The sequence below is a fragment of the Bicyclus anynana genome, chromosome 17 (assembly GCF_947172395.1).
Source record: "Bicyclus anynana chromosome 17, ilBicAnyn1.1, whole genome shotgun sequence".
In the NCBI taxonomy this organism is placed as follows: Eukaryota; Metazoa; Arthropoda; class Insecta; order Lepidoptera; family Nymphalidae; genus Bicyclus; species Bicyclus anynana.
The window spans coordinates 12,490,050-12,550,997 of NC_069099.1; the positions used below are offsets into that span (position 1 = coordinate 12,490,050).

General features: G+C 37.6%; 2 protein-coding genes across 2 annotated transcripts; both read right to left on the minus strand.

The window, feature by feature from the left end:
• Positions 1-7,237: 7,237 nt before the first annotated feature.
• On the minus strand, positions 7,238-59,662 carry LOC112046773 (adipokinetic hormone/corazonin-related peptide receptor variant I-like). The gene is made up of 9 exons (XM_052886362.1): positions 59,345-59,662; positions 26,996-27,117; positions 22,881-22,986; positions 21,148-21,352; positions 15,655-15,662; positions 13,018-13,163; positions 9,967-10,157; positions 8,667-8,731; positions 7,238-7,736 (listed from the first exon to the last, which is right to left on the minus strand). The coding sequence occupies exons 1-9, from the start codon at positions 59,651-59,653 to the stop codon at positions 7,578-7,580; spliced, it is 1,311 nt and encodes a 436-aa protein (XP_052742322.1). The 5' UTR covers positions 59,654-59,662; the 3' UTR covers positions 7,238-7,577.
• Positions 42,626-47,207, minus strand: LOC128198904 (uncharacterized). Its single transcript, XM_052886526.1, has 2 exons — positions 46,142-47,207; positions 42,626-42,788 (listed from the first exon to the last, which is right to left on the minus strand). The coding sequence occupies exons 1-2, from the start codon at positions 47,014-47,016 to the stop codon at positions 42,761-42,763; spliced, it is 903 nt and encodes a 300-aa protein (XP_052742486.1). The 5' UTR covers positions 47,017-47,207; the 3' UTR covers positions 42,626-42,760.
• Positions 59,663-60,948: the final 1,286 nt, after the last annotated feature.

Sequence of the window (60,948 nt, forward strand, 5' to 3'; positions counted from 1 at the left end):
CATCTCTAAGAACTGTAGCATGCTGACAGTGTCCAAATAGATTTCTTTGCCTGCGCTGGGCTTTCAATATCTCTCATTTATTTATTACTTCTTTTTTTTAAATTTTTAACAATATAAGTATAAAATACAAAACATTATTAAAAATTTATAAAAAAAATTTACCCTCCCGCTGCGGGACATTTGAGTGCCCAAACAACCGGTGGTCAGGGCTCCAGAGTGAGGAACCTCCTCACAATACGCGCCGTCTCAAGAATCACTGCCTTTTGTATCCGACTCTTGATCCAACAGTTAAGCGAAAGCTTCTTAAGGTGTTGGTCGAAGCTTTTCGCTATAAGACCATTGACTGAAACAACTATCGGAATAATAATAGTTGACTCAACATTCCACATGGCGGTAATCTCGTGAGCAAGGTCCAAGTATTTTGATACTTTTTCCTTTTCGGCTTTAACCAGATTATCGTCATGTGGAACTGTAATATCAACAATTATTGCACGACGCACTGACCGATCGACTAGCACTATATCAGGCTACTGGCTACAATATACCTGTCAGTGATAATCGTTCGGTCCCAGTAGAGCAATGCACTGCTATTTTGAAGAACTGACGCTGGGTCGTACCTATAGTAAGGCATCTCAAAATCGATAAGGCCATATTGAAGAGCAAGCTGTTGGTGGATTATCTTGGCTACTTGATTATGTCTGTGCAAGTATTCGCCGTTAGCAAGGTGAGAACACCCGGACACAATATGCCTGAGGGACTCCCCAGGACGATGACACGCTCGACAGATGTCTAGAGTGCCATCTTTCATAATGGAACATATTATTATTAATCTCCTAAATATTGAACTAAAATGAAATTGTGGGAAATAGTTGTCTGAGACGGATATGTGGTCGCTCGATCTCGTGTTGGCTCGTGCCGTTTCCGTAAATAGTAGGGAGTTAGAGAGAGGTAGCGATCGGGCGGGAACGACTGGCGATATAAGGCGCTCGCCGTACGGTTGGCTTCAATATTCTCGTGGCATTCGAGCCTTCCTATAACTTGTTGTGTAAATATTTATGGGTTACTTGGGATAGGCGGGGAAAATAACTTGCGCAATGAATGATGAGTGATGGCATATCGAAAGGGTACCCTTAAACCTGCACCCGGAATCACAAGCCTCTGGTATACTGCTCAAGGTATTCTCTGCCATTCTAGGGTCTTATTTTGGTTACAGTTTGATTTGTTAATTAAGTTATTCTGACAAACACCGTGAATCCTTTGTTCCTTTGGTCGACATTGGTTTCCTTATATTTAAAATCCACTTCTGAGACTGCCACAAAAATATTAATTTCGATTACTTTCTCTGTTCCATAGTTAATGACCTCAGAAGTGACTTTTGGCCACGGTGGTCCGTCTCATCTTGAAACAAGGCATCTTAAAAGGAGATATAGTGCATAAGTGTGCAAACACACCTGTGTTTATACGTACCTACGTAGGTACACCTATTTCCTCGCTCTCATCGGAGGCGACAGACGTACACTTATCAGATACAGAACCGACCACTTTACGTGATTTCCGAGGTAGTGTAGTGTATGCACTGACTTTCCAGGCTATGAGTATAAGTTATTTTTAGTTGCCTTACTTGGGAATCTAACCGTGGACTTCATTAATCGAAGCTGAGCTAGATAACCTCCATGCTAATGAGGCAGTCCTCCCACCCTATCATTTGATTCTTAGCCACGGCCGAAGCCTCCCACCAGCCAGACCTGGACCAATTAATAAAAACCTCAATCGGCCCAGTCGGGGATCGAACCCAGGACCTCTGTTTTCACCGCGCATACCACTGCGCCTCGGAGGCCGTCAAAATAGTTGTATCAGTAAAAAGTAGCATATTTCTACTAAAAGGTGTAACAGTAAAAAAGAAACATTCTACCTGCTAGTACACGTTTGGAGGGTAGAATCGAAAATTATAAATACATTAGGAAGTGGATTTATAACTTTTCATTAAAACCAGCACCTTACATAAAATAAAACAATTTATTTTTTCCTCATTGCATGACATTCGTAAAAGAATATTACATATTTATACCCTCTATTTTTCTGCTATCATAAACAATAATATATTCAATTTAACTTATACTATTTTAAGTAGCTATTATACAGCAATACACAAATATAATTATAATTAAATTTTATAATTACTTAAAATGCTACCAACCATCAATAACAATGACATATTAAAATGTGTTATTTTTTTTTTTTTTTTTTATTGAGAAAGAATACAATAGGGAACTTAAGCTAACTTATCCTAATAACTATACAAATCATGCCCACGTGGAATGGTGGCAAGAATACTGGCTGCATTTCCGCGCTGGACAGCCAGACAGACAGACATGTGTTATTTGAAATATTTTTAGTTAATCAAAAAACAAAGTAACTAAAATAATGTTAAAATTAAGTATGCGAGTTTCAGAGATCATTGTAAAACCTACTACTATCTAAAAAGCGACCGATTTTATTTTATCTATATTATCTATATTTGTAATTTAGAGCAACCCAATTGTGTTGCATTATTGTTGTAGTCCGAATCACAAGCTTTTTGGAAAATCTTATTTATATAAGAAAATCAATGCCACTTTTCGTTGTTATTTTATAATTCAAGAACGGGCTCACCTATCCTTATTAAATGTTTAGGCTTTGTTTAGACTATTTTTGACGGCCTCCGTGGCGCAGTGGTATGCGCGGTGGATTTACAAGACGGAGGTCCTGGGTTCGATCCCCGGCTGGGCAGCTTGAGATTTTCTTAATTTGTCCAGGTCTGGCTGGTGGGAGGCTTCGGCCGCGGCTAATTACCACCCTACCGGCAAAGACGTACCGCCAAGCGATTTAGCGTTCCGGTACGATGCCGTGTAGAAACCGAAAGGGGTGTGGATTTTCATCCTCCTCCTAACAAGTTAGCCCGCTTCCATCTTAGACTGCATCATCACTTACCATCAGGTGAGATTGTAGTCAAGGGCTAACTTGTAAAGAATAAAAAAAAAAAAAAAGTAGATGGTTTTTAAGTGAAGTTTGTACAAAATCGGTCGAGTGGTTCTTCATTTAACACATGTTTTGTAACAAATGAATTTTGGAGTAAGGTAGGGTTAGTATAAGGGTGGTGTAGGGATAGGGTAGGGGTAATTTAGTAGTAAGGGTAGGGTAGGGATAAGGAAGATGTGCACATAAGTCAAAGCGAAGCTTGACCGCTATTAGGTTAATAGAAACTACCTACGATGTGTTACATGCAAACGTTTGCTATACAAAATTCTATCTCTCGAAGTAACTCTCGTAGCGTATTAAATAATTACGGAATATTCCTCGTTTGGGTCAAAAGTTATTTCAGTAACGTACCAAACGTATTTTGTATATATATGGGTTGAAGAAACAAGGTAATATTCAAGCTGAAACGTTTCTCGTTCATTATCAAAATTTTGTTTACGAAATATTCATACAGTACGTGTCCACAATATTATTTAGAGAAAAAAGTAGTTATGAAGAATTCTAGTGTATGTATATTTATAAAATTACATATTGTTTGATCACGCAACTTATAGATAACGAATTTTATTCCCTTATCATATATTTTTGGGTTCCATAGTCCACAAGGAAGCCGTGATAGCCCAGTGGATATGAACCTCTGCCTCCGATTCCGGAGGGTGTGGGTTCGAATCCGGTCCCGGGCATGCACCTCCAATTTTTCAGTTGTGTGCATTTTAAGAAATTAAATATCACGTGTCTCAAACGGTGAAGGAAAACATCGTGAGGAAACCTGCATACCAGAGAATTTTCTTAATTCTCTGCGTGTGTGAAGTCTGCCAATCCGCATTGGGCCAGCGTGGTGGCAAAGGCCTATTCCCTCTCATTCTGATAGGAGACTCGAGCTCAGCATTGATTCGATCGATCGATTGAGCCGAATACGGGTGATAACGACGAGTCCACAAGGAACCCTGATAGTTACGACATGTCCATCTGTCGCTACCGTCCGCGATTTAGCGCAGAGACTAATTACTACTAGAAAGCTGTTAATTAGCATGAATATGTACATTAAAAAAAATAATAAAATCGTAACTAATCTCTTGATTTTTTTGGGTACATGTAAAGTGGGGAAGAATTTTTTTAACTCATTTATATCAAAGTGTGGGGTATAGTTGAGTAGGTTTTTGAAAGATATAAGGTGTCTATTACCAATATTTTTCTATTCAGGGATTCGTTTGTAAAATTCAAAGCTTTTAAGAGTTAATTTATGTTAGAGTCAAGGGTCCCCAGTCTCTACCGGCTGAACGGTTAATTAAACTAACGGAAACGTGAAAAAATTTACGAAAATACTTTTTTTAATGAAATTACAAGGAAACTATAACAGCTAAGGACTCATTTTTATTTAAAGAGTAATGATAGACCAACTTAAAAACGTAATTGGAAATCGATAATTGCATACTAATTCCGCTGTAAAATCTATAAATTGGCAAAAAAAATTTTGGGCTTACTTCCCAGCTCCCTCTACACGCAAAGTAAGGAAGAATTTTTTATCGTCTATCCCATAGTGCGGTATCGTTATCGGTATTTTTGCATTACTTATGAGATGCTCATTTAATCTACGAAACCCTACACTGCGCGTGGCCCGACACATTTGGCCGGCTTATTAGTTTTCGAAACGTTAGCGATTGTAGAAAGAGATTCATTATCATAATTAGTTACGTTTACTAAAGCAGTGATAGCCCAGTGGATATGACCTCTGCCTCCGATTCCGGAGGGTGTGGGTTCGAATCCTGTCCGGGGCATGCACCTCCAACTTTTCAGTTGTGTGCATTTTAAGAAATTAAATATCACGTGTCTCAATCGGTGAAGGAAAACATCGTGAGGAAACCTGCATACCAGAGAATTATCTTCATTCTCTGCGTGTGTGAAGTCCGCATTGCGTGCCAATCCGCATTGGGCCAGCGTGGTGGACTATTGGCCTAACCCCTCACATTCTGAGAGGAGACTCGAGCTCAGCAGTGAGCCGAATATGGGTTGATGACGACGACTAAAGCAAGAAATTCCCTTGTTTCTGTGAAACATCTTTGTAGGAAAGGCAATATAGATCTCAGAGCAAGAAATGCAAGAGCTTTGTGGGTAAGAATACAATTTAATAACAGAAACGTCTAAAGTCTTAGTGAGTTTTCTTTTGTATACCAAAGAATTATTCATTTTTGCGAAGAGCATTCATACTAATTTAAGTGACAAAGAATAGTATTAATTTATGACAAACAAATTACAAATACGAGGAAAATTTCAGCTAAAAAATATCAAATGGGTATCTTCTTTTGGCACTAAAAGCTTCACACGAAAAAAATATAATTGCACATTTTTTTCAGTCACGTTTTAGAAAAAGATTTTTTTAGAAAGAGAAAAGCAGTGCATGAAACACAATATTAGATTTACCATATTGCTTTTTGTTTTTAGACTTCATATCAAATATCATCGAAAAAATAAGAAAGCCTCTTCAAAAATTTACATTATTATAGGGGGCGAAAAATAATTTAAATAGTCGTAACTCTTAAATATTTTTTGTCCTTGCTTTTTAAGACTAAGCCACATGAAAATTTAAGTTGCAAACTTCTAAAAACGAAAAACAAAGACTCTAAAAACCTACTCGATAAAAAACAAACAAATAATAATAGTACCTTATGACATAAGTGCGGTAAGTTAAAAATTACAGCCGAGACGATATTGCAGCTCGAGCCAAAGGCGAGAGCTACAGTAAGGAAGCAGAGGCTGTAATTATCAAAGCGCACGTATATCATAATATGACGATTTTTGACAAGTTTGCGAGGAAACGGAAACACTTTGAACACACTTTCTGAAAATGAATTTGCATCGTTGCCTGTTTTTTTTATGATAACATTTTGATACGCTTGTAATTTTTCCATAGATAACGAAGTGCGCACACCAGCGTTTGTTTTTTTTTAGACAAATGCACCAAAAACAGCCAGTATTACATATACAGTATTATATGAATTTGTATAATTGGAATGCTAATCACAACAACAATATTATTTGATTAATAACAGATTGAGTTAAACTTATAATTTCCCCAGTGTATGCCTATACATGCAATTGATTCGCAGTTTTCCAGCGTTAAGTTTACCTCAAACCACTTAATGTTTTCGTTGCTTACGTAGGAGCTTTTACTTTATAATTACTTTCAAACCTACGAGTTAATATAGGCAACTAATGTTCAAACGGTTGCTTCAACATACCATCATAATTTTATAACTAATATTTGTAACCAGTGTTCAGGCCACAGTGGATTTACAAGACGGAGGTTCTGGGTTCGATCCCCGATGGGACCGATTGAAGTTTTCTTAATGGTTCCGGTCTGGCTGTGAATTACTACCCTACCGGCAAAAGACGTACCGCCAAGCGATTTAGCGTTCCTGTACGATGTCGTGTAGAAACCTGAAATGGGTGTGCATTTTCATCCTACTCCTAACAAGTTACCTGTTACAAGTTAGTGTTACTTTCTACACGACTTCGTACGTTTGGCGGTACGTCTTTGCCGGTTAGGTGGTAGCTAGCCACGGCTGAAGCTTCCTATCACGGATCACGGATGGCCACGGAGGTCATTAAGCATAGGTATTGCTTGAAAATAATGGTATTATGTACAATATATTTTCTTTCCACTATCCAGATCACGTATTATCTTAGCACGAACTTGCTTGTTAGTGGATTTATGTACGTGACGTAATTTACTATCTATTATTGTGTTAGTATAGCAGTGTACTTAGTGTTGTATCTTATTTATTCACTTCGTACACGCGAGCTATTCTGCAAAGGATAGTAAGCGAAAACAATATCCTGAACATCTAACCGTAGATATCATAATTTGCTTCTTATCTGTCTAATTAGATTCTGGATTATTATCATAAAAAAATTAACTTAATTCGTATTATTTTTACACTTAAATATCGGACGACTTCGTCCGCGTGGATTTCAGTTTTCCACTAAGATTTTTTTTAGAACTTTCAAAAGGAAACAATTCTGTCATGTCATGTACATGATTTTTGTGAAACTTTAATCCTTTACGCAGCACACTGCGTAAGCTCTCAAAAGGAAAAAAAATCCCCGATTTTGAAACATTGTTTGGTGGTCATGCTTCATTGGTGCTCTGCTCCTATTGGTCTTAGCGTGATGATATATAAATATAAATGAAATAAAATTTTCGTCTGAATAAAACCTTCCTATTTTTTTAATATTACATAACTTGATCCGGGTAATAATCCTATATTAAAAAGTATAAATAAATATTTTATTATATACATTTAAATTTATCGTTTTACTTTTTACACATCTAGTTTTTACACATCCACTTTTTACATATCCAGTTTTCACACATCCACTTTTTACATATCAAGGTTTTACACATCCAGTTTTGTCATAATAAGTTTTACATATCTACTTACTACTTAACCAGTTTTTACACATCCACTTTTAACATATCCACTTTTTACATATTCAATGTTTACACATCCACTTTTAACATATCCACTTTTACAGATCGTGTTTTACACATATTGTTTTTACACATCCACTTTAGATTGTACGGTAAACACCTCACAGAGCTTCGGCGCCTGCGACTTGGTCTCGCTCCAACTGTGAGGCTCTGAGTTAGCACTTGCCGCAATTAGCGTCGACTCCTGGAAATTCACGTTGTATTGGCGCTTGCAGTTGGGGTACAACTGTTGACAACAAGATAATCATTATAACACAATAATTTTAAATAGTTTAAAAAACTAAAAACTAGCACGCACTAAAAATTACAAGACTAAAAATTACAAGAGTTGTGGTAGCCCAATGTATTTGACCTCTGCCTCTGGTTCTAGAGGGTGTGGTGTCAACTCCGGTCCAGGAAATGCACCTCCAATATTTCAGTTGTGTGCATTTTAAGAAATTAAATCTCTCTACAGATTTATTATAAGTACTAGCAGATGCCCGCGACTTCGCCCCTTCTATTTACATTTTCGATTTTTTTATTTATGAAAAATACAAAATCACAACCCTCCGCTTTTTTTCGCTTGGGTAAAATGCCTTTAGCCGTAGCCACGGTTAAAGGCCCTATTACAAACCCCCGGCCGAAGGCCGGTGTAGAATAAAGTGCGCGGCCGAAAGCCGCGCGTTTTTTGCGTTAGCTTAAAATGCCCAGCCATAGCCACAGTTGGAAGCCCCATTACAAACCCCCGGCCGAAGGCCGGTGTACAATAAAGTGCACGGCCGAAGGCCGCGCGTTTTTTGCGCTTGGGTAAAATGCCCAGCCATAGTCACAGTCGGAAGCCCTATTACAAACCCCCGGCCGAAAGCCGGTGTAGAATAAAGTGCGTGCAAACTTCACAAAACATTATCTCTATATCTATTAGAAACTCATCATCACAAAATCATATCAACAATAATACATAATTAAAACTTTTACCATTTTCTAGTAGCGTCATTGGAGTTGTAGTCCTTTACATCGAGATAACCAATGCATTAGAGAGATAGCTAACATGTCTTTTAAAATAATAACTACGATTGAGACGCAATTAAGAAAATACAAAATATTATTGAAATTGAAAAATTAATAAATATGTCAAAAAAATAAATTACTATAAAAGTCAAATGGACTTTATGCTCACTTTTTTAGTATGTACAGGTGGTTTGGGTACTTTGCAGCTGTAATTGCCCGGGCCCGAGATTATTCCTGTTAACAAAAAAAAACAATTACTTCGTCCCTTTTTTATCTTTGGCTCACGAACGGCTTAATTTTTTTTAATTCTTTACAAGTTAGCCCTTGACCGATGATAAGTGATGATGCAATTAAAGTTGGTAACAGGCTGAGTTGTTAGGCGTAGGATAAAAATCCACGCACATTTCGGTTTCTACTTGACATCCTATCGGAATGTTAAATCGCTTGGCGGTAGTATTTGCTGGTAGGGTGGTAACACGGCCACGGCCGAAGCCTCCGACCAGCCAGACCTGGACTAATTTAGAAAACCTCAATCGGTCCAATCGGGGATCGAACCCAGGACCTCCTTCTTGTAATTCCACCGCACATACTACTGCACCACGTAAATCGTCATATTGATTTTATTTTGCGAATATTTGCCATAATATTTTTCAAATATATGACAGATAGATTAGTCGGAAACTACTGTGATAGGAGTGGGCGCGACAATAGTCCAGAGGACGGCAATCGAACCTCGACCTCTCGATAGTGAGTCCGAATACCCTAGAGGCACGTATCACGTATGAGATTTGATATCGATGCAAGTACCTCATGCGAAAAGCAAGGAATTTGATCTTCACATGTAAGGCTACCAAACCAGTTTATAATTAAACGGAGGGAAGAAACCAATATTGATCATGTTTAAAAAAACAATTGTAAGCTAATATAACTAGTGGACGCCCGCGACTTCGTCCGCGTGGAATTTAGTTTTTACAAATCCCTCGGGAACCATTTTCCGGGATGAAAAATAACCTATGTGTTAATCCAGAGTAAAATCTTCGTTTCAAATTTCAGCCAAATCGGGTCAATAGTTACGACGCACGTTAAAGAGTAACAAACAAACAAACATCCATACAAACTTTCTAGGAAGTAGAATAATAATAATTGATCACACGAAAGAATAGTAAAATACGATGCATAAGAAAAGACTGTGACTTGGGACTATTACTTATTATCCCTGAATAATGTATGGTTCCAATGGGATTTGTACAAAACAGAATTTCATGCAAAAAGCTGGTTCCCGGCAAAGACGTACCGCCAAGCGATTTAAAGTTCCGGTACGATGTTGTATAGAAACCGTAAGTGGATTTTCATTCCACTTCTAAGTTAGCCCACTTCCATTCTAGATTGCATCATAACTTACCAACATGTGAGATTTTGTTATATAGGTTAAAAAAAGGAGTTAAAAATAAAAACTTATTGACACAAACCGTTCTTTTTACAGGAACCGGAACTCGGGACACAGAAGGCTTTTCTTAAGCTCTCCTTGATAATATTCCTGTTGAGGGTGTAGGAGCCGTAGACTAGCGGATCCATGCAGGAGTTGGACACCGCCATGATGAAGAAGAGGTTCTGTATCCTTTCAGACACGAGCACCGCTGACTGTCGGTGGAACATGTACCTGTGATACAATATAATAAAAACATTGTCAAAATGATACAACGTCGGAGTATGTCCGACTAATTTCGAACCAACGGGGACTAAAGTCATGAGCTGGTTCTTGCAACGCCGCACGATCCAAACAGCGACGCAGCGGCGCGCGCCGCCGCTCGCAGCGCGCGTTGGGAGAGTGGCTGAGGGGTGGGGAGTGAAGGTTCCGTTACACTCTCCGAGAACTTACAATTGAATAGTACATAGAGTAGGTATACCCTTACGTATGAATAGTACATAGAGTAGGTATACCCTGGATTACATAACTATAGGCTACTTATTACCTTCCGCGTTCCGCAGGATTTGTTACGATCAGGCCAAACTTTGATATGTAAATGACCATATCATATTATCATGCAAATTTAAAATAAAATTAAAAATTTCTCATAATATCGTACTTAACTTATATTCCCCTACGTAACTTTACATACACTGAATTTGCACTTTAAATATCCAAAACCGGATCAATAAAATTGACATCCAATGGCAGGCGCCCACTGATCCGCATCGTACGTACCGGATGCATGGCATCAAACGGACCGTACGATGATTAGTGGACGCACTTGTATGACTTTCTATACAAAAAATGTCTATATGATTTGATGCGTTGCGTCCGATATGTATTATGAGGAACTGTGGACGCCTGCCATAAAAGGACTCTTTATATTGCTTTGCATGATTTTTTTTTAATTCTTTACAAGTTAGCTCATGACTACAATCTCACCTGATGGTAAGTGATGATGCAGTCTGAGATGGAAGCGGGCTAACTTGTTAGGAGGAGGATGAAAATCCACACCCTGTTCGGTTTCTACATGGCATCGTACCGGAACGCTAAATCGTTTGGCGGTACGTCTTTGCCGGTAGAATGGTAACTAGCCACGGCCGAAGCCTCCCACCAGCCACGAGGATCATTCGACGTTAAGTGATTAACGCTGCCCTCGCACAATTTTGTAACATCCGAGGCATTGCTAATAAAATGCTTACAGTTACCGTCGGCCTTTGAAGGATTTTGTTTACACGTGCCTTAAATAGCCTCCTAATAAAACAGTTTGGAACGTTTAGAATACGTTTAGGGACATTTTGTGCCTGTAAAACTACTATTGTGGTAGGTCTTTTTAACCCTGTAAATTTTGACTTAGCTTAAAACTTTATTGTTTCAGTGAAACTAGATCAAAGTGAAAGACTTTTACGAACTTAAAAATTGACCTTTACAGACGAAGAATGTTTCCAAGATTCAGTAAAGACGACTGGAGTGCTCCATTAATCATTGAGAAGTTTCGTCCGTATTAAGTATCTAAGGTCAGTAGGGCACGTCGTAACGAATTGACAAATCCTGCATCAAATGGGTCACTCTAAAAGTTTGAAACTTTTGAACATCTTTAAGAATAGAGAAACCCTCAGACTAGTTAATAAAATAGAAGGGTTCCTATTTACACCATTAACTTATTGATGTCAATGTCTTGAACGCATTATTTCCAAATAGCTTAGAGGACAGATAGAAACTCATTCTCCTCAAACGAGATAAGTTAAGGACAGACAAACAATTTCCAATTCTAGGAATGATTGACATTACTCTGCGCAGAGCCTATAAGGAGGGAAACGAGACACCGCTAGACGTTATGCTCAGTTACAGAGGCATAACGGAATAACGAGCAACTTACTTTGGTTCTTTAGCAACACTCCACGAGGCTATCGGCGACCCGTGCACCCTGTTAAGCTTATGGAGCGAGCTCGGTTGGGTAGAGTGAATCCAGCAGGGACCTACACCGAAGGACCCTCGTGCATCGGCTAATAACATGACCAAGTTCGGAAACGACCCAGAAGAAAGAAGAGGGGACAGATAGATGATCCATCTGATGTAGAGTGGAAAATCATCATTTATTTTGCCGGCATGCATGTACAACCTGAATGCTCGGCTACCCTTAAGACCCTTCACAGTAATGCTGCATAGGGGCAGAAATAGCGGTAATTATACTCGGAGCGTATGTAACTACACGTTTAGCATCATGGGTTCCCATGCTGTTACGGAAACAGTGATGTATTAGTAAGCTTAAGTAAGTAAGTAAGCTTAAGCTTAAGTAAGCTTTTGACGACTTCCATGGTGCAGTGGTATGCGCGGTGGATTTACAAGACGGATTAGGTTCGATCCCCGGCTGGACCGATTGAGATTTTCTTAATTGGTCCAGATCTGATTAGTGGGAGGCACGGCACGATGCCGTGTAGAAACCGAAAGGGGTGTGGATTTTCATGTTCCTCCTAACAAGTAAGCCCGCTTCCATCTTAGATTATATTATCACTTACCATATCAGGTGAGATTGTAGTAAAGGGCTAACTTGTAAACAATAAAAAAAACCTTCAGATTGCATCACATATATGCTACTTATGGACATAAATGAACAGAGCGGTACTTATATCTCGAAGCGTAAGGCTCAGTCCAGAAAGGGCGAATTCACCGCGATTCTTTCGCGTGTATTACGCGCTTACCGTTGCGTCCACAAGGTGCGTACCAACGCGCGAGTATTTGGGGAGGAATTCAGTACGAAACATGGAGTTAAATATCTCTCTCTATAGTTCGCGCGTTAACAATAACTGGACGTAACAAGGCGTCCCTAGTATCTCGACTCGCATGCAATACGCGCGAATCAAGCGCCTGTCGAGAGTCTGGCGTAGTGCACGCGATTTACGCGCGTATTTAGAATTCGTGCGATGCTTGTGGACGCGATTTATTAATATCTAGTACTTTGACAACGCGCGTATGAATTTGCGCGATAGTAACGACACCTTTTTTCCTTTGCTGTTACGAAAACAGTGCAATGTTAGTAAGCTCTTACCACAAAGTCATAGTCGCGTAGGGAAGCCAACAGAGGGCGAACACGCTGACTATAGTGACAGTCATCCGAAGCGTTCGTCGTCTCGCGCGGGCCAACGGGCGCTGGTCAGACCTTCTCAGTTGTATTCTGCCGACATCAGGTACCGACTTACCTACACAAAACAGATGTTTATAATAATCATTGTTGTACACACCATCGACATGCAAGAGTTTATTGGAGTTGATGGAATTATTACGACAGCCGGATACAGGGTCCCTGAAAAGAAAGAAAGAAAGAAGAAAGAAAATAAATTTATTCATATCTAAAAGTTACAGACAGTCAATAAATACCCTATCCTTATGGATGGAAAACGTATAGCGATCCCTTTAGGAGGTTATAGTAGGAATCATTAGCTATCAAATTGAATTAGGTTACACGTTATGCTAACATGGAAAAAATGTACCGATTTCGAAAAACAGGCTTTTTACTTTTTTTTAAATGTGGATTTCAAAGTGGAATATTAAATAAAATTTTCGTATTAAGTATTGATTTTGGTGTTTTTAGATTGGTAACAACCTATCATATAATAATAATACAAAAAAGAATACAAAAGTTGTATTGTTTTTGAATTATGACTTTATTATGTCATTTTAAAATGTTTTTCTGTATTTAAACAAATTTAAATTTTTAAAATCTCGTTAGATATCTAATAAGACATGCTTATTTTTAAACTGCTATGCAGATAAAGTGGCTAGGTATTTATTTGAAATTATTTGAGCGACGCAAGGGGATCTGATATGTACTTAGAGTAATCTTACTCTAAGAGTCAAATGTCAAAACAGTACCAATACGGTGCTGAGTAGGTTAAGTGTGTAATTAAGTGAAAAGTGACTAAATAAATCACTAATTCTTGATAGTGCATTCATCATCATCATCATATCAGCCGATGGACGTCCACTGCAGGACATAGGCCTTTTGTAGGGACTTCCAAACATCACGATTCTGAGCAACCTGCATGCTGCGAATCCCTGCGGCTCGCTTGATGTCGTCAGTCCACCTGGTGGGGGGTCGGCCAACACTGCGCTTACTAGTGCAGGGTCGCCATTCCAGCACTTTGGGACCCCAACGTCCATCGGCTCTTTAAACTATGTGCCCCGCCCATTGCCACTTCAGCTTCGCAACTCGTTGAGCTATGTCGGTGATTTTGGTTCTTCTGCAGATCTCCGCAGATTCGATCACGCAGAGATACTCCTAACATAGCTCGTTCCATCGCCCGCTGTGTGATTCTGAGCCTTCTTATGAGGCCCATAGTAGATAGTGCATTACAATCATCATTATCAACCAATATTTTCAGCTTACAGGGCCAGGCATCCCTCCATAAGGAGATAGCCCGGAATGGCGGTGTCGCTTTTTGCTGAGTAATTCGATCAACCCTCAATTTATACACCTTAATACGAGTTACTACCACACAAATATTGGCCAAGTTTCTTTTGCAAGTAATATTCCGTTATTATGTTATAATATAATCCTGGACATGGTTTATGAGGGGTTTATTCCGAGAAAGGCCAATTGTCTACATCACGTATAAAGGCGCCCTCTTAATCCTGAGCATTGAATGGAAGAGGGCGTTACTTTGCCGAATTGGCTGACAGATTTATAGTGGGCGCTTAGAGATATTTCTTTGACCCAGTCATCTTTGGAATTCACATTGGAATTTGAGATACTAGCCAAACTAGCTGAATTTCAGTAATATTATAAACGTGAAAGTTTGAATGTTTCGTACATGTAGAGCCTTGATAGCCCAGTGGATATGACCTCTGCCTCCGATTCCGGAGGGTGTGGGTTCGAATCCGGTCCGGTGCATACATCTCCAACTTTTCAGTTGTGTGCATTTTAAGAAATATCACGTGTCTCAAACGGTGAAGGAAAACATCGTGAGGAAACCTGCACACCAGAAAATTTCTTAATTCTCTGCGTGTGTGAAGTCTGCCAATCCGCATTGGGCCAGCGTGGTGGGCTATTGGCTTAACCCTTCTCATTCTGAGAGGAGACTCGAGCTCAGCTGTGAGCCGTATATAGGTTGATAACGACGACGACGGCATGTACATATTTATAAGTTTGGCCACTTAGACACTACAAGGGTATGTATCCCTCCTTGTAGGAACTTTAGAAGCATAGATTTTTCCGGGCTTCAGGTGATAAAATTATTGATTCTGTAACTATCACTGATAGCGTTGATAATAATGACTGATGTTATGCCAGTGAAGTAAATTCTTTATCGTACTATAGGTCCGTATTAATGGGTTGTGACCTTTGAATTTACTACGTTAAAGCAGCAAAGCAAAAATATAAATGAATTATTCTTGTAAAAGAAAACTTCAGTTCTTAAAAGTGTTTGACATTCCATTAACGGTAAAGTGCTTATTTCAGTAGTATTTTTCTAGTAGCTTGCGATCACTGAATGCTATTTTTATTATCTTTGTACCTACGTGATTTTACGTATTTAGGTACCATCGGATTTGTTTTATTTATATTTTAACACTCGCTGATAGATAGTGTATTGTTTAAGTATATTTATTTATTTATTTGCTGAGATCACACCTGATTTTTAGTGACAATGCAAACTAAGATAGAAGCGGGCTTACTTGAATGAGGTACTAGTTTTTCTATAGCTTGGAAACTTCGTTCGATTAATGAAAAACCCACGACTGATGCACCTCACTTCCCCGCACGCACGATTTCACACCCACGCAGTCTCCCCCCCCCCCTCCCCGTCGCCCGCATATCAAGGGAGTGTCATCAATGAACTTGCTAGACTATACCATACCTCTGACGGTTTCTACGCGGCACCTTACCAGAACGCTAAATCACTATTACATTATTTGCCTTAAAAGTGTTAGCTAATCACGCCTAAGTCAAACCAGACCTGCATGGCTATTCTCTAACGATGTTTTGTATAACTCGCAAGTGCGAGTTTCGAATTCACCGCTATATTACTCATTCTATAGTATCGTGTTAAACAGAGACAGATAGAGGTGAATGTGAAACTCGCACTTGCGAGTTATAAAAATAGTTATAGAATAGCCTAGCTGAGCTAATTTAGAAAACTTGAATTCCTAAATTGGGCCGAGCCGAGCCGATTGACCTATTTTTCGTATTCAGTACAGCTCATTGTTAACAAAAATCATAACACCAACTGGGCAATGTCATATACCATTCTATGATATCCACGAAATAGGCACCAGATGACAAGTTTTATTAGTTAACATTAAATAAATATTGAATACGAAATCACGTAACTTATTAATTACTAACAATAGCTAGTTGCTAAATTTCGTATATGTCCACTAACATACGTCAAAGTTAATGAATTGGCCTGTTGATCCCATCAAAACATTAAAAACTATTATTTACTATGATTATGACTTATGAGTATCATATATGAAAGAGATCGCTTGTTAGCGATAAGGTCACCTATTGTGCATTTTGTATTTTTTTTTATTGTATTGTGTTTGTGGTGTAGTAAAGTATATTTTCTTTCATTCTTTCTTTATACTCGCACTCCAAGTTACAAATCTTCTATATATTTATTTTTTGCCTTTCATTGGAATAGCTTATAAATCCTTTCACGGTCCTCAGTAACGATACTCGGATATCTCTGCTAATGAGTATATAACACCCCAGATGGGACTGAACATAATCCGTTGAGAGTACCCCATAACATCGATAGGTATATCAAGCAGAAATTCTGAAATAGATTAATGATGTTCACTTGAGCTATCCTAATATAATACTGTGTTTCGTTAACGGTTGCATAACAGTAATGCTACCGATGTTTTTATAATGTATCTTTATCTATATTTACCAAACCCAGAAGCGGATTTAAAAAAATAAGAAAACCAATTATAAACAAAGGTTATCTATATCTATACTAATATTATAAAGAGGTAAAGTTTGTAAGTTTGTCACATTTTTAAAATGGGGTAATCTTCGTAACTACTGGTTCGATTTCAAAAATTCTTTCACCAGTAGAATGCTACATTATCGGGGAGTGCTATAGGCTATATTTTATATCGGTATCATATATATTAGCCGAGTTATCACAGTTTTTGTCATACAGGTCGGACCGATAATCCTCTTAAGCAGACTTATTCGCATGCGCTGCCTTAACCATTGTGTAAAATTGAAATTAATGTATGGAGGCTTTATGTATCTTTAAAAGTTCTACAAAAAAGTCCGCGACACCATATATCTATCTTCTATATATTAGAAGATATAGTACCTTTTGTGTTTTAAAAATTATAAATTTTATATACTTAGGTTTGCGTCATTATTTATGCTACTTAACTTAAATCCTTATCAAAATAAATCAAGGATATAATGGAGATAAGATTTGCCCTTTATAGTATGTTAATTAGTTAAATAGTTTCGGAGATAATACAAAATTTCTAAAAGACGCAGAATTTCCGCTACATGACGCCCCGCGCTTTCAATTACGTAGTTCCCGTTCCCGTGTGAATATGGGGATCAAACATAGCCTATGACACTCGCAAATAACGTAGCTTACTACTGGTAAAAGAATTTTCTAAATCGGTCCAGTAGATCCAGAGATTACCCCTCTTTAGTTTCTTGGGAAATAGTCCTTTGGTCATCGCACCACGCTCAAAGGGCAGGACCGATTTTGCTAAAGGTAGGGGAAGGGTAGGGGTAAGGTAGGGAAGGTGTAGGGTACGAGTAGGTTAGGGTAGGGTAGGGGTAGTGTAGGGGTAGGGTAGAGGTAGGGGTACGATAGGGAAGGGTATGATAGAGGTAGGCTAGGGAAGGGGTAGGGTACGAGTAGGGTAGAGTACGGGTAGGATACGAGTAAGGTAGGGGTAGGGTAAGGGTAGGGTAGAGGTAAGGCAGGGGTAGGGTAGGGTTATGGTTAGCGGAAAAGTAGGGGCACAGTAGGGTTGGGTAGGTTTAGGTAGGGAGTAGGGTAAGGTAGGGGTAGGGAAGATGTGTACACAAGTAAAAGCGAAAGCGAAAGCATGACCACTATCACAATAATATTTAAAAGACGAAAGTTTGTGTGTGTGTATTTTTGTTCCTCCTTTACGCTGCGGCTGCTAAAGCGATTTGGATGAAATTTGGAATGGAAATAGATTTTATTCTGGATTAACACATTGGCTACTTTTCATCCCGGAAAAATCCATGGTTTCCGAGGGATTTTTAAAAAAACTAATTTTACGCGGACGAAGTCGCGGGCGTCCGCTAGTAATATATAAAGCCGGATTTATATTTGTCTGTCATGATGTGACGCATCAGAATAGAATCGGTTTCATACATTTTGTATGCGACGCATCAGAGGGCCTAGTGGCAGTTTGATACTGTTACTGTCACGTAACGTAAACGCGAATTTCTGCGAAATTGAAACAGCGCCATCTAGTGGCACTACTGCACAACTGTTTCAATTCCATATAAATTTGCGTTTACCTACGGTGACGACGAGGACGACGCAACCACCGGACTTTACACCGTCCTTGCGCAGGATAGCGACGACGTACGTATGATACCGATTCTGTTCTGATGCGTCACGGCACGTCACGTCAGACAAATGTAAATACGCCTTAACTTCTACCAGGACAATTTAACGACACGTCAAAATGTAACCAAAACAAACCCTTGAAGTTGAATGGCAGAAAATAGCCTTGAGCAGTCCTAGAGGCTTGTGGCTCTGGGTGCAGACTTAAGGGATCTCTTTGGGTTAGCCAACACTCACTTTCACTGTTGTGAAAGTGATATCCCCATTATATTTATTTATAAGTATTTCTCCCCACCTATCCCAAATAATACATGAAGGATTACACAATAAGAGACGTATACGGATCGAACGCCACGAGAACGTCGAGCGCCTTATATAACCAGTCGCTCCCACTCTCTAACTCCCACTCTTTACGGAACAACTCGCGCCACCTAGTGTTGGCACGAGATAGTCGAGTGTCGTCATATCCTTCTCAGATTACTCTTTTGTCACAATATAGTATCGTGTTAGACAGAGAAATTGGCGAATTCGTATAATAATGACCAGCATGGTGGTCTATTGGTCTAACCTCTCTCATTCTGAGAGGAGACTCTAGCTCAATAGTGAACCGAAAATGGGTTGATAATAATGATGATGATGAAGGTTTGTATGGTTGTAGGGGTTTATGTCTAGATCATCTGAAGCTATTTTGAAAATTATTTTACTAATAGAAAGCTACATTTTCACCGAGTAACGTAAACTATATTTTATCCTCGTATTCTCTCGCAACTACTACGCAAGTAAAACTACGAGGCGTCTTCTAGTATATACTTATAAAGAAGTCACATTTAAAAGAGCTCTGTGCCTAGTGGGAATTTTCAATGTTTTCATACTGTTACTATCGCGTTAACATAAACGCGAATTTGTATGGAATTGAAACAGTTGTGAAGTAATGCCAGTAGATGGCGCTGTTTACGTTAACGTGATCGTTATTAAACTGCCACTAGGCCCTTAGGAGGGTTTTAAAACAAAATTATATGAGTACGACAATTCTGTAAAAAAAAATATGATAGACGTCAGAAAACAATAGACAAGAACTCAAACAAAATTATTAAACTGTAACAATTAATAATAAATTATTATTCATATTTGAAACAATATGAAATCAAGGTAATAATCGTGATTAATAAATTCAGTTACCACAAAACACAAAGGAGGATCCTAATCACTGTCCCGGGATAATTTTAGTTTTAATAGCTCCTCAACTAGCGGCCGGAATCAATTCTGAGAGGTCATGATTTTTATACCTATTAGCTCGACTACAATGGGGATGATGAGTTATGACTAGGTTTTAATATTTTATTGATTTTCATGAGACTTTCATGTAAATAAGGACAATATCAACTAATTAATACTCGTACATGAAAATGAAGCTTGCTTGGATGTTTGTAAAATAAATAATATTTTTTTTTTTAGCCCTTGACTACAATCTCACCTGATGGTAAGTGATGATGCAGTCTAAGATGGAAGCGGGATAACTTGTTAGGAGGAGGATGAAAATCCACACCCCTTTCGGTTTCTGCACGGCATCGTACCGGAACGCTAAATCGCTTGGCGGTACGTCTTTGCCGGTAGGGTGGTAACTAGCCACGGCCGAAGCCTCCCACCAGCCAGACCTGGACTAATTAAGAAAATCTCAATATGCCCAGCCGGGGATCGAACCCAGGACCTCCGTTTTGTCCACCGCGCATACCACTGCGCTACGGAGGCCGTCGCAATATATAATTTCAAAGTTTTATTTTTGCTCACTATTGAGCACGAGTCTCCTTCCAGAATGCTCTCATTCTGACTATTTACTAGAGAGTTTAAACCGTTTAGGATTGACAGACTTCACACACGTAGAAAATTAAGGAAAATCTCCGGTGTGCAGGTTTCCCCGCGATATTTTTCCTTCACGTTTGAGACGCGTGATATTAAATTTCTTAAAATGCACAAAGTTGTGTGTGTATAATCTGGAACAGATTCGAACCTGCGTCCGGGTTCGAATCTGTTCAAATCGAAGGCAGAGGTTATATCCACTGGGATATCACGGCTGACAAAACACTTTTAGTACACTAACTGACGCCGCGCGATTTTACCCGCGTGGTTACCGTTCCCATATGAATATGGGGATAATATATTTCCTTCCTTGGTAAATGGGCTATCTAACACTGAAAGAATTTTTTAAATCGGACCAGTAGTTCCTGAGATTAGCGCGTTCAATCAAACAAACAAACAAACTCTTCAGCTTTATAATATTAGTGTAGATTAGTGTAGATATGTTTTCTGTGCTTATAGCAACAACATTATAATACATATTTATGACTATTAATATTAGGGGTTAAAGTATGAAATTGCCGATTAAAATATAAATTGTTTATTTTTTAATTTTTAACAAATTTATTTAATCAAAATAGTTTTAATATTATCTATACATTGCTGCCATCTAATGGGAAGGTCATTAATGCCTTTGCGATAGAACTCCGACGATCTAGACTGCACAGACTGTGTGAAAGTATTTTGTACTGCCTCCTGGGAAGAAAACTTCTAGTCACGTATTACAATAACCCATGTTTAACAATTAATCATTTATTATAAGAGCTATTTACCTGAAATTTCCTTGGAGTTTGTATTTATTTCCCAGAAAATACAAGCGTAGCACACTGTTATCACAATCAGCGGGAAGAAATACATCGCGAATAACACGAGGACGTTATAGGCTTGCTCGTGTTGATCATTTGCGAAGGCTTCAAACGATACGCACTGCTCGAAGCTCGGCACCTTGGGGTGTTTCTTCACACGGAAGATTAGACTCTGAGAAACAGAAAATAGAGTTTATTTTCCACTACCCTAACTCAAAGGACATTATAATACAAACACATCAATTCTTTTTATATTTCCGTTTATATTTTTAGAAGTACACCTTTCTTATATAAAATTTTATGCGTTGACTGTTTTGTTTTTTTTTATCAGTTGTATGTTAGCGATCTGCTATACTGCGATCTCACCTGATGTTAAGTGATGATGCAGTTTTAGATGGAAGCGGGCTAACTTGGAAGAGATACAAGTTTATTCGACCCATACCTCATACGTTTTCTACACGACATCGTACCGGAACGTTAAATCGCTTGGCGGTACATCTTTGCCGGTAGGGTGGTAACTAGCCATGGACGATGCTTACCACCAGTCCAGGCCAGGAGGGCTATTCTGTAAAAATGTTTTGTATAACTCGTAAGTGCGAGTTTCGAATTCATCTTTCTGATAAACAGAGAGAGATATAGGTGAATTCGTATCTCGCACTTGCGAGTTTACAAACCAGAGAACTGCTGAGCCAAGTGAGAAATTATACAATCCTAAACTGACCCGAGGTGGGAATCAAACCCAAGACCTCTTTGTTGAACAACTGCACCAGATAAATCGTCAAAAGCCGTAAAAAACGTTTAACTATGTATCCTAACCGAAAACCTAAGTAACCAATTTTATCTAAAGATTAAATAAGAACATTGTAGACTTTCTGTGTTAATATCTAAAGGGTTTTGTTAAAACATTACTATCAAGTTCGATCGGCTGAGCCGATTGAGATTTTCTTAATTGGTCCAGGAGGTGAGATTGTAGTCAAGGGCCAACTTGTAAAGAATAAAAAAAAATAAACTTGCCGCGTTTGTAAAATGAATCTACTTCACGAGTTTTAACCCTTTAAAGACCTTTGTAAATATTTATTTTCCTAAGTAATCTACATATATGGTTTCACTCACCTACAGTGGGATTTCGCAAGAATTTAAACACACGTGTAGAGCCTAAATAAATATTATGACCACATACATACATAACATACTTTCAATATACAGACTATACACGTGGATAGAGAATAATATCATCATATCAGCTGATGGACGTCCACTGCAGGATATAGGCCTTTTGTAGGGACTTCCAAACATCACGATACTAAGCCATCTGCATCCAGCGAATCCCTGCGACTCGCTTGATGTCGTCAGTTCAACTGGTGGGGGGTCGGCCAACACTGCGCTTACTAGTGCGGGGTCGCCATTCCAGCACTTTGGGACCCTAACGTCCAACTCTTCGAACTATGTGCCCCGCCCATTGCCACTTCAGCTTCGTAACTCGTTGAACTATGTCGGTGACTTTGGTTCTTCTGCGGATCTCCTCATTTCTGATTCGATCACGCAGAGACTCCACGCATAGCTCGCTCCATCGCCCGCTGAGTGACTTTGAGCCTTCTACCACGTCTCTCTGAATGTCAAATCTCACTGTATACCGCGGATCTTTAGTTAAATATTTAAAAATCATATAAAATATTATCGTGCCATAAACAAAAACTCACTTGAGGCAAACTGCAGAGTAGCGCGATGAACCACGCAAACCAAAGCATTGTTTTACTTCGGTTCCTCGCCACTGCCAGACGGAGTGGGTAAAGCACAGCAAAAAACCTGAAACAAAAATCATGTTAAAATAAATTGTTAAGTCTAAGGTCTACCATATCGCTACCATACATCAATGCTTATACTTATAATAAAATTGTAACAGGTCGAATTCTGTACATTGAACATATTTTGAAAATTTTAGTTGGAGGGCATTATATAATCGACTGAGAGCCGTGATAGCCCAGTGGATATGACCTCTGCCTCCGATTCCGGAGGGTGTGGGTTCAGTGTGCATTTTAAGAAATTAAATATCACGTGTCTCAAACGGTGAAGGAAAATATCGTGAGGAAACCTGCAAACCAGAGAATTTATTAATTCTCTGCGTGTGTGAAGTCTGTAAATACGCATTGTGCCAGCGTGGTGGACTATTAGCCTAACCCCTCTCATTCTGAGAGGAGACTCGAGCTCAGCAGTGAGCTGTATATGGGTTGATAAGGATTATAATCGATAATTAAGCGGTTTTTTTTTTGTTTTTTGTCTGCCTGTCTGCCGGTCTGTCTGTATTTTTAATGTTGATGGAGCATAACGCTGAAATTACTTATTAAATTTACATGAAACTTGGCACGATTTGAGAGTAATCAAAAAAAGCATACGTAGTAACATAAACGATGCTTTTAATCGTGAAAATAAAATCAGAAAGGGTATGAAACAGGGGCTGAAAGTTTGAATGGAAAATCCTTTATTTTTCTAAAGCAAACCAAAAATACAAAAAATAACGTCATGTTTCAAAATTGTGTATTGTAATTTTTTTTTTAATGGGTTGTAGTTTCTTTAATATAAATCGTTCATGTTTTAAGTTTTAGTCTGACTAGTGGACTATTGACATAACACGTGCGGAAACATAAATAAATAGGGGTGAAATAGGGGTTGAAAGTGTACATCAATTTCCACGCGGACGAAGTCCGCTAGTTTTCAAATAGTCTAATAGCTAACCTTTGCAAACCTACAAAAAGCTAAAATATTACAACCTTCCAAGCTTCGTGCTTTCGTACAATTACAACATGAAAAATGACGCACTTTTCGGGGATAACTGGGATCACAGTAAATCAGAGTCTTGGGAAAAATTATAGATCTTTTTTTTTGGCAATAAATATTTGTAAAAAGAAAAAATTCTCTGCGTGTGTGAAGAAATTTATATGTATAAATCACTAATTAGAAAATAAAATGAACGATACCCAATTCTACACGATCTATAAAGTATTCAGGAATCACTATAAATATCTATTATTCTAGAGAATAATAGTTAAAAAGAATAAAAATTAGTATTATTTTACTAATTAGCAGTAACTAAAATAGATTGGAAATTAGAAATTAGTTTGGTCGTTGCAAGAACCAGCTCATGACTAAGGGCCCCGTATGGGTTCGAAACTAGTCGGGCATACTCCGACCTAATATCACGTGAGTTTTAGCCGTGTTTCATAGACAACTAATATAACTATGTGTTAGAAATTAGTAGCATCAGCAAATTTTTCCCATAAAAAATTCATCTAAGTGTACAACTCTTCCCTCCAGTATAAGTGTAAACTAAAAAAAAAAATCAAACCGATCAAGTAATTTTCTGGTTTCAGTACCTAACTAACAGCTATTAATTTTACATACGATGGAAGATAATTATAAAGAACATAATAATAGTCTAGTTAAAATTGCACACAAAATTGATAATGTTTTTTTTTTTTTTTATTCTTTACAAGTTAGCCCTTGACTACAATCACACCTGATGGTAAGTGATGATGCAGTCTAAGATGGAAGCGGGCTAACTTGTTAGGAGAAGGATGAAAATCCACACCCCTTTCGGTTTCTACACGACATCGTACCGGAACGCTAAGTCGTTTGGCGGTGCGTCTTTGTCGGTAGGGTGGTAACTAGCCACGACCGAAGCCTCCCACCAGCCAGACCTGGACTAATTAAGAAAACCTCAATCGGCCCAGCCGGGGATCGAACCCAGGACCTCCGTCTTGTAAATCCACCGCGCATACCACTGCGCCACGGAGGCCGTCAAACATGTAACATTAGAATAGATAATTCAGGCCGCAGACAAAATTTGCCCAATCATCCCAGTAACGCCATACAGGATTACAAGGCCGATATTATGTGTGAGTAATTTTATCCTAAAAATCCTTTAAGAAAGGCTGCCTATTTTGGCAGAGGTTTGTAGGCCGAATTATAATAAATGATGTGTCAATTGAATTTGTTACATTGCAACCACTAATGCAGCCAATTCACTTCATAAGAAATATTATCTATACTTTCATAATAGCTATTGCCAAATAGCAACTAGTAGATATAATTATAACATGAAATTGAAAATTATGAAAAAGCCCCCAATGTCATGAAATTATTAATTACACTCTCATCAGTATTCTCTTTCATATACACACTCCCTACTCTAGTACGTATATTTGCAAACATTCGGTTATTCTTCCCAATTTCACCTGCCACAACTTTTAAATGGCTCTAACGATTTTCATCAAACATTTCTAAAACAAATCATCATTATCAACCCATATTCGGCTCACTGCTGAACTCGAGTCTCCTCTCAGAATGAGAGGGGTTAGGCCAATAGTCCACCACGCTGGCCCAATGCGGATTGGCAGACTTCACACACACAGAGAATTAAGAAAATTCTCTGCCTACGCCTTCCGGAATCGGAGGCAGAGGTTATATCCACTGGGCTATCACGGCTCTAAAACAAATAAGTCCCCTTTATTACGATTTCAAAACGAAATTATAATATAGATTCTACAATTAAAACATACGTTACTTCTTATACCAGAAAATTTATAGTCACCAAATTTCACGTGGGTGAAGTCGCTGGTATTAACTAGTCTTAAATAAATAGAATTTCACAAGGATTGGGTGTCCATTAGTATAAAAATAAAGCTTACATGCCTAGAATGTCAAGACGGTCAAGTAGTACTCAAATAAGAGACCCTTAAATTACAGAGTAAACCTCTTTCGCGGAAAACCCTTTTTGGAGTAAATTTCTGAATTTTACCGCGGCTTATAGCCTCGACTGGTTACAGAAGGGCTAGCTAATGATTGCGCAAAAAATTCGCCTTGGCCTGGCTTTTAGAAAAATGTAGTCAGTATTCTTACCACCATTCCACGTGGGTATTTGTACAGCTATTAAGAAAATTTTCTTATTATATTATTTCCCAATAAGGATTAAATAAGATAAAGCGAGGATAATAAAATGTTTTAACAACCTGCTGAACTCCTGATAGCGGATTTCGCCCTGATTACTTCTAATATTTTCGAAATATACGTTTTTATTTACGACAACGCGGAGGAAGTTTTATGTTATAAATCGTTTTATCACTGTTTTTTTTTTTCAATTGTTCGTCGATATAAATGTGGTACTCAGTGGCGTCCACAGTCTTTAACTAGGGTTAGGCTTAATAGGTACAGACTAAATAGAAAAGTCCCTCTTCAATATAGGATCATAATGACTCCGGAAGATTTCACTTAATGTTTCTTATGATATAGGTACGAGTATGTAAATATTTCCACGAGGATTTCCTCCTACAATATAAAAATGTATATAAAAATATTAATTTGGTTAAATATAACCCTGTTGTATATTTGTTTATATTTTATCGACCGTAACGACTTGCCTTTTTGACAGCTTTACTATTAAAGCACAAGTAGTACTTCAACAAAAAGCTATACGTATAAAAAAAAACGTATCGTGACGGCCCCGTGGCGGTATTGTATGCGCCGTGGATTTACAAGACGGAGGTCCTGAGTTCGATCCTCGGCTAGGCTGATTGGGATTTTCTTAATTGGTCCAGGTCTGGCTGGTGGGAGGCGTACCGCCAAGCGATTTAGCGTTCCGGTACGATGTCGTGTAGAAACCGAAAGGGGTGTGTATTTTCATCCTCCTCCTAACAAGTTAGCCTGCTTTCATCTTAGATTGCATTATCACTTACCATCAATGAGGTTGTAGTCAAGTGCTAACTTATAAAGAACAAAAAAAAAAATTAAAAAAAAGTTCGCCATAGGTATGATAACTCACCTATCCAGAGATATGCAGACTAAAACATTCGACGATAAATAGAGGCCGAATGGACGCAGGACGAGAAAAACTTTGCAGGCCGAGTTCCCCGCCAGCCACGCGTTCGTGGTACGCCACGCGATCTAAAACAAGTACACAAGTTCATTATAATATTTGAAACATTTAGACAAAGCATTCACCAATAGAAAGTGAAGGTACAACGAAGTATTTATTGAAATACCGAGAAACTTTGATCATGGCAAACATCATATAGATACTGGTATGCGTCTCGTAAGGCATCTTACGCACTAGGCAGCCATGAGTAATGGCTGCGACCAATGATAATTTTATACTATAGATCGGTTACACCCCTACAAAATCACCGCAAAAAGTGATCCGAATAATAGGCTACAACACACACATGCACAATTTTGTCTTTAACTCCATTGTATATATAATTTTTACAAGTTCCACACACAATTCGACATTGTAGACGATAATTAGGTATTATTTGTTTAAATGACGTTCGTTGTTAAATGTGAATATTTTCTATCATTCATTTCTCATCCCAAATAAATAACAGAATAGGGTATATATTTCTTATGTCGGATCTTAGACTAGGCCCAGTAGCCCGGCAGTGGGCCGCTTATATACCAGCTAGGCTATTCTGTAACGATATATCTATACTAATATTATAATCTATACTCTATACTAATATTATAAAGAGGTAAAGTTTGTAAGTTTGTAAGTTTGTCACATTTTTTAAATGGGGTAATCTTCGGAACTACTGGTCCGATTTCAAAAATTCTTTCACCAGTAGAATGCTACATTATCGGGGAGTGCTATAGGCTATATTTTATATTGATATCATATATATTAGCCGAGTTATCACAGTTTTTGTCATACAGGTCGGACTGAAAATCCTCTTAAACAGACTTATTCGCATGCGCTGCCTTAACTATAGTGTAAAATTGAAATTAATGTATGGAAACTTTATGTATCTTTAAAAGTTCTACAAAAAAGTCCGCGACACCATATATCTATCTTCTATATATTAGCAGATATAGTACCTTTTGTGTTTTAAAAATTATTAAGTTTATATACTTAGGTTTACGTCATTATTTATACAACTAAACTTTAATCCTTATTAAAATAAATTATTTAATAATCACAAGGATATTATGGAGATAAGATTTGTCCTTTACAGTATGTTAATTACTTAAATAGTTTCGGAGATAATACAAAATTTCTAAAAGACGCAGAAATTCCGCTATATGACGCCCGGCGCTTTCATTTATGTAGTTCCCGTTCCCGTGTGAATATGGGGATCAAACATAGCCTATGACACTCGCAAATAACGTAGCTTGCTATTGGTAAAACAATTTTCCAAATCGGTCCAGTAGATCCAGAGATTACCTCCTACAACCACACGAACTTTACCTCTTTATATTATTAGCATAGAAGTCTCTATTTCTCTTGGTCATACCACCATGACTCTCGAAGGACTGGACCGATTTTGCTAAGGGTAGGAGTAAGATAGAGAAGTTACAGGGTAGGGTAGGGTACGGGTAGGGAAGCGTAGGGGTAGGGTAGGTTTAGGGCCGGGTTTAGGGTAGTGGTAGGGTAGGGGTAGGGTAGGCGTGAGATAGGGGTACGGGTAGGATAGGGGTAGGAAAGGGCTAGGGTACGGGGAGGGTAGGGGAAGGGTGGGGGTAGGGGTAGTGTAGGGTAGGGTAGGGTAATGGTAGGGTAGATGTAGGGGTTGGGTAGGGTAGGGTTGGGGTAGTGGTAGGGTAGGGGTAGGGTAGGGTAGGGGTAGTAGTAAAGTTGACATCGAAATTTACGCGGACGAAGTATATGATATGATATGGTCGCATATAACTTTTGCGACCACGTACAATTTCGACTAACAACTTATCGTGTTCATAGGTGCGTAGTGCGTATGCTGCCTAAGCTAATATAGTTATATTGATGAAATATGTAATATAATATTTTCTTTTAGGTATATTACGGCTCGATGGTCCCCCGATACCTAACCCGAAGAGGTTATTCTGGTGATGATGGGTAAGACTATGAAATATTGAGCTTTTCTTGCTTTCTATAATTCAGTAATAACCCTGTGTCTCGAAAGTCGTGGTCATTATCATTATAATCTGCTAGCGATTCGAACCGGGTCAAAAAACATCAGCCTAATCCCAGAAAGCACAGTGTTGGTCGACCCCCCACTAATTGGTCCAAGGATTTAAAGCGGGTTGCAGGAAGCCGCTGGATGCTGGCGGCTCTAGACCGTTGTGCTTGGAGGTCCATCCAAGAGGCCTATTTCCAGCAGTGGACGTCCATTAACTGAACCCCGTTTAACCGCATTTAGCCCAATTTTGAGTATTTAAGGTTGTTAATTAATTATTTATTAATTAATTAACAACCTTATTAGATATATTATTTCATGCCGATAATGAATACACTGATAGTCGGGGCTTTGAGTGTCTAATATTATAAAAACGAATATGAGTTTAATATTAATAAAAAACCGATCATCATCTACATTAATGCGAGCGGAGTCGTGAGCATAAGCTATTATTATTACGAAATCCACTCCGACTAAAATTAACTCCGAAAACAGAGAATTTTCCAGATAATTTAAAAATAAACATGCCGTTGCGAATTTTTTTTTTCAATACTAAATTTTCAATTCTCACCCTAAAGTTGTATTTTTAAGAGTATATTTGTAAAAAAAACTCTGACGCAAATAGATTGAAAGAAGTCAAAAAAGACCGACTCAGATGATGATGACAAGGGAGCAACTCAAACTAATAGACCCATTTAAGACCCTTTGCAGTTTTTCGTTTAAACCGCTTTGGAATTCGCAAACGACGATAAAAAAGTTATTTCCTAGCATTTGTGAAAATGGATTATATTCGTAATCCAAAGAAAGGATCGTGTTTCATACAAACATAGCCTTTACATATGTAGTATATATTATATATATACGAAAGATCGGCTCAACTTATGATTTTTTAATTTATAAATTGGTAAGGACGTCTTTACCACCCAAACGGCAAAAACGTCGTCGTTATCAACCCATATTTGGCTCACTGCTGAGGTCGAGTCTCCTCTAAGAATGAGAGAGAATTAAGAAAATTCTCTGCTATGCAGGTTTCCTCACGATGTTTTCCTTCACCGTTTTAGACACGTGATATTTAATTTCTTAATATGCACACAACTGAAAAGTTGGAGGTGCATGCCCCGGACCGGTTTCGAACCCACTCTCTCCGGAATTGGAGGCAGAGGTCATATCCACTGGGCTATCACTGCTCACTGCAAAGACGTACCGGCAACTAATTTAAGACATTACAAGAGTATACTTAGTTGAACTAAAATACCGGTCCACACCCTATAAAGTTATGCGTTTATTTCCTTGAGTCTTAGCAAACGATTGTAATAAAATAGTTGTGTTTCTTAACTCTTGTGAAAACATAAGCCATTAGCATTTCATTCTTTCACGTTTTTATTGCTGAAAACAATGCCTGAACTTAAAATGTAGTCAACCGCAGAATTATTATCAGATTCTGCGTTTCAAAAGTCATTTTAAAAACAAACAGATTTTAATAAGAATGCTTTGTGAAAAAGCTTTTTTTGAGATATAGATACGGGGTACATTCACCATACATATAATTGAATACTGTCAAGTTAGATATTTTTTTTTAAATCTCTATTTTAAGGAGCTGAGCCCATTTTGGACTATGCCGCTCCGTAAGCCCGCCTTTGTAACAATGCTAATCTTATAATTTAATTAATTTGCTTAAAACTTTTCCTATAAAGCTGTACCTGGCCTCCTCTGACTGAGGAGGCAGTGCAGTATTACAGCCGCCCACCTCTCTTAGTGCAGGAAATCTTAGCAGTACTTCCTCGTTTCTGACACACTCCAACAACACCTGGTAGATGTCTTCTGGCCTGTCACAATCTGGGCAATTTGGTGAGTTAGATTATTAAACGTCAGAGACTTCTTCCATATCAATGAATGTCTAATTTTCCGTGAGTAGTTTAATCTTGAGATGATCTAATGAGATGCCTAAATTTTTCTTTACAAAAATTCTCCGTTATGATAGCTAACAGATGTAGAAGGGAGTATAATATCTTTTGGTAGATAAAGGTCCGTGTAAACTTCTTTGTTAATAAGGACATAATCTATCTTGGTAAATAGGTACACGTGCTCAGAATCGGCCCCAACGGTCTTTATGTTTTTCCACGAGAAAAGGATTCCTAGAATATGTAGTTACACGAACATGTAGACGGAGAGACCGTAACCCCAGACCTTCGTCAAATTAAACAGTGTTTTTCGAAGTGCTGCTGCGAAGCTACTAGTTTCGGGCAATATTATTTCTCATACTAGGGACGCTCGCGACTTCGTCCGCCCTTAGACGTTTTTAGTGGATACCTACTAACTATAAACTACCTCCCTGCCAAATTTCAGCTTCGTACATTAAGCGGTTTTCGAGATAAAAATATAAAAAAAAATATTTTTTATACTTAAACGGTTGAGGGTCTGGATACTTAAAACCTGCTACCTCCCAAAGCCACCATGGTCCAAACTCCATAATTGGCTAAAGTACTTGCTTATGGTATGGCATGAGCTGACAAATTTTCAATTTTTGTAAAATGACGAAGATCTGGAGTCTAGGCTCTTAGTCTAATAAGCAGATCTTCAATTTAAGTGCATTTGTATTTCCAAGTAATATTTATGTAACTATATTTACAAAGCGTTTCCATTTACTCGTTTTCAAAGCAACTATCTGCTTTCATATATAAATTAAAAAATAAAGTAGTTGTTTATGGGCTTACAACTTAATACTCATACTTACTTTACGTTACGAGTTAGAAAGTCGTTTAATATCAAAGGGCTAATAATAACTTTGTTTCAACCACTAACCGAGGCATAAATGTTTGCTACAAATTTATGGTTTAAACTTGATATCTTTGTTTTATCTTATTTAAATGTTTTGACGACCTTTTGTTACAAACGCGACGTACGATACTGCCGACGCGACGAACGCGATTATCGGACGCGTCACGTTTGTCGCATACTCATCACCTGCCTGAGAATACTCTTCTCTAGGTTGTGTGGTCCACAAATATATTTTACTTTACCGCGTATATCAGAAAATGTTCCCTGGCAGCTATTTCCCAAAAAGAGAGAGAATTAGCTGCCAAAATCCTGTCCAAATAAATTACCTAATTTTGCCTAAAGTAGACATAAACTTATAGGATGGAGGTTTATTTTGTACTTAATTATGTTAGGGTATAGGCCTTTTACATAATGCCCACCCGTGTATCAAGTGAATTGAGCAATTCATGAAGTCTGAGGTTGATATATGTTAACCAGAATACGGCGAACTACAGAGACAAAAATATTTAATGTACAGAATTGGACCTGTTACAGTTTTATTATAGGTAAGTCTAGATTTGACGGCCGCGTGGCGCAGTGGATAGTGACCCTGCTTTCTGCATCCACGGCTGTGGGTTCGATTCCCACAACTGGAAAATATTTGTGTGATGAGCATGAGGGTTTTCCAGTGTCTGTGTGTATTTATACATTGTAAGTATTTATATGTAGTATATAAAATTGTATATTAATATTATAATATCAACTATCTTAGCACCCATTACACAAGCTACTCTGTATGCTTACTTTGGTGCTAGATAGTGTAGATTTAGATTAAGCAAAGAGACTTAATTTTCTTTAACTTTTCTAAAACCGCCAAAAGACGAACGTGGACTGCATTTAAGTAACATTTTCTAAATATGCCTCCATATTTAATAACGTCTCTATGGCCTTAAACGCTCCATCAGAAGAATTCCTCTAAAGAATTAATCCGTACCACCATAAAGAAGCTTTTCTCTGTCCCAAGAGATTATCAGTACAATTTCTCAGCCCGGAATGCGGGAATTAGTGTTACTCCCTCGTGCCTCCGAGAAAACCCGATCCCGATCATTATCATTATTAACTGATAGTTATCGTCGAAACGTCCCTAAACCCAAACATATGAACTATCGTGGATATATTAGTGGGCGAGCGTGGATCGTCATTGGTGGAAGTTCTTACTTGCTTAAACTCAGCACACTTGGATTAGAGAGAGAGAATATGGATTAACATTAACACCTAATGTTTTCCGCAGATCTTGTTAATGTTAAAAGTGTACATGTGTGAGTTTATGTGTGTGTGTGTGCTTGTTTTTACATTTGACAGTGAATTTAAAGAGACGATGTTTAATTTTTTGTTAATTATATTGTAAGAAGTAATATTTCATTCTTACTACTTAATGAATACTACTACTTACCCTCGCAAAACTATTACTTTACTCGTACCGCAACGCACTAGAACTGTTTTTGGCGCCTATTCTACTATGCCTAGGCTATATAAATTATATAACGCACTTAGTCGCTCTATGGATATCCACAAAGACTCACCAAGGACATATCGCAAGTTAGTTTTACTAGATTTGCTAAACTAATTTTTCTTTTTATTTTTACCAATTCCATTTTATTTTTTGTATTATATAGTATATTCAAATAGTAGTTGTAAAATATTTCCTTTTCTTGTTACTGTGAAATGTATTTTTTTTTTCTTATGTAAACTGATTTTATGTAATCGTTAATTTATTTTAATATTACGGAAATGTGCATGCCGTGTCTACCTTCATTTGATTGTGCAGAGCCTTGTGTATGTGTTTTTTTTAGATTGTATTTGTGTAAATGCTGCAACAGTCACTGGGTGGACCAAATAAATAAATAAATATCCCTTAGTTAAATTGACCAGCTGCTAGGCTATTTCTGTAACGGTATTTTTATAACTCGCCAATGCGAGTTTCGAATTCGCCTCTATCTCTCTCTGTTTACCACGATATGAATGAGATGAATAGCGATGAATTCGAAACTCACACTTGCGAGTTATACAAAACATCGTTAGAGAATAAACCAGCACGACTATTCTCTAACGATGAGGGGGGATTCTCTAACGATGAGGGATACGGATGCAATTATGTGAGGCTTAGACCTACGCCTCAGGTTGAGCAGATTGTAGAACGTTGTGCTTGCTTGCACGGCAAAGTAGCTCTGATGGATTTCTACTAAAAGCTCTTAAAGACGGCCCTAATTGGAGTGTGTTAAAAGGATTAACTTTAAGTAGGCTTTATCAGTGAAGATGGTTGCTCATTAAAATATTTACCTACTACCATAACTGTAATTATCCTATTTCAACGTTCCACAATAAAACAATCCTCCGCCATGTAAAATCTTTTTACCAAAAAAAAATACTTTACAAAAAAGCAACAAAATTTTTCGCTATGTTAAAATGATTTTTTTTCTGTTTTCAGTGTGTCCTAGCTTAGTGAACGAAATTACACAACTACAGTACAGGCAATTTCGTTATTTTCATTGTCACACAAAATTACTGAATTTTCATGAAAATTAAATGGGACTAATACGAAAGTATACTCTTTAAAACAAAAAAAGAATTTTTAAAATTGGTTATGAAATGATGAAGTTATGAGGTAACAAACATAAAAAAAAACATGCGCGTCGAACTGAGAACCTTCTCCTTTTATTGAAGTCGGTTAAAAAGAAGGTCTAATTCTACATTAAACTATGCATGTTTTAAAGGGAGAAATAAATTAAATATTCATTGTTAAAATATACTTCCGCAAAGTAACGTCTGTTTCACTTAGTACTTTTTAAGAAAGAAAAGTTAAAAGTTACAATTGGAGGGTAGCTAGGAACTCCGTTTGGACTTCAATACAAGTTACAGCGAGCTGCAGTGTAATTATAAAGTTTAAATTCCGCTAAACGTTTTATGAGCAAAGTTTCTTGTTAAGATGTATGGATGGAAGATGGAAACTTTTAAGATGGTGCAAATATGATGACCTACAAAGTCGGAAAATATATGCTCTGGAAATGGCTTTTCACTTAAGATAATTAAGATGATAGTAAAGTTTTATGCAAAAACCATAGCAAAACATAATGTCTTTATGAGCAGTGGAAATATATGGTGGATATATGGAGAAAAATTCCAAGCAGAGTCCCGGACTTGTGACTACAGGATGTAGGGTTAAGGTTATTAACAATTGATTAACGGGGAGTGTTAATCCCCATATATTTTTCTCCATACCACGCGATGGACCCACACGGTGCACAGTGCACGGTGAATCCATGGAATGCTAAGATTATTGTCTCATTTGAATACGTACGAATATGTACACCACTATCATCATAAACAGCTTTTATTAATGGCACTTTGCCTTTAGCTTCTATAAGAAAGGCCCATATGTTTCTATAATGGTGGTTAATGGTAGGCGTCCACATCAGATCCGCATCCTACTTATTGGAGGCATAACATTAAATGAATCGTAGTATTCTTTGTATAGAAAGCCAAGTGTGTCCACTTATCCGCATCGCACGAATTGCACAAATCTACCGTAAAATTAAAAAATATGTGAGCCGTCACGGGACGCCTGGTAGATGTAAAACATAGACATTATTTTGTAAAAGTAATAATAATGCAGAAAAGAACAGATTGTGATAGGAACTAATTATAGCGTGGCGACGCGTCGCTACGCCAGAAATCGGTTTTACATGCGGCTGTAAATGTTTTTGATTTTTACGTCCTCAGACTAATTACATAGGGACCTGTCTCGCTAGACGTTACTTTTCTGTCAAAGTATACGATTAACGATCAAATGAGATTACAGATACTGTCTCTATAATAATAAATAATATATATATATAATAATATTATAGAGACAGTATCTGTAAAATTTCACAGTTGTAATCGTGTTAAAGAGCTCCTTAAATAATAATAATAAATAGTAATACCTTTTGTGTATTTGAATGTTGAAACGGTCTACAACTTCTAGTTTAGTATAAGATATATGCCTTATCTAAGCTCGTTTTCGTCTAAAATTGACAGACAATTTTGTTCGTGAATTTAGTGCGATAATAATTAGTTTGAGATCCAATACGTACGTTGCAGATCTGTGAACGCATGCCTTTAAAGGTTACATACTAACATTACATTATCGAAATATTTATAGGAGTAGGTTAACATCGCTGCTACATAATGGTGACATTGTTTCTAGAACGTTCAATTTATATTAATGCTACGAGATTCCAAACAAAGTACTATAAAGGTTCTCTTATGATATGATTTTTTTAACGTAATATGTAGGTAACTATTAAAGTGCCTAATCTAATATAATTACGTATTGTACAAAATTGCCCATCAATAATAAAATTTATTGGCAAAAGCTTTTAGAGTACAGAGTAACAAATAGAATCAAACAAAAAGAGTTCAGAGTAACGAAAAAAAAGTCCATGCTTAAACATTTTATTTAATAGTCACTGAACGACTCCAATTAAAAAAGACCGATTTGTTTTATAGCAGCGAAACATAAATCTTTCAAAAGATTCGCATGAGTCGCATTCTTTTTTTTTATTTTATTCTTTACAAGTTAGCCCTTGACTACAATATCACCTTATGGTAAGTGATAATGCAAACTAAGATGGAAGCGGGCTAACTTGTTAGGAGGAGGATGAAAATTCACACCCCTTTCGGTTTCTACACGGCATTATACCGGAACGCTAAATCGCTTGGGGGTACGTCTTTGCCGGTAGGGTGGTAACTAACCACGGCCGAAGCCACCCATCAGCGAGACCTGGACCAATTAAGAAAACCTCAATCGCCCCAGCCGGGGATTGGACCTCCGTCTTGTAAATCCATCGCGCACACCACTTCGTCACGGAGGGCGTCAATTCAGAAGGAATTCACTTCTAAGAACTCTCACTGATAAAGACCACTCTTCACCTTCATCATTATCATTAACTGCTTGAAGTAGGCTTCTTACATGGACTGCTAGTCACCACGCAAGAAACAAGAAGAAGAAGAAAGAAGAAGAAATATACTTTATTGTACATTAAAAACAAAAATAAACAATAACTTATAATAACACTTAGAAACTAATGTACAAATGGCGGTCTTATCGCTAAAGAGCGATCTCTTCCAGACAACCACTGTGGAAGAGAAAAAAAAAACGTAAGCACCGATTCGGGTATACGCACACAAAAAATAAGAAAAGTTAAGTAATTTAAATACATAAATATTAAGCAATAATACATAATAATAATACATAGACTATACTTAACTACATCATACATATATACAAAGAAATACATATATACATACATACATACATACATACATACATACATACATACACACATACATACATACATACATACATGAAAACCTGCAAAACATAAAAACAAGACGGCATCTAAGGGAAGACAAAAGAAAAATAAATAAACAAAATAATTCAAAAATAATAATAAATAAACATAATACACATACAAGCGTAATTTGGATTAATAAGTTAAATTAAAAGATCAGGGAGGAAAAAAGTGCATGTTTACCAGCCGTTTGAAAGAGGTTAGAGATTGGGCACGCCGAATGTCTAAGAGCAATGAATTCCAGAGCCGAGCAGCTTTAACAGAAAAGGATTTAGAATAGAAGGAAGTATTATGGGAAGGAATTTTTAAGATTAGGTTGTCTTCAGAGCGAAGGGAGCGACAGTGAGTATCACTTAGAAAGCTAAAACGCTCTTTTAAATAAATCGGAGTCGTAGGATTAAACAGGACATTATACAAAAAAGACAGAATGTGAGTATTCCTGCGAAGGCGGATCGAGGGCCACTTGAGTTTTTCGCGAAATTCGGAAACATGGTCATATTTGCGAAGTCCAAATATGAATCTTATACAAACATTCTGAATGCGCTCAAGTTTATCCAGTAATTCTTCACTCAAATTTAGATAACAAGTGTCCGCGTAATCGAGAATTGGTAACAGGAGAGATTGTGCAAGCGCAATTTTAGTAGATAAAGGAAGGAAGTTTCGTAACCTACGAAGTGACCCCACGGATGCAAACACCTTCCCACTTACTCTGCTTACCTGAGGGGCCCAAGTGAAATACTTGTCAAAAGTAACTCCGAGATTTTTAACCGTGTCACTAAATGGCACACGCGTTCCATCAAAGATTACGTATGGAATATTATCCCAGTCAATACGTGCAACCAAACTGTGACTGCCTATAATAATAACTTGGGTTTTAGACGGATTGACTTTAAGGCCATAAGCCTTACTCCATTGCACTATACAATCTAAATCTTTATTTATGGCATCTATTGCATTGGGTAAATCAGCCAGTTTGGACTGAGCATATATTTGGAGATCATCTGCATACAGGTGATAGAGCGAGGTAAGTTGAAGAGTAATAGAACTTATAAAAAGAGAAAAAAGAAGAGGAGACAACACGCCACCTTGCGGTACGCCGGCAGAAATTGTGCACCAATCAGACACAGAGTCATTGACTCGCACACGCTGCCGACGTCCGAACAAGTAACTATGAAACCAGTCAATCACATTAGGAGATATGTTGAGAGAAGCTAGTTTGGCTAGTAGAAGTTCGAAATCGACATTATTAAATGCATTGCTGAAATCTAGTAAGGCCAACACTGTGACACACTGATTGTCCATATTAAAACGAATATCTTCGGTAATTTTTACTAATGCAGTAGTCGTACTATGACCAGTGCGGAAACCAGATTGAAAAGGATTTAAAAGATTCTGTCGGGTTAGGAAAAGGCTTAATTGACGATGGACTAAACGCTCAAAAACTTTCGAAAGGAATGGGAGGATGGAAATAGGCCTATAGTCAGAAAAGCAGGAAGGATTTAATTTTTTGGGTAGTGGAATGACTTGAGCATCCTTCCAAGAGGAAGGAAAACTCCCGGAAGACATGGAGAAATTGAATAAGGATTTAATTATTGGAGCTAGTAGGTTAATGAGATGAATAATCATCTTCCGACTAATGCAGTCAGTACCAATAGCATCAGAGTTGACCTCACGAATACTTCTCTCAACATCACTATCAGTGACTTGACAGAAAATAAAAGCAGGATCATCAGAAGTGGGTAAAGCTAGTAAATTATTTTTAGTAGTAAGTTTAGTGGCGTCATCAATGACGCAAGTAGAGGAAAAGTGGCTATTAAGCTGATTTAAATTTATGTTGAAGGAGCTATTATTTTGACGCGCTTTCCCAACTCCTAGAGACTTAAGAAATGTCCACACTCGACCTGAATCTTCTTCTTCGAGTATGGATTTGTGGATATGGCGTCGTTGCATGTCTCTACACAACCTGTTGCAGCGATTCCGAATAATATGATATTTTTCCTTATTGGCATCACAATTGTTGGATCTATACTTGGCTTTAGCCGAGTTTTTTTTACCCTGTAAAATTTTAATTTCCTCAGTAAGCCAGGGAGCAGGGAGGTGCTTAAGCCAAACAGGACGTATTGGAGCATGTACTTCATATAGTTGAGTAAGGAGAGAATTAAAGCTCTCAACCCTACTGTCAATGTTAGCTCCAGTAAGAACATAGGTCCAGTCAATCCCAGCAGCGTCTTCCCTCAAGCGATTTATGTCCATACTACCAAAATTACGCAGCAGAAGGATTCTCGATTTAGTTTTAGGTGGACGAATTTTGTATGAGAGAAAAATCAAGTCATGATACGAAAAGGCATCAGCGGGACATTGGCCATGTTTGGCGACATGATCAGGGGAAGAAACTAAGATGATATCCAGAAGAGATGGGCACGAATTAGGAAAAGAATGTGTAGCTAGAAGAGGAAGTATTTGTAAGTTGGCAGCTCTCACTATTGTTTTTAGACGCAGAGAGCGGAAATCTGCTTTTAGCAGGCAGGTATTGAAATCCCCCATAATAATATTATGCGAATACAATGGAATAAATCTGTCTAAAAGAGTTTCAAAAGCAGGGAAGTAGTCAATAGTGAGATTGGGATTATAATACACGCCAAGTAAAACTTTAGTATTAGAAAATAATACTTCGATAAATAAATGTTCCGCTCCCGGCGCGGCCTGGGCGTCAGATAAATTTATGATATTAAAGGGTATGTGAGAGCGTAAATATATGGCAACACCACCCCCAGTCCGGTGAATGCGATCATTACGTATTAGTTGAAATCCCGGGATTGCATAGGTTGTAGAGGACAGACACGGTTTTAACCATGATTCTGAAATCAGAATGGCGTGTATGAACTTATTATCAAAAGATGAGAGCAAATCTGGATAATGTGCAGGAATACTCTGGGCGTTGATATGAACAACATTAAAATTTTTAGGAACATCAGAGAAGTGAGAAGTAAGATCATCAGATAAAGAAGGAAGGCTGTGAAAACTGGAATCACTATTGATTCCCTCGAGGGATGAAAGTGAAAAAAATGAATCGTCAAGGTTTTCATTTTGACTAGACATGTAAAGTATAGTACTATAATATACTATATAAATAAATTAAAAATAGTTAAAGCAGAAAAAAAAAAATAATAATAATACTAATTAAAATAAATATATATTTTAGATAATAAAAAAAAATTATAATAATAATAATAATTAAAATAAATATATATTTTAGATAATAAAAAAAAAATTATAATAATAATAATAAAATAATATAAAATATAAAAGTAAATAAGCCTTGTGACGTTTGATCGCCAATCGAACCCTTACCTTCCAGATAAACATAAGGAAAACTAATTAATAATGCTAACACACAGAATCAGCAACAATAATAAAAAAAAAAGAGAATTAAGTCAAAAATAAATAGCAATATTAATAACAGAAATTTGAGCACGAATGGTAAAGATATTCCAAATATTAATTTTTATATTATTATAAACGAATCTTGAAATTCCTCAGAAACACAAGATGCTTGTATCAATTTAAACATTTTTAGTAAACATTTTTAGTTAGCCTGTGGTGCTTTGACACTACGTTGACAAATGACAAGTTGACATCATGTTTACTACTCTGTGGTTGACATAGACAATACTGACGTACGATTTCGGTTGTCATTGTCAGACGTCAGTTACATCCTGTAATTTGTAAACATTATTTAAAGAACCTTCAAAATTAAAAATTATATCATTACCCTTTTTAAAAGAGTGATATTTGCATAGACTAACTACTTAATAAAGAACAAACATAATATTAATGCCTCACAACAAAAGTAACAGAAAAGAAAAGTTAATACAAGTTTGCAATAAACAAAACAGCAACATAGCCTTTATCATAGGCAAAAAGAGTTCTATTTCTTATGTGCCCTCTTGGCTCGCGGGGCCAGTGGAAATTTAGAACTTCCTGAAGCAACAGAGGGAACAGCAGCAGAAGTTATTGGCGCTGGGACTGTCACCATTGGAGCTGCAATAACATCCAGATCAGCAATCGAACGCAGATGGCGCCGGGACCCATCTTGGTGTATTGCGAAGACATTCCCATCCCTTGTCCAGCATTTGTTGACTCCGAGCCGCTGACGAGCTGCCATGAAAAGATCGTGTCGCTCCTTAGTGAGGAACTCAGACAACGTAATGCCTGAGTTCCTTAAAGCGGTTTTGGCATACCACAGATTGTTCCTGAGTGACAGATCATGAAACTTGATTAGAATGGCTCTGGGTTTGCCATCCTTAGGACGGCCCAAACGATGGCAGCGACTTACACACTCTTGATTGATTGGCATCTTTAAATGATCAGAAAGCGTCTTAACAGTGACAGAGTCCAACTTCTCGTCTTTCGCCTCGGATATGCCATGGACCAACAGAATTTTGCGCCGGCTTCTCATTTCCAAATCATCCAAGGATCTATGAAGGAGCTGCATTTGCAGTTGGAGGCCTTCGAGCGCTGTCAATACAAAACTTCTAAAAGACTGAAATTGAGCTGCAATATTAGAAGTAGGACTGGTAGCTGGTATAGAATGCTGCAATTGTTTTTGGAATTCATCCATTCGCTCATTAAAATGTGCACTTAGTTGTGTAACGGTTTGCTGAATAGATTCCATTGAGTTATAGTGTTAGATTGAAGTGTGAAATTAATGACAGTATCACTTTGGAAAATATAGCGCCTAAATCACTGTGGAGATTTAATAGGAATCACTACCTGGTAGGTAAAAGAACTTTTAACACATCACTTCACAAAACTATACTGATTTTACCAATAATTTAATTAAAAATATGAGAGAACAAATTAAACATGTGTTTACTTTTTGTATGCCTACCCGCGAAAAAGAAAGAAGAACCAAGAAACACCCCAGTTACCAACAAAACTTCTAAGAAGAAAAAAAAATATTAGTATTACATAGCCCGATCAAGGACTCAAACCCAGGACTTCGTTCAAAATTACATTCGCTAACTTGTTTTTTTTTTTATTCTTTACAAGTTAGCCATTGACTCTCTCATCTGATGGTAAGTGATGATGCAATTTAAGATGGAAGCGGGCTAACTTGTTAGGGGGAGGATGAAAATCCTTTCTACACCTATTGTTAATGGTGATAAACAAAAGGAAATAAACCTGGCTGAGTTTGTTGTGGGCTCTTCTCGGACCAAGGAGTGTTTGGAACCCTCGTAACTTTAATTTGAAGTTTTCCAATGATTATTAACACCATTATCTTAAGTTTAATATTATTGTATAACCTGACGTTTCGAAAGAGCTTGTAAACTAAGCCTATTTGAAATAAATTAATTTTGACTTTGACTTTTTGTTGTGTACTTCAACATAAATGAAACAACCGTTCCGTTAGCTACCCGTTTAATGACTGAAGATAGATGCGATGCAGCGCAGGCGCATTATAATACAGCGGTGTGAATGTAGTTTTAATATGAGTACGTATTATACACATCATTCCTCCACACTTAGTTGTTGGAACCTGGTGACAACAAAAATACGATTACTAGAAACTAAAAATATTTCTTATAATCTATTCGCTTTCTGGGGCGTTTTGGACGAGGGTGTGTGGGAGACGGTACCGGCGCACTCGCTTCGAGCTCACAATGAGGAGGCTCCTCCCGCGCTTGGGGCGACGTCACCGATGTCACCGGCGGTACCGGTGACCCCAGGCTCGCAGTGTCAGGGCGTCCTCTCTCACACTCTCCGTCCTCACAATCACGCCACTCCTCTTTTTCTCCTTCGTCTGTCACCCGTTCGGCATCAGGTACCATTGATACTTGAGCTTCATTCATCTTCTCTTCCACCATGTCGACGGCATCTGTAACTTCATGCTGAGTGCACTGATCTACCATAGGTTCGGCGCTAGGCTGGCAGGCCGGGGCCGATGGTGAAGTGGAAGACGGATGAGACTCGCTGTCGGCAATTTTATTGCCAGTATAATTTATAATCTGATCGACATGCCTAATACAACAATTTTCAAGGTCATGAATAAAAATTTTATACATTTTATTTCCTATCTTCTCTTTTATAGTACCCAACTGCCAAGCTTCCTTCCGTGCACTGTACCACCTGACCCACACGACATCTCCGACGGTAAAACACCTTTTTCCGGGTACTGCGTGTACATGAACCTCAGAATTACTTAACGGTAAAATTAAATCTAAGCGAGATCTAAGATTTCTGCCGAACATTAGCCGAGCTGGTGTTTCGCCGGTGGTGCAGTGTACGGTGTTCCTATAATTAAACAAATATCCTAATAACAACTCATGAGCCTGGTGAACTGTCGGGCTATCTTTTATAATACATTTTAACATTTTCTTACAAGTTCTGACCGAATTTTCGGCTTGACCATTGCTTGGCGGATGATATATGGGAGTCGTCATGTATTTTATTCCGTTGCATAAACAGAAATTTTTAAAATCACTCGAATTTATTTTAACGTCGTTATCGCTAATCAAAACCTTTGGAAGCCCGAATGTTGAAAATATGTTTTTTAGTTTTACTATTAATGATTTAGTCGACGTTCCATTGTGCATATACAGACACTCGACCCATTTACTGAACGAATCGACCAATACTAGATACACCCTTTGGCCTACAGTCATGTAGTCTATATGCACGCGCTGCCAGGGAGCCGTGGCGGCAGGCCACGGCGCGGGCGGGTCGCGCGGGGGCGCGGCGCGGAGCTGCGCGCACGTCGCACACGAGCCCACCCAGCGTTCGATGTGTGCGTCTATCTGCGGCCACCACATGCGCGCCCGTGCGTTACTCTTGCTCTTAACGATGCCCAAGTGTGTGTCGTGTAATTCTATCAACATCTTTTCCCTGAGCGAGGAAGGTATTACTATTCTATGACCTCTAAAAAGACAACCATTTTCGAACTGTAAATCAGACTTACACTGAAAATAAGGTAAAATTGAACTACAGGTCACTTTTCGAGGCCATCCTCGTTTTAAATATTTAATAACAGTCTGCAACGTCGTATCGCGTTCCGTCATCTGTTTAATGTCACGAGCATTAACAGCCGCGGATGTTTCGTCTAAAAAACGGAGCGCGTAGGGAGTATCTACTTCATCATGATCTGTAACACAACTATCAAGTAAGGGGGCGCGTGAAAAATAGTCGGCCGCCGCGTTATTATTGCTTGACACATATTGCACGGTGTAATTATATGCTGATAAAATAATAGCATACCTTTGTAACCGCAGCGCCGTCGTGACCGGTATACCCGTTTTGCAGTTAAAAATCGATACTAATGGCCTATGATCGGTTTTCAGTACAAAAGGTTTTTTACAGCCGTATAAATACTGATGGAAACGTTTTACACCAAAAATTATAGCAGTAGCCTCTTTTTGTATTTGGCTATAATTTTTCTCGCTGGCTGAGAGAGAACGCGAGGCATACGCCAACGGGCGCTCAGCGCCATCGGCGGCCCTTTGTGAAAGTATAGCACCCAAGCCGTCGGGCCCGGCATCGCAAGCTAAAATAAGTTGTGCCGTGGGCTCAAAGTGCGCGAGGACACGCTCCGACGACAAACAGCGGCGTACAGCCGCCACGCTAGCGCGTTGATGCTCGCCCCACTGCCACGCTGTACCGCTGCGTAACAAATCATGCAACGGTCGCAGCAAAGCTGACGCGTTAGGTATAAAATGCCTATAATAATTTACAAAACCTAAAAACCTTTTCACTTCAGTAACGTTTGTCGGCTCTGGCGCGTTAAGTATAGCTTGGACCTTTTCCGGACAAGTCTTTAACCCATTTTTACTTATGACGTATCCTAAGTACTTAACACTTTCTTTGAAAAATTCGCATTTATTCCTCTCTAAACGCAACCCCGCGTCACAAAGTTTACTAAGAACTTCGTCGAGTCTTTTTAAATGACTTAACCTATCGGGTCCCGTTATACATATATCGTCGAGCCACACACTTACTCCGTCTATACCACATAGTAGGGTTTCCATAGACTTTTGAAAAATCGCAGGAGCGTTAGCTAGGCCATAGAGAAGTCGTGTGTACTTATAGAGCCCTTTGTGAGTATTTATTGCGGTGAGGTCCTGACAAGATTCATCCAAAATAAACTGATTGTAGGCGTTTTTTAAATCAATCTTACTATAACGCTCACCTCCTCCAATCTTTGCAAATACTTCCTCAATCCGAGGCAGTGGATATTTTTCTATTAAGAGGTCCTTGTTCAATGTTACAGAAAAATCACCTGCAATCTTAACTTGACCGTTAGCCTTCAGTACAGGCACTATCGGAGTAGCATATTGAGAATAATTAATAGGAACTAAAATACCTACTCTTACTAATCTATCGAGTTCTTGTTCTACTTTATCTTTAAGGGCAAAAGGTACGGGGCGTGGCTTAAAAAATTTTGGAACAGAATTATCTTTTAGTTGCAACTTCACTTTAAATTTATTAAACGAACCCAACTCATCACGCCAAAGGTCAGAGAACTTTTCTAACAGACGTTGTACATCTTTATCATCACATAAATAATTTAATTTGTTCATAGTAGTGATTGCTAAATTAAATGCAGACATAAAATCCCTACCCAATAAGGGAGGACCTCCGTTTTTTATAACAAAGATTTTAATTCTTTTTTTTACATTATTAAAATTGGCATTAATCGAAAAAAAACCTAAAGGTGTTATTTTATGTCCGCTATACATGCACATAGTTACATTACTTTTAGATAATTTAAAATTAGTGAACTTGTCTTTATACAACATCTCTGAAATCACACAAAGCCCTGACCCCGAGTCAAGCTCCATAGTCATTTTTTTGTTACCTAAGGTTAGGTCGACTAGTATAGGTTTATCACTCACGTACCTTAAATTAAAATTTTTACACTCCTTGCACGCTTCGTCAACCCCACAAGGCTCATCTTCCACACGGTAAACGCCCGCACTGACCCCGATATTATCGCGCACACAGACACTTTTAAGGTGACCCTTGACCCCGCACTTTTTGCATCTATAGCCCTTGTAACGGCACTTATCACTTTGATGATTCTTCAGACCACAGACTTGACATCGCGGATCACGAAGTCTCGTCGAATCACCGTTGTTGACAAAAGCACCGCGGCCCGACCGAAACGGGGTGGCGCGGCTAGCGCGACCTTGGAATTCCGCGCGGAACACCGGCTCCTCCTTGACGTGCACTGCATCTATTTCAGGACGTACCACCTTCCCCTTTTTCGCACTTTCTGCCTGCTCCGCTAGCTCAATAGCTCGAGTCAGCGTGAGCGTAGAAGGTCTTTGTTCAAAGAGCTTATCGCGTTCCGGGCCTGATCCCAAACCGAGGACAAAACGATCCACTAGGTTGGTTTCCAAGGCGGCGCCGAAGTCGCAATATGTCGCCAGACCTCGCAATCGCGCCGCCCAGTCTCCTAATGACTCGCCTGGGCTTCTACTCGCTCCGTAGAAATTCGCCTTGTCAGCAAACGAGCACTGTCGTAGTTTAAAATGGCCGTCCAGTAATGCCACGACTTCTCCGTAACCTAGTGAGTCCAACTGCTGCGGGTACGCTAAATTCGCTGCCAAACGGTAAGTTTCGTCGCTGATGTGAGTTAATAAAATCCCAATCTTTTTCACGTTATCGTCCACACTATTAATATTGAAAAATTGCGTCAACTTCCCTTTGAATATCTGCCACTCGCCATTCTTGTGGTCAAAATTTTGTAAATGACCCAAATAAGTCGACATTGGTAGATATTTAGTTTTAAAACGAATCTAAAACGTAGCACTCGTAGGTATAAGTGGATAATTACTAATCCCGCCGCGTTCGCCAATGTTGTGTACTTCAACATAAATGAAACAACCGTTCCGTTAGCTACCCGTTTAATGACTGAAGATAGATGCGATGCAGCGCAGGCGCATTATAATACAGCGGTGTGAATGTAGTTTTAATATGAGTACGTATTATACACATCACTTTTACACGATATCATACCGGAACGCTAAATCGCTTGTCGGTAGGGTGGTAACTAGTCACGGCCGAAGCCTCCCACCAGCCAAAAACTACTGGAAAACGAGGTAGTTACCACGAGGAAGTAACCTACATAGTAGTGATAGACACCGTTATCAAATAACAAAATTAAGACTTCAAATAACTTTATGATTATACCTTTTAGCAGACGCCCGCGACTTCGTCCGCGTGGAATTCAGTTTTACACAAATTCCGGGGGAACCATGATTTTTACCGGAATGAAAAGTAGCCTATGCCACATATATACATGTTATAGCCAGTAAAATCTATTTCCATTCCAAATTTCAGGTAAATCGCTTCAGTAGCCGCAGTGTAAAAGAGGAACAAACATACTTACACACTTACACACAAACTTTCGCCGTTATAATATTAGTGATTATGTATGAAGAAACTGTAAAGCTATTCTATAAAATGAGCCTGAAAACAAAATTATTTTTGAAAGTCCATCACAACTCCCAGTAAATTTAGTATTATATTTATGTAATCTGATTACACTTGTCATTGTAGGAATACAAAGTATTTGGCAAAACAACTTGACTTGAAAAAGATATAAAATAAATTGTATAATGAGTCTAGGATAATAATATTGTTTGCCAAAGAAGTTTTCGTTTAGCTATGTTTGGTAAATTTTCTTATTTCAATATAGCTCAACATTTCAATTGAAATTTCCAAATTCAATAGAATATTAGCTTTAGAACTCTGTATCGGTTTGAAAATATTAAGGACAATATTGTACTGGGTGCTCGGGAGTTATTTTCCATAACTTTAGGGTTATATTCTTTAAGGGAAATTAATTAAAAATGTGTTCTAAAATGAATATTTCTGAGTAAAACATATTTCTTTTGTAAATAGATCTTAAATTGTGTCCCATAAGTTGCATACTTAAGTATGACCTAGCCAAACTTATTCATTGATAACTATTATGAAGTAGCTTACTAGTGAAATGAGAAGTGCCAGTTGCAATATCTCGTCGATACTCGTATCGACATTCTTACCACTACGATTATGTAGAAAGAAGAAGAAGAAGAAGAAATACTTTATTGCACACAAAAATACAATTATAAATTGAAACATTAAAAACATACATTAAACTTAGCATGCAAAGGCGGCCTTATACTATACTATAAGTAATCTCTACCAGGTAACCCCTGACGAGAGAACTTGCAAAGAAAGAGCGGGAAGGTGCAGTACATTATATGTAATTATATATATAAATAATTAAAAAATATATAAATATAATATAATATATACATAAATATATTATTATGTATTTAGAAATACAAGGATAGATAAAGGATGTGTTACGTAGAAACATAAAAAGTTTTTTATATTTAAAAAAAAATATTATGCAGTTTAGCACCTATATCAGTCTGCAACTTGCGCTCGTCTAGCACGGTAGTCTGTCTAATCTGTCAATCAAAATGGTGGTTAAAAAATGTGTGTCATGTAAAAAAAATCTTACGAAGAAATCTCCAGGCTTGGAGTGCAGTCGATGCCATAAGGTGGTTCATGCTGAACCATCTTGCTGTAGGCTGTCAAACAAGCAAATAAATACGCTGCGTAACGCAACGGGCGTCGAATGGAGTTGCGAGGAATGTCTTCAAAATATGACCCACAGGTCATCCTTTATTTTACCTGATGACGACGCGGATGAAGATTCTGATACAGGACATACTATCCTCAATAAATCTACTCTCGATACGCGTAAGTTGGTTCAAGACATTAGTCGTGAAATCAAAAAAACTTTGCGTGAAGAAATTAGTAACTTGGAAACGTCATTAGAGTTTTTGAGTGATCAAATTAATAGCATGGAGCAGTCAATCAAAAATCAAGACGGGCAGATTAAAGATCTAGAAAACAAAAATAAAGACCTACACAATAAAAATAAAAATCTGGAACTCCGCGTTTCAGTTCTGGAGCAGGCGGCAAGGCTCACCGAGCAGAATAGCATGTCTACAAGTGTAGAAATATTTGGCCTGCCAGAGTTTCCTATGTCGGAACTAAAAACCGTGATATCTTCTGTAGCCTCCAAACTAGACGTGAAGAATGATGAGCCGCCGTTTAGCAAGTGGAAAGGATAAGCCGTGTACACTAATCGTGGAACTAAAATCGAAAATATCGCGTAACCAATGGATAGCATCTTGTAAACAAAAAGGTATTTCCGTAGGACATGTGTTACCCAACGCAGCAAGAGAAAAAGCAGACAATCGAGTAATTGTAAGAGAAGCTCTGACTAAATACAATAAAACACTGCTTTATAATGCAAAACAATCGCTACGAAACTCCTTTCAGTTTATATGGTGTAAAGACGGTAAGGTGTGTGCGAGAAAGTCCAATAATAGTAAAATATTCTATATTCGTTGCCTTCAGGATATCGAGCTACTGCATAAGGATTCCAATAATCAAAATTAAACCTATCTTCTGTACAGTTCATTATATTTATATTATATTGTTAGTAACTACCTACTTACTTGTTAATTATTTTTTATTTAACTTAAAGTATGTCTAAAGTAAGAGAATTACGTGAATGTATATCTATTGATTACTTTTTCCAACAATTACCTTGCAATAATAATCTGAATTTTACATGCCTACATGTAAATTTAAGATCTATGATCAAAAATTATACCAAATTGTTACAATTAATTCACAGTTCTTCCTACCCGCTCGATATGATTATAATTACAGAAGCGGGAATTTCCGACAAAATTCTTCATTTATATAATATACCGGGCTATAATATGCACTCAAAACTGCGAGCAAACAAAAAAGGTGGTGGTATTATAGTTTATACTAAAAGTTTTATTAAATTTACACCAATGGAATATAAAAGTTACACTTTTGAAAACCTTACAGGCTCATTTAAACTCAGTAATCACAATCAGAACGCAGTCGTGTGTGCAGTTTACAGACCACCGTCTACAAACAAAACTATCTTTGTTAACGAATTACGCAAGTATGTTTCCAATTATAAGCACAGTTGTAACGTCCTTCTCATCGGTGACACTAATATCGACCTAAAAACAATTTCTTCATGCACAGACTCATACTTAGAAACTTTGAGCGAGTGTGGTCTAATGTGTGGAATCGAAGACTATACCAGAATCGAACTCAGAAACAACAAGGTTACAAAATCCTGCATTGACCATATATTCGCCCGATTCCCCACACTGGATCCGTACTCGGCAGCATTAGACGTTGTACTAGCGGACCATCGCGCGATTGTTTTCACCTGCGTGAACGACGCTGCACCGAACCCTGTACAGGATGTTTCTAAAATATACATAGATAATAATATTTTATATAGTGAGCTAAATAAAGTGAACTGGACACTGACTAATACGATGAATAACCCTAACCAAATATACGATTTTATTGCCAACTCACAAAAAAGAGCATGTGAAGTCGCTAGTAAACACTACACCTGTAAGCAGAGGTCACGACGATTCCGGGTTCCATGGATGAATAGTAATATTATTAGGCTGTGCAATAAAAGGGATAAATTGTTTAGTTTGTGGAAAAAGACCCCTCATGATTTTAGATTAAGATTAGACTATATTAAAACTCGTAATAAAGCATATAAAGTTTTAGAAACCCAAAGGAACTCATATTATTCTGACCGTATAAAGGCCAACTTTAGCAATTCCAAAGTAATCTTTAAAATAATAAATGAAATGTTGGGTCGAGTTACGACTACTATTGACGATGCTATACTTAAAGCCTTCGAATCACAGGGACTGTCTAACAAGGATATTGCTGACGGTTTCGCAAATGGCTTCGATCAAGCAGTCAAATCAATTATCCCGACTTGTACAAGTAAACTTTTGGATGTAAACTTATACGAAAAGCCCATAAACTCTAGCATTTTATTACAAAAGGCGTCTAGTGACAAAATACTGAAAATTTTAAAAACACTTAATCCTAATAAGGCGCCGGGAGCTGATAGTATTAAAGTAAGCCACATAAGAATGATTGGGGATAAAATTTCAGTTGCAATAGCGAATCTAATAAATACTAGCATCAGTAATGGCATCTACCCGAATAGTCTAAAAAGGGGATGCGTCAGACCAATTTTTAAAAAAGGTAAACGCAGTGATTTTTCTAACTATAGGCCGATCACGCTCCTGTCGTCGGTAGACAAAATTGTAGAAAAGTTTGTTTGTGAACAAATTTATACTTATTATATTAAAAATGCAGTTATTTATCATAATCAATATGGTTTTCAACCAGGAAAGGGGACAACTAACCTTCTTTCCAAATTTACTGACGAAATTAATGGATACCTTAATAATAAAAAGCACGTTTTAGCATTATTCATTGACTTTTCACGCGCCTTTGATACTCTGAACCACATTCAACTGCAAACTAAACTTGACAATTGCGGCATACGTGGGCCTCTGCTCGCGTGGTGTGCGGACTATCTCCGTAATCGAACATATAATGTAAAAGTGGGTAATGAGTACAGTTATACCATAACAGCTAGTGAGGGCACTGCTCAAGGTTCCGTCCTAGGTCCATTGCACTTTTTGTCATACGTCAATGATATGAGTAATTGCATCGAACACTGCACCTGTTATCAATTTGCGGATGATACTTGCATCATGTTCGCAGACCGTGACCCCAACAAGATTTGTAACACACTGCAGGAGGATTTTAATACATTGACCTTGTGGTGCCACGATGCTGGTCTAGTATTGAACGCTAAAAAAACCAAGCTAATTCACATCCGCTCACCATACTTAAAATATCAACCATTTAGACCCATTACAGCCCATGACCATATGTGCTTACATAACTCAATTCAGAATGGATGTACGTGTCCTGTGGTTGAATTTGTTGACCATTACACTTACTTAGGATTGACTATTGACCACAAATTAAATTGGAATCTTCATGTCGATTACGTTTGTAAGAGATTGAGACAATTCCTTGCTAATATCACTATTTTAAATAACCGTATTCCATTTAAAACTAAACTTATACTATATAACTCTTTTGCCCATTCTTATATACAATACGGTCTCAGCAGCTATGGTCGTACATATAAAACGTACCTTAACAATATATATAGACTTCAATTAAAAATTCTTAAAACAATTGTTTCTAGTTCGGTTAAAATAAATTACGCCAGTAATGAGATGGGTTTATTTAAGCATTGTAAAACACTACCGATACAAATGCAATTCAAATATTCATTGTTAAAAGAAGAGTTTTTCAATAAAGACATAATCCGAAAAATGGAACATCCTGTACAAACTCGAGCGATGTCGGCTAACCGACTGCAAACCGAGCGAGCAAGCAATACGTACGGTGAACGCACGACGGCTTACCTAGTTCCTCGATTTATTAATGAAATACCTCCCAACATAATTAATGCAGTAAACGAGATTAATATAAAAAAAAAATTAAAACAGTATTTCATGTCAAAATTATAGGTTAGGTTAGGTTAGGTATATACCTATGAACTTCACATAAAATATTAAGTACATTTAATTTTATTTAGTCATTAATTTAATTTAATCTAAAATGTAACAAAATTGTCTTCATGCTATATTATTGTTAAAGTTATTTCTAAGAAAATATTATTTTAGTTAAAGTTATTTTTAAGAAAATATTATTATACTTAAAGTTATTTTTAAGCTTAGTTGCAGATGGACACCAAGGTCAAATCTTTGTGATTTTTGTGGTTGTCCGTTTAATTTACCTTTTTATTTTTTGTAATTTATTCTTAATAAATAAATAAATAAATAATAAAATAAATAAATAAATAAGTAGACTTGATAACACCTTGAAGTTATGGAAAATAAAAACTTCGCAACACTCTGTATATTTGATATCTTTTTATTTACAAAAAAATCGTCTCGTCGTGAAAAACAGAGCCAGTCAGTTGCGCAGGATATATTATAGTGCATAAGTATTTGCGCAAACACAGATGCACTCCCTCGACCACATTTTCCAAAGCCCGATGGAGCGGAGGACCGCGACGATCGGAAGGAAATGGGTTGCAGTTTCTAGCCGGCGACAAACCTTAACTCCTGCCGCCGCCTTAGGCCTTCTACTGTTGCCTTGAACGTTGATGAACGAGCCGCCCCTAATACTATGTAACTAAACATAGAATATTTTATGGTAATTCATCTTATCACGTATTTATATAACTAAGTACGTTATTTAATGCCGTGTTTGTTCAAATAAAAAATACCTAGTACCTACTCATATCAAGGTCAAGTCTATCGATAATTCATATTCGGATTGACATTTATTTAAAACATTCATTCAAAAGCTTAAACGTGCTTTAACGTTTTCCGTTCTGTGGGTCAACTAATTAAGTATTAAGAGTATTAGGTACTCATTGGAAGAGCTCAGAGAAATGGCTCATTATTTTTAAATGAGATTAAAACTTCAGATTTATTTCTTCTAGCTGAATTTTCATAAAATATTGTACTAGGGAAACTTCGCGATATATTTTCGTCGGAAACATTTGTATTGTCTTCGAACAGTGCGTGTTGCCAGTGATGACCTATGATTCTGAGACTTGGTCTCTAACTATGGGCATTAGAAGAAGGCTCAGAGTCACACAGCGGGCGATGGAACGAGCGTCTCTGAGTGTCTCTGAGTGATCGAATCAAAAATGAGGAGATTCGTAGAAGAACCAAAGTCACCGACATAGCTCAACGAGTCACGAAGCTGAATTAACAATAGTTCGAAGAGCCGATGGACGTTGGGGTCCCAAGGTATTGAAATGGCGATGCCGCACTATAAAGCGCAGTGTTGGTCGACCCCCTACCAGGTGGACTGACGGCATCGAGCGAAGCGCAGGGGTTCGCTGGATACAGACAGCTCAGGATCGTGATGTTTGGAAGTTTCTGCTGTGGACGTCCATCGGCTGATATTATGATTATGATGATGATTCTGATTGTCTTAGTATAATTTATTAGACCAGTGTCAGGAATATGCTTCGAAAGACCGATGTTTTTCATTACATGGTACAGAAACTTATTTTTTTTTAATCTAGAAATAGCCAAGATATTTTCGGAATAACCCACTAAAATGTTAAATGAAGAATTTAGGAATATCTGATTTGCGAACATACAACGTGTTTTATTGAAATCCATGGAAACACTGACAAAGAGTTTCTGGAAACCGATAAAATAAAAAAATATTTATTTGGGTGAATTCGTGAGTAAATAGTTCCATTCCGCAAAATCGTAGGTATTCCGTGATTTTCGGATGGATACCTACTGAAAATAAATACTGTTTTTTCGAATAACTTTTAATTTATACATGACTTGACTTACGTGGTGTCTCCGTGGCGCATTGGTATGCGCGGAGGATTTACAAAACGGAGGTCCTGGGTTCGATCTCCGCTGGGCTGATTGAGGTTTTTCTTAATTGGTCCAGGTCTGGTTGATGGGAGGCTTCAGCCGTCGCTAGTTACTACCGACAAAGACGAACCGCCAAGCGATTTAGCGTTCCAGTACGATGTCGTATAGAAACCGAAATGGGTGTGGATTTTCATCCTTTTCCAAGTTAGCCCACTTCCATCTTAGATCGCATCAACACTTGTTGATCAATTGTAGTCGAGGGCTAACTTGTAAATAATAAAAATCATGAAAAAATTACTATTGCACCAAACTTAACATAAGCCATCTATTTAAATTGCTTGAAAACCAAAATCCAAAGATTAGTCTAACAAACAGTCGCAAAACAGTTAATAGAATAGTATTTTGTTACCTTACTTTTATAGCCAATTAAAAAAAAAAACAATCTATTTCTACCCACTAACTACCTAGTTCAGATTAGATAAAACTTTGTTTTTTTTTTAATTTCTATCATCTATACAATAACTTCACCATCAGGATTGTAGTTAGGCGCAAGCCTATCCAAGATACTAATAAAAAACAAAAAATACTAATATTATAAAGAGGTAAAACTTATGAAGTTTCAGGGGGTAATCTTTGGAGCCGATTTTGAAAATTCTTTTGCCAACAGAAAGTCACTTTGTTTGCGAGTGTCATAGGCTATATGACCTATAGGCCTATATTATATCCCCGTATCCAAGAACGGGAACTACGCGGGTACGCGTGGCGTCTGCTAGTACAAGATCTATAGAATAGAAATCATTTATTTGTTAGCACAACACATAACTACATAATAACTTAAAACTAACTATATATATATATCCATTCCATTCCATCCATTTTTTGGCACAACATATTTTCTATATATATAGAAAATATGTGAAATGGATCTGAGTCAGCTAAAATTTGTTGTGAGTACATCAGTACCCACAAATACTCGTACAGTTCCGAGCAAAATCAATTATTTATTAGGCTCAATGAGAATACTTGGTAGGTATGGAGCTACAAACTTTAGTATGTGATATCAATTTCAACTTTGCGTGAGTTTCGTGTTAAAATTGAATCGGTATCGGAAAGTGACGTCCTTGGCAGAAGGCCAATAAGGGTTCCCTTTTTCGTTATGAGGACGGTAACATAAAATTGATGGTGCAATTATTTTAACATTAATCATCTTGGTTTTGTCATTAAGTATATTCTACGAAGGTTTCATTAACAATCTCAGCTTTTAACCTCGTTAAAGTCTTAAAGGACATGTTCTTATGTTGATGAAATTTTAAATGGTTTTAACGGCCTCCGTGGCGCAGTGGTATGGTAGATTTACAAGACGGAGGTCCTGGGTTCGATCCCCGACTGGGCCGATTGAGGTTTTCTTAATTGGTCTGGCTGGTGGGAGCCTTCATCCGTCGCTAGTTACCACTTTCCCGATAAAGACGTAAAGCGAGTAAGCGTTCCGGTACAATGTCGTGTAGAAAGTGTGGATTTCATCCTACTCTTAACAAGTTAGCCCGCTTCCATCTTAGTTTGCATCATGACTTACCATCAGGTGAGATTGTAGTCAAGGGCTAACTTGTGAAGAATAAAAAAAAATAATAAAGTTTGGTGGTTAGTACAACGCGCTTCAGGGTAGTTTAGCCTTCAATTTAATGTCAAAACTTTTCGTCTTTGACGACCAGGTGCTCTGTTGCCCATTAGTTTTCCATGCAAAATTAGTTTGGTAACGAAAACTGAGCTCAAAGTTAGGTATCATCATTATACATCATACCGGATCGCTAAATCGCTTCGCGGTACGTCTTTGTAGCCCACCAGCCAGACTTGGTCCAATTAAGAAAACCTCAAACGGCCCAGGGGGTTGAACCCAGGACCTAGTAGAATTTTGACACTATAACAAAAATTAAATATTATAATTTCAAATTAGCACTTGTGGTATAGTAGGTACCTTGATCACTTTGGCATGTGAAGACCCTAATAAAATAAGGGTTCCGTTTTTGTACTACGTACTTTTGGAACCCTAAAAACCAAGGCACCATATAGCTTTACACATCACTAGTAGATACATCGCAGTTCTATCGGCGTAATTCCCGTTTAGGTACAGTTAGTAGACGTCATGGCCGGATTAAGAAGGCTCGGACGACCGCTAGCAAAAGATAAATTGTTATAGAACATATGAATATTAGAAGAGTTATAGACGCGGAAAAGCTAGAAAAGCTTCTGCCTGCGTCTAAAATATCTCTCTCTCGGGAATAATACTTCTTTCTGGATGAAAGGTACTTGCATCTCGTTATCCGTATATAGTTTGTTTTAAATTTGGAATTATATTTATCTTAGTCTTATACTTTCCGATGCATTCATTTAAAGCAATGTGCTAAAAATATTCACTAAGTCGAAGTTAATTCACAATTGGTTAATGATTATATAAATGATAAAAAAGCTTGGTGTTAAACTGTATTATGTGACTGTGTGCTTAGTTTTAAATAAGTTTGTAAAATGGTGGTAAAAAAAAACAATAAACCTTGGCTGAGTTTGTTGTGGGCTCTTCTAGGACCAAGGCGCATTTGGAACCCTCGTAACTTTAATTTTAGGTTTTCGACTATTATTACCACCATTAGATTAAATTACATTATGACATAAAAGTGCTTGTAAACTAAGCCTAATTGAAATAAATGAATTTTGAATTTGAATTGGTAAACTCCTTAATGATAAAGATGCTTGGAGGCCATTGGATCAGTTTCATTCACATAGAAACTAAAAGTAAAAGAAATACGTTTTTTAAAGAGTAACTGTTGATTATATTGCCGACTCTTCTCAGCAGATCTTGCTTTCCGTTGGAAGAGTCAAACACAAACCGACAGACCTGTACACTAGTCAACAAGTACTTTTTAGGTCAAAACTTTTTTTCCTACTCCTAAAAATATAATTGAGGTGTCATACGATTCGATTCATTTATTCGTTGCATGTAATAAGTTTTTGAAAAAAATCAAAATGAAGACGAATGTGCTAACAAAAACTGTAACTTTGAGAAGTCTTCTAATTGAAAATTGAAAATAGGGTTCCGCCCGGCCGCTGAAACAAGGCCTCTAGGGTACGACTCCGATATTTTTTCGAGTACTGAGAATTAATTTAAAAATCTAAAAAAATATGGAAGAATTTCAAGACATAGAGAAACCTACTCCAGCCAACAAAAAAGACTTTCTTTATTTTTCAAAGAGTGAATTGTAAATTTACTATATTTCTCCGATGCTTTTTTATGAAAATTATTATGAAAAATTATTCATCAATTCAGAAAATCTAGTTCTTCTTTTAGCCTTTCTTACATACATATTTTATATGTATAGTTGAAGCCCAAAAGCGTAAACTGTACTTCATATAACTTTATACTATAAATGAATGATGAAAAATTAATCCTACGTAAAAAGTAAAATGGACGCTGGTAAAAATTAATAAATGAATCGGACAAAAGTTGAAGCTTTTTGCATGCAATTAGTTTACAACGTGAATTGAAACATACATATATTTTATGTAAACTGAAATGATTATAAAAAGTAAAAGGTTTATTTACTTTAACTTTTTATATAGATATGCGTTTTAATCCCAGCCTGTCTGTATGTTCACACTCATTTGTGAACCTCATTTGAAACCTAGGACCTTACCACAGAATAGGGTAGTTAACTTATATCAAAAATATAAACAATATTAACTTCGAATAGTACATGGAGTAAGGGTCCGAAATTTATATCGATATTTATAATAATAATTAAGATTTCATGGAAAATTTACATTAAAAATTATGTATTTTATCAATTTTTCCAAACGTTAAAAACGCTATCATCCATTTTATGACATCACAATGTTAATTGATGTAATACAGTAATTAACGTAAAACTAATTAATAACTAATAATTTTGGCAAACACTAAACCGTTTGGTTAAATATGATATTCTTTTTTTAACCGACTTCCAAAAAGGAGGAGGTTCTACGTTCGGCTGTATTTATGTTTTTTTTTTCAATCTAGCAGAACGATAATGAACAATTTAAGACCATTTTAAAAAAGTGTCAACTAATTACCAACTGAGAGAAAGAGGTTATCAAAAAACCTGCTCGCCTTTGGCCTCGAAAACTGCCCTATAATGCAAACTCTTCTTAAAGACGAATAAAATCATAAAAAATAATACAAAAAGAAGATCATGTCTAATACTCATGTATGGCTCTACCCAGTTATTGTTGAGGACTCTGCACTCGAAATTGTCGACTAATTTTCATATTAGTGCCTATAGCTCAGCGAACTATATTAGTGACAGTAAAGCTGACGTATTCGACCAGGCCACATAGTTCAAGGAGCTGATGGGGTCCCAAGGTGCGGGAATGGCGACACTACACCGGAAAGCGCAGTGATGGTCGACCCCCCACTATGTGAACAGATGACATCAAGAGCGTTATAGGGAGACGCTGTATGTTAAGCCAAAGCCAAGGTCAAAGTTCATTTATTTCAATTGGGCAAATATTATTAGATAATGGTGATAATAATTTATAGAAAATTAAAGTTACGAGGATTCCAAATGCGCCTTGGTCCGTTGTTGCCGTCTCGAGACCGTGCTGTTTGGAAGTCTATGCAAGAAGCCTATGTCCAGTTGTGGACATCCATCGGCTGTAAATGATTATGATAATTATATATAATTAAAGCTTTGTTTACCTCTAGCGGTATACCGATCAGGACAACAATCAGATCTGCCACCACCAAGTGAGTCATTAGCAAGTTGACCCTCGATTTTCTTCTTCTAGAACGCACTAAAGACACAAACACAGTCACATTCCCAACTGCCCCCACAATTAGCAAAACACTGTATATCGCAACAACAAAACCCTGGTCCGAGTTCGGCACTGTGTTCGACACCGTGTCGTTTATTCTCAAGTTTGGATCCGTGCTTGAGTATTCCCAAAAGTTTTGATTAAAATTGGATATTTCCGCTGACACGTTTTCCATTTTCGATGTTGTATTCATTTTATTAATTGAAATAATTTAATTAACATAATTACTAACATCAAAATAATTTGTCATTAAACTAGTTAGGGTTTAATTTTACCCAAAATTATTGAAATTAAATATTATAATGTTTTTGTTATAAAGTTTCTCGCACTGATTAAAATAAGCAACGTGATGCATTAAATACCACTTACTTATTAACATGGTCAAAACAATTTATAAAGTTTTACTATCGCGTAGCACAATGCAGGCTGTAGCGATGTGCTACGAGGGATCTACGCGACCGCTCGGCGTAGCGTCGTAGCCAACTGTGTAGGATGTTCGAACGCCCAATGCACGTTCGCTCTCCTCATTCCTCTAGTTAGAAACCATAGAAACTATCTAATCTTGAAATCTCATCGTTTGAGAAAAATGACTGTCGTCGAGTTTTTTTTCATCTGTTTATGTTGTTTAAGAAAATGTTTTCTCTTAAGAGGATTTTTTAAATACTTTGAGTTTTCATTTAGCTTTATTTTCTAGCAACTAGCAGAACCATGCAGTTGTTGCGCTTAGTTACCGTGGGAATACGAGGATAAAATATAGCTTATGTTATTGATTGTGAAGCATTTTTCAAATCGGTACTATAGTTTTTGATTTATATTTTTTTATTTATTTTTTACAAGTTAGCCCTTGATTACAATCTCACCTTATGGTAACCCACCACCTCCCATGGCCCTTTCAACCTCTCGGTAATTTGGGCCGAATCGAGGGAGGGCGAACCCGGTACTTGCTCTTTGCGTGTTCCCGGGACGCCTTCTTGACTCCCTACAAGTTATTTCTCTTTTCGCTCCTTGTCCCTTGATACTCACTCTCCCCCTTCTGGGGCTGGACGACACACGACGTTGACGTTTCACCTTATGGTAAGTGATAATGAAGTCTAAGATGGAAGCGGGCTAACTTGTTAGGATGGGCGGTACGTCTTTGCTAGTTGGGTGGTAAATAGCCACGGCCGAAGCCTCCCACCAGCCAGACCTGGACCAATTAAGAAAATCTCAATCTTCCCAGCTGGGGATCGAACCCAGGACCTCCGTTTTTGTAAATCCACCGCGCATACCACGGCGCCCGTCAAACAAAAATCGTCGTTACATACAAAAATATCACAAATAAATAAATAAAAATCTTTTCTCTTTATAGTACCACTAGTATCATAAAGTAACTTAAAAACTATAGTACCGATTTAAAAAAATAAAAATTTAAATATAATTTATATTAAGTCTCTCATTTATTTATTACTTCTTTTTTTTTAAATTTTTAACAATATAAGTATAAAATAC

Bases quoted from the DNA above. Each gene is read 5' to 3' on its own strand.
- LOC128198904 (XM_052886526.1), bottom strand. From the start codon at position 47,016: ATGTCGACTTATTTGGGTCATTTACAAAATTTTGACCACAAGAATGGC. The intron at 42,789-46,141 runs GTACGTGAGTGA...TGTTGTCACCAG, and splicing joins TGTAAAAATTTTAATTTAAG to GTTCCAACAACTAAGTGTGG.
- LOC112046773 (XM_052886362.1), bottom strand. From the start codon at position 59,653: ATGAATACAACATCGAAAATGGAAAACGTGTCAGCGGAAATATCCAAT. The intron at 27,118-59,344 runs GTAAACAAAGCT...TACTTGTTTTAG, and splicing joins TGATCGGTATACCGCTAGAG to ATCGCGTGGCGTACCACGAA. The intron at 21,353-22,880 runs GTGAGTTTTTGT...TCTGTTTCTCAG, and splicing joins TACTCTGCAGTTTGCCTCAA to AGTCTAATCTTCCGTGTGAA.